The 72089-nt window shown below is 33.4% G+C and overlaps 6 protein-coding genes across 9 annotated transcripts in view; 5 read left to right on the top strand and 1 right to left on the bottom strand.

The window, feature by feature from the left end:
- The window catches only part of LOC113394739 (uncharacterized), a 7181-nt gene extending 7124 nt beyond the window's left edge, over nt 1-57 (top strand). The window contains exon 6 of the mRNA XM_026632161.2: nt 1-57. This exon is cut by the window's left edge and continues 71 nt beyond it. Within this exon, the coding sequence (XP_026487946.2) occupies nt 1-47 (47 nt within the window). The 3' untranslated portion in view covers nt 48-57.
- A 3689-nt stretch (nt 58-3746) lies between these two features.
- LOC113394736 (small ribosomal subunit protein uS12m) lies at nt 3747-14441 on the top strand. The gene is made up of 5 exons (XM_026632159.2): nt 3747-3872; nt 3976-4045; nt 12293-12477; nt 13251-13414; nt 14306-14441. Exons 2-5 carry the CDS (start codon nt 3976-3978, stop codon nt 14385-14387), a joined length of 501 nt encoding a protein of 166 aa, XP_026487944.2. The 5' UTR covers nt 3747-3872; the 3' UTR covers nt 14388-14441.
- A 24767-nt stretch (nt 14442-39208) lies between these two features.
- LOC113394757 (protein Smaug) lies at nt 39209-46283 on the top strand. 4 transcript variants are annotated; one of them, XM_026632186.2, is made up of 7 exons: nt 39209-39711; nt 41392-41596; nt 41891-42537; nt 43079-43285; nt 43838-43935; nt 44508-44635; nt 44711-46283. In XM_026632186.2, the coding sequence occupies exons 1-7, from the start codon at nt 39459-39461 to the stop codon at nt 44883-44885; spliced, it is 1713 nt and encodes a 570-aa protein (XP_026487971.1). In that variant the 5' UTR covers nt 39209-39458; the 3' UTR covers nt 44886-46283. The 4 variants fall into 4 exon arrangements, with proteins under 4 accessions (XP_026487971.1, XP_026487968.2, XP_026487969.2 ...); XM_026632183.2 differs by having other exon boundaries at nt 44508-46283; XM_026632184.2 differs by having other exon boundaries at nt 43841-43935; nt 44508-46283.
- LOC113394760 (zinc finger protein 227-like) lies at nt 46117-47801 on the bottom strand. Its single transcript, XM_026632188.2, has one exon. The coding sequence runs from the start codon at nt 47716-47718 to the stop codon at nt 46324-46326; it is 1395 nt and encodes a 464-aa protein (XP_026487973.1). The 5' UTR covers nt 47719-47801; the 3' UTR covers nt 46117-46323.
- Nucleotides 47802-48364: 563 nt separating this feature from the next.
- LOC113394759 (zinc finger protein OZF-like) lies at nt 48365-50314 on the top strand. The gene has a single exon (XM_026632187.2). The coding sequence runs from the start codon at nt 48477-48479 to the stop codon at nt 50052-50054; it is 1578 nt and encodes a 525-aa protein (XP_026487972.2). The 5' UTR covers nt 48365-48476; the 3' UTR covers nt 50055-50314.
- A 349-nt stretch (nt 50315-50663) lies between these two features.
- LOC113394761 (uncharacterized) lies at nt 50664-55784 on the top strand. The gene is made up of 2 exons (XM_026632190.2): nt 50664-50862; nt 52529-55784. Exons 1-2 carry the CDS (start codon nt 50854-50856, stop codon nt 53405-53407), a joined length of 888 nt encoding a protein of 295 aa, XP_026487975.2. The 5' UTR covers nt 50664-50853; the 3' UTR covers nt 53408-55784.
- The last annotated feature ends 16305 nt before the right edge of the window (nt 55785-72089 follow it).

Consider the following 72089-nt stretch of genomic DNA (forward strand, 5'->3'; position numbering starts at 1 on the left):
GTCGACAGCCTTACCTTTGTCAAATTAATTTAAAAAATAAAATATAAAACAATACAATCTAAGTTATTTTAATTAACTGTATAACGGCAAACAATTTTTCTAATATAAGCGATCATCTTTGAAGTGTGTGCCGATATAATAACTGGTATCAGATACGTCTGAGTTTCCATAGCAGGCAAACTAGCCCGTTGAATTTTTAATTTAGAAGAATAAATATAAAACTAAATATCAAATTATTCAAAACACCTTAAAAATAAAATATGAAATTGATATTCTCTATAGAAGCACACAAAGTTTACCGAATTTGCGACGCAGCCAAGTTTGAACACGTAGAGGCGATGCATCGCGCTCAAGGTGCTCTGCCAATTAAACTATCTCTCCCGAGCGTCTGTCGTGACGAAAATCTTGATGCGCGCTCTCTCGTCTTAGTGCACTGATTTTAAAATATACATAAATGAGAATTACTAAATACATTCATTGATAAGGATTCACAATTTTAAATTACATACTGTTATAATATATATTTAATATTAAATACGTTTACGTTATAAAATTTTATAATTCAATATAACTTATTTACGTAAAAAAATGAATAACAAATATAAGGTATAATATATATTAGTGTTGCATATCGACATACTATCGATAGACTATAGATAGTATTGACACGTGTCCGTAGCTCCTCATGAGCAATACTATCGATAGTATTTCAAAAACCATTACTTTTAACCTAAACTATCGATAGTCCAAAATTATCGATACTATCGTATATAGTATTGCCGTAATCGATAGTATTGCTCACGGAGAGTTATCGATACTATCTACAGTATTGGTCAAAACGATACTATCGATATTACTATCGATATCCTGAATAGTTACAGAGGTCAACTATCGATAGTTCTGTAACGCTGATTTATAGGTATAATAGGTTATAAGTATACCTAATATTACAAATTCAGAAGCGACGGTACATTAAACAGCGATATCTTCCTGATAACTTGATGCTTAGAACAAATAAAAGTATCCAGAAATTGGAAATTATAAGTACTTAAAATATTAGTCTAATTTAAATGAAGTTAACAGTTTACTATATAAATATGTGTTCTAATGTTTTATATTTACAAATAACAATTATTTCGCGGCGGCGCCAGGTGTACCTAATATAATGTATACACAAATGTTTATATGATATTGTATATACTTAAAGTTATAAAATTAATATGCATTATGCATATTTTCTACGAACTTTATAAAAAGACAACCATATAAACACATTCATAGTGTTTATTATTTACTATATACGGTTTGTGGAAAATAAAATGACTTGTGGTTTGGAGGTCTCGGCTAAAAAGTTAGTGTTGACATAAAAAACTAGACTTACGATAGTGGTAGTTTAGAAGTTATAGTTGTTTCTGAGTAAGTACTCCGCCATATAACATACTACTAGGTGTAGTATATAATATGGCATAGTTTAATTGACTGTTGAAAGGCACCCGCGTTAAAATCAGAATGTTTAAAACATAAAACTCGATTATAACTTGAAATCTGAATCAATATTAAGGAAACACAAAAAAAAACAGGACATGCAAAAATATTTTAAATAGAACGACCACGTACGTGTCATAATTTTACATTTTATTATATATGAAATACTAGCCATTATTGATTCCGATATCACAACAAAGAATCAATATACTGATAAACAAACGGTGCTTAACGCTCCCTAAAGAATTGAAAAACGAAACACATAACGAGCTACGTACAAACTATTTTCTATGTATTTAAATAAACCGTACAAATAAACTTCAATATCGCGGCATTTTATATACACTAAACCTTTAGAAACAAAATTATGTATAAATTCTTGTGTCAATATTAGCCACATCGACCGTTTGTCCCTTGAGTCTGAACCCACAATTAACTGAATTAGAAAAAAAAACAACGTAGTTGACGTCTCTTTCTACAAAAAACATTCAACGAAAACAGCAATTCAGGAATACATTAGACTGATATTGTAAGGATGTTAGGGATTTTACAAAGTTTGTTTGATTGCTTAGCGCGCTTCAATAATATATAATTTCATATTACATATGATGCATATTTTATTATCTTATTATGTGAACGAATTATTAGTCCGACGGCCACCAACTGAACGCTGCAAAACTATAAGAAGTGGAAGACTTTTTTTATGAAATACATGTGTGATTTTTTTATTGTAATTTATTTGTCATACAATTTTAATCGTTACATAAATTGTTTTTAAACGTTCTCTTTAAATAAAAAATACAGACTTCACTAGAGACTTTATTAGAGACGAGTATTTTTATAAATATTTGAATACAAATATATTTTTATTAAATTTGAACAGATGTCATAGAAAACAAAAATAAGCAATGGAATTTATTAATCAGCCGCTCAGTTACCAAAAATATTATGTTTCATTAATTATATTAAGAAATATCAATTTGTAAAACACCTGTACAAAGTCAACACGAGTAGTACTTTCTAAATTAAATAATTACAATCCAAATATACAGTAATGAAATGTAAATAGTTAAAGTCAAAACCACGACGCAAAATAATATAAACTCGGATATAACGTTAAATAAAATCTCTTCTTCGGAGATTATGTTAAAGCCGCCATATAAATGGTAAAGTCGTATTCGAGCTCATAAAACTTGAAGAGATTTTACCTGAAGTTTTAATTCAATCTTACTATATCAGGCACTCATCTTCTTATGAAGTCCTGTCGTTCCAGGTAACGTTTCCTCTTAAACAGTTTTACTAAACTCTTAAAAGCTTTAAAGTGTTATACTGTTTTAATTATATGGCAACTTTAGATTTTGTTTTAATTTACATATAAAAATATAACTTGTAATAATCGCATCTTTTTAATTTAGTAAAATAAATGATATATATTTAATTCACTAACAAATATAACACTGATTGGAAAGTCACTGTCCCCTAAGATACGGGGTCTCCTAGTTTAGGGGTACAGGGCCTCTTTGATGTATGTATCATACTGTATACCAATAAAAACATTATTATGATTATTAATTTCCTACTTATTTTCAACAAATATCTTACCTGCTAATATTTGCGTAATTTTTAATAACAATTAGAATAAAAATTGTAGTATGGCATCAATTATTGCGGTAAAATTAATTTTGATAGATTAAAAATAAATTACTGTATATCAGTTATTTATTTTTTAGCGTAAATATGCAGTAAAACTTTGAATTAGTACAATAATATATTTCAAACTGCCGTGACAGATAATTAAAAAATGAATAACCATTATAAATAATGTTACTGTAATATTTTGTCCGTGCCTTCACTACAAAATATATTTCCGTGATAAAAAGAAGCAATCACTTTTCGGTTGCTGACTAATTCTGTTGCTGCGTGAATGGTCCAATCTACAAACACTAGCATTATATTATGTAGAGATTTTGATATTAAGTATATTAAGTACAAAATCAGCAGTTTTATTATAGCATTTATGGGACTTTGCAAATACATAAAATGTAATCATTGAAACGACATCTATCGTCGAATAGCGGTAAATTATATAAGTTCAAGATACAAGTGACATCTATCGAGAATATGAAACAGCGTCAATATATTATTAATATGTTAACTTGTATAATTTTGAAGATATTATTAAAATATTTTCATTAAATTATTTATTTAATTACTGATATTTTTTTTTATTTATAAAACTTTTTTTATTAACATGCATCACTGACAATCCGTCACCCATATGTCAAATGCCAAAATAAATATAGAATTTAAGGTTATATTATGAAAAATCATTCACTTATTAGACTTTTATAAACAAAAGTACTAAATAATATTAACATAGTGTTAAGGTAATTGGAAGTGAAACCTTAAGTATCGATGCTAGTGATCTACTTTGTTGGATTGTGACTTAAATATCTTAGCGTTAAATATAACCTAGTCTTCGTTTTTCAGATGAATTTACTAAGAAAAGGAATGTCGCTGCTATCTATTGGATTAAGAACACAATACCCTGCTTATAGTGGTAAGTAATATTGCACTTACCCTTTTATCTTAAGAATAATATTATTCAATAATATTCCTAAGATCCACAAAACCTTAAGAAACGGTAGAATGTCTTAATGCAATCTACATTTGAGTACTATTTACTTTAGTAACGCAATGTATTTAGAGTATATAATGGTCACAAATAACTTGTCCATCTTTTCAAAATGTATGCCCATTTATGTTTATAGTGCTACTGAATATCTTACAGAATACTTATTCTGGATAATAACTATACATAATATGTTTTTAAAATTTATATTTTTGTCGGTTTTTATTTGTAGATCTATACATATATGCAATATATACATATATTTATATTATAACGGCGAAAGTAACTCTGTCTGTCTGTTTCTTAAGTTTTCACGACCAAACCACTGAATGGAACTTAATTATATTTGTTTAGAAGCAAGCTTAATTCCTAAGGAAGGATATTATCTACTTTTTTATACCTAAGGCCTGATGGCCAACCCTGACTGAAAGTAGCTTCCATATTAAAAGAACATTTAAAAAAAATTTCAACTCGTGGATAGGTTTGTTGTAAGCCATCTTACATAATATGTATAGTATCTATTTCTTACTTTATATTATATTAGTTTATTAATCAATCTAAAGTTTTAATGATATTCAAATTATGACAAAATTAATACCACTACAGTACAATCAAATATTGCTATCTCTATTTAAATGCTTGAACTCTACCCAAAACTTATTATCTGATAAACTCAAACTCAAACTCATGACTCAAGCTATAACTCATACAACAAGAAAGTTTGATGAAATGAAGTATGTATAATTTTATAGTAAAGTAAACAGCCCGTAAAGTCCCCACTGCAGGGTTAGAGCCTCCTCTGCTTTTTGAGAAGGTTGGTAGCTTACTTCAACACACTGCTCCAATACAGATTGGAATTTACATGTGACATACTCTCACCTACCAAACGTAGGTTACCTCACATTGTTTTCCTTCACCACTGTATATTGTAACGTTAAAATTGGACGTGGGTTATTGACGAGTAAAGTGTCAATAAAAAAAATACTTAAATTTCTTTGAGGCCAAAAAAAATAAAAAAAATCGGTAGAGTTGGAAAAGTTTTTAAACTAAACAAATCCTCAAAAGAAACTGCTCCGGAAGTCAGATAAATTATTTTAACATTACAAATAGATTTACAAAAATAGCAAATCTATGTTCAAAAATATTTTATTAAAAAAAAAAATGAAAAAGTAATTTTTTTATAATATTCTAAATTTAATTGCTAACATAATCGGGCGTCAGGATGTTTACATCCGTTTAAATTAAGCTTAAACATATATTTACTAAATGTAAAAACAATTTTTAAAGTTCATCAAAATATTTAAATACATGTTAAATTTCAACTTTAGGTAGAATTATTCAAAATTGACAACTAAGTTACTTAAAGTTACAAACAAGTCAAGTTTATCAACTTGATTAAACCAAAACTCTAAATAATTATAAATAAAATTAAACAGTAAATTCAAATAGTGAAAAATTATTTTTGAATAAAGTTTCAATAATGTTTCGATAAGGTTTGAATAAAGTTTGAATGCCAAGTTTTTTATAAAAGTAAATAAATTTCTAATTAAATCTCGCGCGGTTAAGTTTCGGCGAAAATAAATATGTATAAATTACATACCAAGATCCAGTAATATAAATTAGTGTGATAAGGTTTTACTTCCTTTAAAGTTTCTAAAAATCCATCTTCACCAAGTAAACTTCAAATTATAAGTTTCCCAGAAGTAAACTTCTACTTAAATCTTCAAATCCAACGATATGGAGTTGAAATGTTCATCGAAAAACGTTGAAAATATCCAATCGAAGTAATGCTAAAGAAAATAATCCCCGAAAATTATTCAAGAATATCATCCCAGTAAATAACTGAAGAGATTAATCCATGAAATAATTTAAGAAAATAAATGACGAAAAATATCGTAGAAAAATAACTGTAAAAGGAAAAATAATTCTAATTAGAATCTATTACATATTTCGAAATCCTATACTTTTAACTTTAATATTACAAACGACTTACCCGATCAATCCCGGTTATTTTTCAAAAATAATAAAATGCATCGTGGGAAATATTCTAAAAATTCCCTGTAAAGAATCACAATCGTTGTTACTACACAGTACAATTCGAATAAATTCAAATTTCGAAAAAAGATTCAAATCATACCACGAGGCGACAAATATCGGAATTAATTTCGATAATCCGACATGGATTTACTTCCAAATCTTCAAAATAGAACTCACTGTCCATTTAAACAACTATTTTCAACAATATTCAAAGTTTAAAACAAAATAAAAGTTATAAAAATTAAATAAATTAGCGTCACATTTCGACTCAAAAAGCGGAATGAAAGTGAAGCTTTAGACAAATGTCAAAGATCATCTCAAAGATAATATAAAGATAATAAATTACAATTAGTTCGGAAATGCATAATGCATAAAAAGTGCATTAAATTTCAAATGGTAAAATTTGCGGTAATTTTAAATTATGCGTAAACATAACCTTAGAAATTGTTGTCAAAGTCAATTGACAGATGACATCCAATATTTTATGTTAGAAATTCAAGATTTTTGTTGAATTTATTTTAAAAGAATGTAAGCATGTAACGTGCGCCAAAATTACGTTACAATATGAGATTGATTTTAAACAAATTAAGCCCATGAAAATTAGGTTGTGTCAGGACTTGAACTTAGAATTGTTAGTTAAGATTCATGACCGCTAACTTATGGGCCATAGTATGAAAATAAATAAAATGATTCATCTCTAATTTCATCAGTAATTAAATCATATATAATATAATTTGGAAGTTATTAAATATTATATAAAACTAAATAATGATTATTAGCTTTAAATTCCATAAAGATTATTATAAAATTATCTTAAGAAATTTTACTGTCACTTTAGATTCAAAACTTCAGTAGAATCCGCATTTATCTTCCCTGACAGAGACCCAGTGCCTCAGCAAATACCGTTAGACATTATATAAGGACAAATATTTCAGTTAAAATAATTTATCCAATATTTTTGTGTAATGTCACTTCAATCAATTGAAATATATGTATGCGTATATGGCTACATGTTTCAAACCGCAATGTAAACCTCGCATAAATAACGCGTACGTAAATAAATCCAATTGTAAATAGGAAACCGTATATAACTGTCAATTTAGCGGACATGTCATTTCGCTATGCGGAATCGACATCTGCATCAATTTTGGCAGCTGCCTGGATTTTGTGAGGGAAAGTCTTCTTTATTTTCGAAAGGAATAGAGGTTATTTACGTATGTATACCAATCGTTGGTTAGGGATTGCGATCGCGCCTGTCTTTTGCGTGGAACCCTTCCGCGTGGACCCGGATTATGTCCACTGGGACACGTACCGATAGCAAAGCAATGTCTACAATTATATATATTTATTATATACTATGCTATGGAATATACTCCAAACCTTCTCCTCAAAAAGGAGACGAGGCCTTAGGCCAGCAGAAGGAAACTAACAGGCTGTTAATGTAAAAAAAAAATATTATATACTGTATGCAATATACATACATCTAGTTACTGAAACTGTTAGTTAAACTCCTGTTAACTAATAGGACTTTGACTTAAATTCTAAGTGGTCATTGGTCGGTTGCAGCGGATAGGCAACTCATGAGAGTTCAATATTCAGTCAAATTAGACGATCTAAATTTGGTAATTATTTCATAAATTGACGGATAGTGTTATATTTTTATATTTGACGTATTTGCTATTAATATGGTAGATTGTATTGTTACTAGCGCCTAAATATTGTTCAAAAGACTCAATCGGTTGAGTGGAACGGGCATCAAATTTAGTTGCATAGTTTGAGCGACACATACTAACAGTTGAGGCCTCATAACAGCTGTTAGGTACAGTAGAAGCTGTAGAACTTACTCATATATATAATAATAAGACAAAATAAATCTGTTTGTAGAACTGTGACTAAGAGTTTTTAATTTGAGTTCTAAAACGAGACTAAAATAGTAGCTGTTTTTTTTTTATTTCTATAACCAACCTCAGAACTATTATCTCATAAAATTTTATTAAGAAACTTATAATAAAATATAAAGAAGTAATCTCCAATTAATATTATTTTTAGTATTAAAATTGGTAAAGTCCATGCAGTATGTATGACAGTATAATTTATTTTGCTAACGCTACACAATTCGAAGCGTAAATAAGGGTTGTGAGGGTGGCATGAGTCAGCGCTGACCGCTGATGAAGATCTCATTCACACCTCGGCTTTGTGCACGCACGTTACTTGCAGATTCAGGATTACTACACCGAACACCGAACACTGCTTTACCGGACAATGACTCGGCTATTTCAGGCAAATTTTTCTATGACCGCTCTTTTGAAATGTTGTCATATAATTCAATAATAGAAAAAAATGCGATTGAAAGTCAACGACGGTAAAGACTAATATGTTTTCTTTTAAATAGCACAGAGCAACTGATAAAAGTCTTTGTAAAGTAAACAAAGCACTTGCAACTCTGTTGAAACGTTTTGCTCAAACGTTTTATATAAGCAAACAGTTGCAATCACATTTTACTTCGTAATTTTAATCTCGTTCAAAGAAGTTTCATTTTATAATCAATCAATATATCTACACATTGTCAATGCAAAATGTTATGGTACCTCAGGATTTAAATCAAATCAAAATATTTATATTCGAGTAGGCCTTACAATATTTCCTTAAAGTATTTTGCAAGAGTTTTATAAATAGTTTTTAAAATATAAGTATAGATTTACAAGGCAAGTTACCTCTGAGTTGGAGTATTTTTTTACAGACTGAAAATTCAGCAACAAGCTGAGTCCACAAACTCCTAACAAGCATTTATGTTTTTTTTTTTATAAATTCTTGTACAAATCAGTTTTCTGTCTCTTTTTATACTTACTACTACTTCTTACCATTAATAAAAACACTTTTAAATATATATGTTTAAATAAATAATTATTATCTTTAATATAAATTAATATTATCGTTGTATGATAGATCTAACAAAAATACTAATTATTAATATTTCGATGTGTTTATGACATAATACTAAGCGAAGGATTGTTGACCAGACGCTGCGTGGGATCTTCCCATATCAAACTTTCTCATAGAAAGTACGAGGAGCAATGAATCAATTGTGTCAGTTTTGATCGCTCCGCCGCAGATCCTTTAGCGTTTAAGACGCGGAAGTTTTGCTCGTCCTTAAAAACCGTAGCTTTGGGAAAATGTAAAACCTTCCGTTTAATTTTTTTTTCCGCAACCTCATCTTAATGTAATAGCGTGATCATCAAAGCTATCTCAGAGACGAGAAAGTGTTTAATGTGTGTTTATAATTCGTTAAGAAAACATTGTAACGAAAGACGGATGTATTGAATGAAATTCTGCCAAATTATCATTAGCAAATTATAGAGCAGCCTGCTGGGATAAGCTATCTTCTCGTTCAAAGAAAAGGAACCTGTACCCATTAGTAGGACATTTAAGATCTATTACATCTGCTTCATATATAATATGGATGTAACATAAATAGAAATATAGATTTTAAATATATATCACAACATTATCAACTCATCGATGTTATGAACTGATATCTAAAATTTTCTTCTAGAAGTCTTATGAATCCTTCCAAGAATTAAACGATTTCGATAAATAATCCATCCTATCTTCAGTTTGGGATTAGTATTTGATAATAATGTGCAGTTATTTGCAATAACCGAGCGCATTGTGTAAGAAGTTGAATTGACAATTGCGAATGCAAAGGGATTTCATATTATCTATCAGTGTGATAAAGTTGTACCATTTGTGAGTGGTATTAATGTTATTCTTACACAAATATGATTTACAGCGTTTCTGGGAACGCACAATGCTCCCGTGGCTCAACTCTTCCCTATTGTCGCCTGTGGACTTTTTTTCTGAACAATTTCGAAGCAACGTTGTCAGAAAGGATAATTTCAAATCTATGTGTCCGTCATCTGCGGACAATGCCCACTATTAGCGGATTATAATCCGCAAAAAGAGCAGGTACTGTTTCAGACGCTGTCTAAGTTAAGGGTGTCAGCGTTTTTAAATAATATCATAATTCAAATAATAAAAATATTGAATGATATTGATGAAACAAAAGATTGATATCAATTCTTTACCTCACGACTTTTATCAACGGCCAATGTTTCAATCACGAATTTAATTATATCGAAACAATAATTTTAATAACAGTTTGATATATTTTCTATAATAATAAAATTGATACTTGGATAAACTCTCAATTAAAAATCGGTCTAAAAGTCAAACTAATACAGTTTGACATCTAGACCGATCAAATAAAAATCGGCCCTTAACCTGTTACTTGTTCTTCTAACTCTATCTAGTTGTATTATTAGATTTCGCTTTGATTTGAAAATTATAAACACCACGTCTTCTAAATAAATTAGACAAGTGGTCAGCTCGTGACTTGCACCGATATTATAATATTTGCTTGCGCTAGACAGATGCAAGTCTCTCTCCCAGGAGACACTTGGCGACGATTATCTCAAACAATAACATTCTGCCGGACACTACGTGATATTGCCTTCGACTCTGGTATACGTTTGTTATTTTAGTTGTTGCTCAAATAATTTTAACTTCTGAACATGTTTCGGCTTCCTGGAATATTTTTAATTTGCAAGGAATAACATGTATTTTAAAAATTGCTAAACATAATGAGTTATTAAACTAAAATGAAAAAAAAGGTCCTGATTTAGTAAGTAGGTATATGTTTAAAACAAATCTGCAAAGGGAATCTTTTCGTTTTATTTAATTTAGAAAAAAAATCAGTCGACTTGAAGATACGCATTCAATTCGAGTTGAAACGTTTTTGTCGTCGTTTCTGTGACCACGTAACACATCAAATGTGGCATCGAATTTGGCGTTTTCTGGAAATGAATTCGCCCGCCGATATGAAACTCCGAAGCAAAGTAGGTCTTGCTTTCGATAATTTTGGATTACTTATTCTTATTCACGTCATTCATGTAGGTAATAAAGGGGCAAGTTACGACGTTAACGTTAACTTTAAATGCACCCCAAAAACAGTTGATTGGTATAATAACCAGGAAAGTATATCAGCTTCCAAACAAACTAAATCACAAAACTCATATCGGCATGTAAGTCCACTGCGGTTGATTTAACCGTATTTATAAAAAATGTATACAAATTCGAAATAATTGTTTAACGGACCACACTTGATGTTCCCGCTGCATCGAATCGTACAACACCTTGGACTTGTCAATCATACCTTTCAAGTCCCGCTATAAAGTACACAACGCCCCACGAGACCATGTGAACATTTGATCACGGCCCACACAATTGATACAATTGCGAGAACGCCTACAAAACCTTGATTTAACAATAAATTCGCGGTTAACAGTACACATTTAGCCCTTTCGTCATGCATATTTTCGGTATCCTTATGTCGTTGTGATAAAGTTCAAATTACGGTAGAATATCGAGGATACATATAGGCAGGAGATAATCCGAAACAGAGGGCTTCACACCTGCTGTTGTATGCGTTTCAACACTGATTATAACAGTATATTTGTCGGGATGAAAATATTGACTATGAGTGGAAGATAAAATGAAAAAAAACTAGCAATTTCAAACAATAAAACTTCGGTCTGGATTTGTATTTCTTTTGTAATATTTCCAATCTACATTGGCTTTGTTATATGGAAATACTTTATTATCGCGACTTAATTCGCATCAAAATCAAATTATACTTTACTCAAGAGGCTTTTAACCACATTTGAATTGTCACCACCAGTTTTGGATATAGATTAAAAAATGGGGACCAAAAATGGAATAGTAAATGATTATTAACACCTATCCAGGTTTTAGACTACATCTATATAACTAATTTAATACGATCTAATAAAACGTGATATAAAACTCCTTTTATAAATATATCTTATTTTATTATATACCAAAATTAGTGCTAATTAGGAAATGATGTCCGTTTAAGAAGATTATTTATTCTAGTGTCTACACACACATGTTTATGTATACACAAAAAAGCCGAATGACCAACATTTAGATAATGTAACGGATCGGTCCAATAGTGTAACCGTGATGTAGCAAAAAAATAAACAGATAGAGATACTTTCGGATTTGACATACGGTATTTAGATAATGATAATTTTACTTATTCTACAAATTTTCGTTCAGGTACACCCACGCAAGCTTTAATCCGTCGAGCTGCACCTATAACAGACTTCCTCGCTGGCTCAAATATCCAAGCGACATCGGTGCTATCGAGAACGATGGCTTCACTAGCACAGATGCACAAAACGGGTCCTCACATCAAAAAGCGAAAATCTAGAAACCCGCTCAATGGAAATCCTTTCGCCAAGGTATGCTAACTATTTCACATATTTATCTTCTCGTAATAAACTCATTGTAATTACAAATCTAAGAAAAACCTAACAGTTTTCAATTATTTGTCTCCGGTGATAGAATAATACCTACCCTAGCTAGCTTACGCACCTGGGTGGGTGCTATCCAGTCAAGAATAGTTTGTTATCGTTGTATTAGTCGGATCTCGACACTGGAAGGTGAGTGAGTCAGGGGTAACAGGCACAAGGGACATTATAACTTAGATCCTCTACTTAGCCACATATTAATGGTGTGACTCTTATTTTGGTCTGCTTTACAGGGATAATTTTGATTTAGAAAATTACTTACTTTTAATAAAAGTAACTCGTAACGGTGACTTTAGGATGTAATTGTAAAAAAAAAAGTGCTATCAATACTTAATACTATGGTTAACAGCGCATTAGAAATATACATAAAAGAAAATGGGTACAATTATCTCTTGTTTTCAAAAGGCGTGAATTTTATATTAACCCGTACGGAATATTAATGAACATACTTCGAGATACTCGCCTAACAATGTATTTTACAAAACCTTGAAATTTAGCTTAATATAGCCGACTGCGAGCTCAAACCCAAAAAAACATCATTGAATATTCGTGTACTTAATTATCATTTATACTTTATCAAGCGCTCAGTGGTGAAGGAAAACATACCGAGGATTGAGTTTCAAACCTTCTCCTTTAAAGCACATGATGCTTCAACCCTGCAGGGAGGCATTTACATTTTAGCTAAATTAGAAACACAATTTCAGGGTGTAATACTGAAAACCTTGATCAGAAAACCCAAGAAGCCAAACTCCGCTAACCGTAAATGCGTGCTCGTGCGTCTCTCCAGCGGACGCGAGATGATCGCGTACGTGCCCGGCATCGGACACAATCTGCAGGAACACAACATCGTCCTCGTCAGGGTCGGCAGGTGAGTGATGTAGTTCATATAAGAAATGGACCACTGACAGCTCTGAACTGCAGCACATAAATATATATAGGGGAGAGGGTTATTGTGCAAAACCATGTGCCCAAGTATTCAGTATTTCCATAAATTTGCTCAATGAGTCAATTTTTTGAAGTTATACTTCTACACTGTGAATTTTTATGATGAGCGCGCAACGAAACTACAGGATGTAGTTGCTCGCTAAAGCGCCAACTTAGTGTCAAGTCGCCTGAAATAGACTACTTCGCCTTTTTCTCCACACTTTCCTTAACTTATTTTACAATTTTTATTTTATTTAAATATGTGATTAAATATTACCTATAGCAGTGGAGAAAAAAGAAAAAATATATATTTGTCATAATAGTAATTAATAAGTAGATCATTAGTGTTTATTTTTATTGTAAAAATAAAAAGAACGTGTGCCAAAGAAGTAGAACTTCTCACACGCAACAGATAACGCGTACACGCACCTTTTTTTTATTAATCATAGTCTAAATGAGATAAACGTACGATGACGTCCTGACCTGATTATAGACGCGATGGCCATTCTCACCAAATAATACCTATCTGCGCTTGTTATACGAAAGAATGGCGAGCTCACAGACAGACGCAATCTCTGTTTCCTCACTCTCATAATAATGGGATGGCAATCCAAAACGCCCGCGAAACCAGCGCAGGATACAGGAGTACAAATACTGCTAGACAGAAGGCTGTCAATTTCTTAACAGAAAACCTCTATAACTTTTCGTTGACCTCACACGAGATTACAGACTAGACTCACGCCAAACCAAACGTGTAAATATTACGCTTCAAGACAAGAAATGTGCCGGACATAAACAATAGACGCTAAAATAGTTTTTTTTTATATATTTTTAGAGTTAAAGATTGTCCTGGTGTGAAGCTAAAATGCGTCCGAGGAAAATTCGACTTGCCGCACGTCATCAAGCAGAAAGTGTAGCGGTCTGCAGTTGTTTAATGTAATTTGTAGCGAAATATATTTAGTTTAAGTACAGGAATTTGTTTTATTTTTTAGTCTTTTTATCCCGCTACCATGGAAGATTAAGTAAATCAAGTCCAGCTTGGTACAAAACGTGGTAACAGGTAATAGGTAAACATACAGTGCGTTTTTTGTAACAAATCTTGTAATTGTTTACAAAATGCCAATATAACAAACAAATAACCGGGAGGCAATGATTTAAACCCCACATCTATACTTCCTAATTAAGCTTAAACTCCAAGTAAGGACGTAGTCTTTTTATGTATTTGTTAAGCTATGTAGGCATTAGACTATTTATGCCTTATACCTGAAGCCCAAACCCTAAAATGCGAGCGAAGCCGCTGGCGACATCTAGTATATTGTAAACCATTTGCATCAACTTTTGTTAAATAACGTGAGTCATAATAGTATTTTTTTATTTTTATAATAAAATAAACTGAAAAATATACAAACTCTACATAAAATAAATATACAGGTTAAATAATAACCATCTATGGATACATAATATACATGGATTCACGAACCTCATTGGTCGGAAGAATCACAAAGCGGCGCTTGCGCAAGCCGCCCCCATTCCATTGTGACAAAAAGGTATGTACTTAACTTTTTATTCAAGGGAAAGTTGAATGGGTTACACTATTCAGTTCAGATATTAACTTTATGATACGAGATAAAATTCTCTAGTAAAAGTATTTGAATCGACTTAGATATTGTTCGAATAAACTATAAATGAAAATAACCGTTTGTCTTAATTAAAATAATTTCGTAACAAATTTACTCATTACTTTTTAAAATCATCAGTTGTTTCAGGTCTGAGTGAGCCAGTGTAAATACAGGAACAAGGGACGTAACATTTTAGCTCATGTTACTATATTTTAAAGTACAAATGTCAGTATGTCTATAAAATCATCATGTCAATAAAAATAATTAAAAAAAAAAGTTAATTCTTAAATTAATTATATTTATTTTATTTCATTTTACAATAATTTAAAGAATATTCTGCAATTGTTACATAATCAATATAATATCTAATAAATTAACTTATATACTATTTACAAGATTGCACATACAGCTCAGACCTTATTCAGTACACAAATAACATTTTGAACGAATCTAATACTAATTCTAGCAGAGGCACGACTGGTGACACCTCATACATGTTTTTGTTGACAGCAGGCCTTTGAGCTTAGACAATTCATTCTTCAAATAAGTTACTTTCAAAGCGAGATGGATCTCCCTAAGCTTCCTCCTATCGCGGCTCTGCTTTGCAGCAAAATTATTCCTTTCCCTCTGTTTTCTATAGGAATCGTCGGCGTTTTGACTGGTTTGGACGGCACGACGCATTCTCGGGTTGTTACCGAGTAAAGCTCCTCCGTTCTTTTCAGCCATTGCTCTAAGGGCGTCCCTTTCGAAAGCTTGAAAATCAGGATCATCCGATAATGAGTCGACGTCCATCATGTAACTCGGACGCTTTCTCTCGTTCACTGATTTGGGGGAGTCTGGTGGCGAAATCATGCCCGTTCTCATCGGAGGACTCATAGATTGCGGCATGTATCCAGAACACGAAGACGCTGGCGATGCTTCAGCGACGGGCACGTACATAGGCTGGACATATCCGATATAGGGGTACTGTTCTACACTATGTTGCACTGTGTTCACACACGGATATGATGGAAACTCCGTGTATGTTGGTATCGGCGACATACTTTCCGATTTACACTTCACTGATAAATCTAATGCTGCGTCATCAGCGTACGGCGTCCAGAGAGCCATGTTTACTACAATGATGTCGTTACGGTGGATTGCGAGTAACTAATGATGTTTTGGATCGCCCCTGTCTTTTTGTATGCATAGGGGTGTGGCCTAATTGTGCAGGGCACCCCCACCCATTGCAAGGGTTGCTTCCGCTACCTGAACCAACGGGACATATTGGAAGAACAATGGGGTGACTTGCGGTCTATTATGATGCGTTGCATAGATTTTGCGTTTGCTATTCAAGTCTACTGTTGTTTTTTGGCACCGTAGATAGGAGAGTGTGAAGGTTGATTACAATGACATCAAGATGTCACAATTCTTTGATGCAACATCGGCAATTGTTTTCGAATAATGTCTTTATACCTATTTGATTAGGAAAACTAAAGTACATATAACGTCCGTTTATGTTTCGCACATATAATAATATATTAGATAAAAATAGTTTATGTTAGTCTTTAGCCATGTTCATGTAAATAAAGTAACTTTGGTCATCACATTTAAGAAGTAAGAGTCTATATTTACATACGATCATTGCCGATTATTATAACGGTTTTTTTTTATATCCTACTTTGGAGATCTCGTTAGGTAGCCTGCCAGGACCGGGAGAAACTCAAAGACAAATAAGTATACCTATTTCCGCTAATCCGCAATAAAGCGCTGTGGCGAATTAAGGTAATCCTTTTTCTTATCAGGGGCAGCCTAAGCCCACCAATGAGATTAACAGACGACGAGAAGAATACCTCCATATATATATATATATACTAAATTAAACTTATGTACATTAAAAAACATATTTTTTTTACCTTGTGAGTACATGTATATCCTATTCCAATCGAAGTTAGGAATAATGATAAACAATCCTTAAAATTAACTGAGCTATATTGTACTATAGAGCTAAGAGCTTGTGATTAATATATCTTTATTTATAATTCAACACTATTACATTTAACTACTTATATCCACATTAATTTTATTTCCAAAATACCGAGAACAGTTTCTTTGACGGTAAAAACGGATTATCCGTAGTAAATATCATAGATTAATCAAGCTCTCGACCAATGATATCGCGTCAATTTGCTGTCTTATGTTGTTTATTTGCGTATTCTTATGATTGGAATAGAGTATATCTTCTTTTTAGTGCCCCTGACAAATGCCTGAAATTTCATTCTGATCGGTTGAGTAAAAACTTAAAAGCGTAACAACCGATTCACATTTATAACAATAATTAGAACATCCAAAGAATATTAAAGCTCATGCAGACGAAGTCACAATCTCACCGAGTGTATCAAAATATTATTGTCATTTTAAATGATTTAAAACGTCTCGAACTAATTACGTACCTATCGTTACGATTGCAAAACATTTGACAAACAGATCATTAGTTAGTTAGCTTCATCCTGTAAACAAGTTGTTAACAAAATCCGTAATACTTAATCGTTTATTGATATTCTTTGTCAAAACAAATTAAAACGAAAATTGCAATTCTGTAAACAAACTCAGTATTCATATTCACTTTTCTAATATTGAAAATCGTTAACAAATTATAGTTAAGTATGACAAAATAGAAACCGATGTTGCATTCGCCTGTTCTTCTCAGGTCAGAGTTTTGTCTTTTAAAAACCGATGATAGTTTTTACTTTGACTATTAATATGTACCTAAGTATAATGCTTCTCTACACAGCATCAAACAAAATCGCTTCCCGAAGTCTGTACGCTTAGATCTTTTATACGCAACGTATCTCAATGTGGTTTTCATGAATAAACAGAGTTAGTCAAGAGAAATGTTTATAAATATAATACGTGCGTATAGTAGAAAAAGCGGAGAATTTCAACATTGCAAGCCGAATAAACACAAGAGTTTTTCTTTGCAGGTGTTTGTCTTTAACCTAAAAGTATATAGACCCTTATAGTAACCATGTAAAGCCGGGACGGACTACTAAGCTGATTTAAATAAAGAAATTTATCAATTAATTGTAGTCGTATAGTTTAGGTTCATAGAATATCACACTTTACGACTTAGTTTAAGACTTTAAAAGGTAAATGAAACTAAAACATGTCTTATACGAACCCATTTGTTACGTCGTTTTACAGAGAAATCCGATTGTAGAGTTAGCTTCGCTAGAAAAACCAGCAGCATTCTTCTACATATGAATCTATACTAATATGTTAAATGCGAAAGTAACTCGTTCTGTTACCGCTTCACGTATAAACCGCTGGGCAGATTTAATAGAAATAGGTATGGTTATAGTTTGAGACCCTGAGTGGGATATATTTTTAGGCGATTTTTTTGTAAATTGTGAAATGGGAGGTGACCATTTGTGTGTGATAGGTAACGTCTTATATATTTCGTGCGGGAGTGATTTCGTGAGTGAACCAGTGTAAATATTATCATAGTTCCTAAGGTTCGCGGTGTATTGGCGATATAAGGAATGTCTAATATATTTACAGTACAATCATCGGTATTGATTATGTTTCTATGTGATTTGACCTAAATAGAAAGGTAATTGAATTGTATTATAACTTCTACGAGTGGAGATTGTGGATGTGATTAATTTGTGCTTAAAAATCACTCAACTCAAAATCAAATTATTCTTTATTCAAGTAGACTCATAAAAGCACTTCTGAATCGTCGCGTTAGTGTTGAATTAAATATAAAGCCACCTCTCAATTAACTCCGCCATTATCTTCAAAAGCAGAGGAGATCTTAGGCACAGCAGTGGAATATTCACAATCTGTTGCCAATTTTTTTATTATTATATTGTTATTACAACCATCGCAGATTTTTTGCGGATAATATGCTATTAGTCGTAACATTTGGTCAAATAGAAACTAAATCATTCGTGAATAATGAAAGATAATTCGAACGTTTCATAAAAGTTACTCATGCAATTATAGGAAGCAAATGTCATCGTAAGGTTTACCGGATATAATTGTATTTAATTCTTATATTATTTGGAATATTTTTTAGCCGACAACGCAGTCAAGGTGAGTAATGATGCATTCCTAGCGACTTATGTGTTTCTTATCTGTAGAACAAACATCCACGGACTTAACAATAACTCGTACATTTTATTCTTGTTTAAGAACTACTGGGTAGGTAGGTATTGAGTTACTTATTATTGCTTCTCGGTTTAATCTAGATACCTACGTAACGAACTGTTGCTAGCTGTTTAAAAATTTAAGTGTACTTTGTAATTATTCCTTTCTTAAAGAATATTCGAGAACGTACGAGTATTTTATTGCATTTGTAATCCTACGTACAATTGTATATAGTAGGTAATCTTCGTGTACTTAGTACCGAAATCATTTCATAAAAACAGCATCGTTGGAAAACCCGTTAAGCAGCTTAACATAAAACAAAACTAGGCTTATAATCCGCTGTATTAAGTCATAGCTATAATGCGGGTGCTGTATTTTATAGTCATTGCCGCTGCGCAAGGTTTACGACTTCTGCAATAAATCGCGCGCCGGCGCAGGTAGGCGGGCGGTGGGCGGCACGTGTCTGTGAGATTAATATTAATAACTGGCTATTAAGGGCTAAAAAACTTTTCCAAGATTTTGCATGAACAGACTCATCAATGTTTTCATCATTTGCTACAATTAAATATATTATTTTGCTGCCGTTTATTTCATTTTTAATACTTAAGCATTAAATATTATTTATTTTATTGCGTAAGATTATTATTATTCTAGTAAGACATCGCTTCTAACTACGTTGATTTCTACTTACATGGTTGATTAAATATTTTGTCTGTACTTGTCATGCGACCTCTTAACATTTTTTAAAGTACGTTACAACTAGTAACATTCTCTGTAGGAAAGGAAGTCATAGCGCGGGAATTGACATGGAATAACAAGATTAGGCTCCGAATCTTCCGATGCAGCCTGAGGTTGGCTGTTGGACTCACATACTAATTTTACATATTTTATTGATAACTTATAATGCTGACTCACACGTCAAGTATTTTGTACTAATTATTTATCAAACTGACAAGGCTTATCTACCATAAGCCAAAACAAAATTATGTTTTAATACTTTTGTTGAAATTAATGAATAAATTATTTAATATTTAATTAGGAGTAAATACCATACATAAAAAATACAATAATACAAAACATTAATTATGGAATCAAAACAGAAAATAGATTCGAACCTATACAGATAAGTTAGCACACACAAAGTATTACGCTATAGGTATGTCGTAACAATGTCTAGTGCCTACTTATTTGAATATCCAACATGGCCAAAATATCTTAACACCCGGCGGCAGCTTCCGACATTTCACGACTTCTTAAATGTAAAGAATAAAACAAAGAAGAGATTTCATTTATGCACCGAGTCCCCTGTAGGTATATTAATACTATTGAATGATTCCGTCTAAAGGATTAAGATAATTTAAGCTTAACCATTGTTTTACAACATTTAAAAATATTGATGTTTTTCTTTGGCTCAGCGGTTAGAATATGTACGAATGGATTTACTTACTTACAGTTTGAACAGATTGATCGATATGATTTTACCTACATTATATATATGTGTGTGTTAAGTATGTATACGTAAGTACATGATACTTGGCAGTTAATATCTACCGCCGGGTTTGCTTATTAAAGAAATGTATTGTTATCAATTAAAATCCTAGAGTTCATTTATTTGTTTTGATTTTTTTTTTTTTTATGGCATTGGTAGGCGGACGAGCATATGGGCCACCTGATGGTAAGTGGTCACCACCGCCCATAGACAAAGGCGCTGTAAGAAATATTAACCATATTCCTTACATCACCTATGCGCCACCAACCTTGGGAACTAAGATGTTATGTCCCTTGTGCCTGTGATTACACTGGCTCACTCACCCTTCTAACCGGAACACAACAATACAGTGTACTGTTATTTGGCGGTAGAATATCTGATGAGTGGGTGGTACCGACCATTTTTTCATTTTTGTAATCGTTGTATTAACATGCTTCAGCCGCGGGTGTATTCGCTTATTGATTTTTTCTTTTAATACGTAGTGTATATTTTCGGGGCAATATTGGGGCCTAAAGGTATGTCTACAATGTTATATAGCTTCTTGATCTTATATTATGAAAGAACGAAACTAAAACTAAAAATTCAAAAGCAATTGTGCCACAGACGTACACAAAACACAACCACAGACGCGTCATCAAGAAATTCGTCTCAAATACGACATTGTCATACACAACTCTTTAGTTGATATTTTTAAACAATCGTTTATCAAAAAAGTATAAACTTTGAACATAGAAATTCACAAAACGAAATACTAGAACATGCACAATACACTACCCGGGTCTTAAGATAAAGACACCCCGTGCAAATATTTTCCCAGAATGGTCTAACGGTAACGTTCGTTTGCACCAAATCTCTAAGGATTTAGATAAGTTGAAAAATCAAACATGTTGCGAATGCTTGCAAAAGTGTCGTCTTTAATACCGTAAATAGAATTATAAGTTTCGTAACTGTTAACTCGTGTTTCACAGAATACAATATCATTCTAATTTTTACGGAGGACTTTTGCAGCTGACTTCCACAAAGAAAGAATCGATGCGGTTGATTATGATTATTGATGTTATTTCTATGTACGATACATGTATTTAAATTTAATTGATGTTTACAGTAGCTATTTTTAATTTTGCTTTGTGTATAATTAAGGCCTTGATGTTAATAATTCTTATGTATTTAAATTAAAACATTTAAAAATAAAATGATTCTTTAATTTTCCATTTATTTTTTCGTGGACAGCTAACGATAAAATCAAAATATATTTTAACCAACTTAAAAAACGGAGGTCCTCCGTCCGTATATGTACGTTAGATGGTATGTCCGCGATTTTCTCAAAAACAATAATGATCCTAATAGTCAAACATGGCCCAATCGTCCGTATGGCTTCTCACTCTGAGTCAAATTATGCTGCCCTATTACGAATTATTTTATTTTTTTAAGGAAAAACCGAATATTTTGGAGATTGTTATACTTATTTTCAACTGAAAACGCCATTGCTTCGTATTCGCAATCACACATTTAAGATTTATCCTTTAACACAGGGAGAGATCGATATTACATAACAACGCAAGGGTGAATGGGGTCGCACCCTCGCTCATCATGCACCGCCCATGCACCCTCGCCTGCGCAAGTTCATAAGGGTGGGGTGAAAGTATATTGAGACAATTAAGGTAGCTGTGTACATTATTATATACAAATGGAATTACTTTCTGGAAGAAGTTTCTTTTCATATTACCCATACGAAAACTTCATTCAGGAAAAATGATATCTGTATTTACAAACCAAAATCTTAATTTATTTATCTCTATAAATGTATTCAAGAACAAAGGACATGGTAGTAACGGATTTAAGATTAGCGTCCCTTGCACGTGTAATGACACTGGCTCAGTTAATCTTTTAAACCAAAAACCAATGAAAAAATTTACAAGTCAATGAGAGTAACTGGTACGTACGACGTATCGACCAACAACTCAAAAATATAATAAAATCATTGATAACATTTTAAAAATACAATTTTCTGACATTATCTATATACTAATAAATTAAATGCGAAAGTTATCTGTCAGTCTGCTCACACTTTTTTATGTATAAAACCTACGAGCGCCTCCCCTGACACGCGAGAACTAGTAAGTAATAAAATAACTTAAATATTTAACTATAATAAAATATTAACGTCAATGAAAATAAATAGAAACATTGATTATGAAAACACTCTCTACATCCCAACATGAAGCCATGCTGGGATGTCACTTTTAGTCTTTATATTCTACCTTAGGGGATGGTAGTTTGTATGAGGCCGGGGCGCTACTTATTTATAAAATAATATAAAAGAAGGAGGTTATATATTACTACAACCTTATTTTCTAATACCATTACTCTTCGTTATGTTCGAGCGATAAGCTTTTAATGACATAGCTGCTAAATTAACAACATATTATATGTGTTTAATTAAGTGTTTTTATTTGTACTATATACAGAGCCTACTCTATGCTGCGCCCTTGGGCACAAATTAATTTGGGGTTAATTTGCTAGATATTTACTAAAATTAAATATCTAGTAAAATATTTAACAAAATAACAATGAAATAATTTGTTTTTAATCTTAAAAATTCGTCTACAATGTAGAAAGTTTTTTCTTTCAGCCAAGCATTAAGTTTAGTTGCAAATAAACGGTGCGGTAATTTTCGTAAATTCTTAGGAATCTGCTCGGTGGTACAATCTTATGGCGCGTCTACATAATAGCTTTCGACTTTTAATATCGACTATCGTCACTAGCATTTTGATCAATATGTTACTTCTTACAGATATGGCAATTTTGAAATATACATAGCAGTCAACGTGTGAGAGGAATTGTTGGTTCTCCGGGAGCCCCTCAGGATGAGGGCCCTGGGCACGTGCCCCGTGTGCCCTAATGGTAACGACGGTAATGGCTATATACACTAATATTCTCAATGCGATAGTGAATCTGTATGTCTTACACTTTCGCGGTCAAGCCACTGAACTGAATTAAATGAAATTCGGTGTGACCTCAAGAAAGAACGTAGCCTTTTTTTTATACCTAACCCCTAAAACGCTAGCGAAGTTGCGGACAACAACTAGTTTACAATAATGCAAGAGCCGAGATGAAGTTAAAGTTTACGGGCTCAAAGACGGGCAAACATGAAGCACTACTGAGTTTTCATGTGTATAATTGTACCGTGTTGTGTAACCCGCAGAAGGTTCCTACATTTCTACACGACACGGTCCCGGTACCCGGTGTTTCATTCGCCTGTTCTTCACACTCACTCAGGTCTGAAACTTTATTAATATGTAAGTGTACTGCTTCTGCTTTGAATAAAGATATTTGAATTGAATTTATTAATTACTTGGACTATGTTGTGCTGAAATGTTGATGTACTACTTTTATTAGTACTTCTGTGGGTTGGTACATTTCTACTTAACACGGTTTAATTTTACTTTTATAATTAATCTTGACACTAAAAAAGCACCGCGAGAATACCTAATAGGTATCTACGTCAGATTAATATAGTCCACCAAACTATATAAGAGCAAGGTCGAATAAGTAAGCTTCCATTTTTTACGAGGAGTCTTTGCCCAGCTCTGGGATTTGGAGCTCCTATATACAAAAATATCAGTAATAAAAGCATGGTACCTATCGGATTCTCAAGCTGCAGATTAAATAATCCTTCCTCCACGTGTCAGGCAGACTTGATCTATGATAACTTTTTTTTATTTCGCGCACGCGCATGTCAAGCTGTGACCGCAATCAAAACAATCTCCACGTGACAATCTCGACGTGTTTATCTTAACTCGCCGGTAGCCACGTGTGCACGCGCCTCATATTATTTTAGGGTCGAATTTTAAACGTGAATAATAGATAGACCTTGATCTTTACTCTTTTAATATTGAAACGTTCGATATTATTGTAATAATCAAATTTAATATCTAGGATTGATATCCTGCCGATCGATTTTGGCCATTCTCAAAAAAGACCAATAATATTTTAAGCGACCAGCTTACGACTTGACTAGACCATTAAGCCAGTAATAAATTAAGTCACAAAAAGTGGAGTAAATACATAAAATCACACGTTATCTCGGCGGACACACCTCTGTCGAAATGAACACCAAATCTGATCTCACATCTATAAAAACAATCACATGTAAATAAATCTTCATAACTCACGTCTACGTCAGTTATAAGAAAAATTTTCATCCTTCATACATATGCGTTGTCCTCAATTTTGGAAAAAAAAACGAAAACTATTGTCAAAGTGAAAGCTGAAAAGGTTTCGAAAAATAATATCTTGATTTGTGAAGAGCCAGCGATTTGTGAACACTCAACGAAAACTCCAAAACTCGTAAACATATTTTTTTAAAGTTAACCTCCGTCCAATATAATGACAAGATTAAATTTATATAACAAATATTATCATAGATACTATTGAGTCACGTATGTTTGTATGATAAAAGAGAAAACCAATAACAAAGTCATTAGAACAATTTTTAATCAAAACAAGACGTAACGCGTTAACGTAATCCTATAGTAATAAAACTAATTGTCGTTCAATTATTGTAAAGTAATTAACTGATGAGAACAAAGACTAGCCATTCCTCGTAACTTCGCCCGCGTCATCTCGTAGACCATATTGGTTTCCATAAATTCCATAATTCATATTCATCATACATAATCATCACCGCTAACAGAATTCTGACTAGCAGTAGACAGTAGACTCGTGTGACATTTGTGTGATTTCAACGCAATACTGATTAAAAATAATGGATCCATCGTATAAAAACTTTTAAAACACAAAATTTCGCCTTTACACGCTGATAACCTTCACATTTAAAACGAGCATGAACTTCAGTAAGAAATCATTTCATATAACCTACGCGTGAAATGCTACTTATGTTTTAGCATATGAAGTAAAATGCTACGATATTTTTACGTATGGGTATAGCAGATCTATATGCAGTGTGGCTAGTGCAAGTTTTTTTTACTTATTGGACAGCGTTGACGTTTATTTCGTTTATGGAATCAAAACAGTGGCACAAGTCCGAGTCACAATTTTGAGTTTGAGTTTTTAATCGAGGATCGAACATTCAATAGCATTCGAAAGTGAGAACGTGTTTAGTTGTTTCCAGTATTTTGCGAGTAAGTACGAAAATTTTGAAAATTCGAAAAGTAAAGCTGGCATTACGCAATATAAAAAAAAAAACAACGTACATAAAAAAAATACAAATTAGCTTATGTTTGTCTATGCACACCGGCAATTTAACGTGGACCTTTGCGAGGGAATAGATTCATATGAATAAGATGACAAATGTACTGAATAACAAATATCATTTTTATTTAATACAAAACGTCCTCCTGCCATTAAGTGGGCGCGACTTGCGCTCACGCACGTTATAATTCCGACCAATGGAAACGAGGGATCAATTGACGTATGTCTGTACTTATATTACTCTCTAACGGCACACGACCGCGACTTCGTATTCGTGGTCATTTGATATGAATAAACTCCGAGAATTATTTCAATTAATACAAATACTTTTATACAAGTATATTTATCTAGTGATTAAAGAATATTAATGGACAAGGCAACCCGCATTAAAGCAGTGTGGAGTAAACTCTAAACCCTTTTCCTCCAAAGGAGATGAGACTTTAGCCCAACAGTGTGTTACGTTATTTTTTAATACATTATGTACATGTGTGTGTATGTGATTTATATGAAATAATACATAACGATATATTTCCTTAAATGGCTTTCGTTATTTATTTAAAATATCTAATAAAAATGATAATTAATTGTATGTTAAATAGTATCCTTAGGTCAATAAAAACAACATTAGTTAAATTAAAATTATATATTATACACCTTAAAAAAATATTAAATTCATTCGCCTCGAAGTTCATAAATTTATTTATTACAATTTACAATGAGCCTATACATACTAGGAGGCTCACAAAATATATTTACTTTTATTTACAATGCAATAATTTATAAAATCGTAGTTGAATGCACTTTTCACTTTTGAATCTCTAAATCGTCTCTCGTCACTTAACACCGACACTGCTGTTGGCAACGCAGACACACTCTTTCTCCGAGCTTGGACCTCAAGTCCGCGATTTTTTTCTTTAGAAACGTCACTTGAAACGCGAGACGTACTTCTCGCAACTTCCGTCTATCCCTGCTCTGTTTTGCCGCGTAATTATTCCTTTCTCTCTGTTTCCTATATGAGTCGTCAGCTTCTTGGCTCGTCTGAACCGCTCGCCTCATCCTCGGATTGTTTCCAAGTAAGCAACCCCCGTTCTTCTCAGCCATAGCTCTTAATGCATCCCGCTCAAACGCTTGATACTCAACATCATCAGACAGCGAATCGACTTCGAAGGACTCCTCTGATTGTGGTGGCGAAGGTACCTTTCTGAAGTTCCAATTCTCGATGGGAGATATTTGGGATGGTGGGATGTTGTACTCGTAGTAATTGTAACATCTATTTTCATGTTCTAAGTTCGGCGACACTGATGAATATCTGTATTCGGGAACCTTAGGTCTTAAAGTCCTGTCTGGTGAGACTTCCTTTTTAACATTTTTAGTTAAGTCCAAAGCTTTTTCCGCATAGGGGGTCCACAAAGCCATGTTAGCACGTGTTGTCTTCGGCCCGCGAACACTGATTGCAATTTTTCTAACACGTCTGCCTCATTTGTGGGCGGAGCGCAAAAGGGTGATCGTGGTAGGGTTAATCCGCTACCTGCGGGACTCGTAACGGGACTGAAAGCGACATCAATATTAAATTTCCCATTAAACAATAGGATTATATTTCTATTTTGCTTCGATAAGTAAGTTAAATATTACAGTTTGAAAAGTCCAATGAAATATAATAAGCAAACTGAAGATTAGTCATTATTTAAATCGGCGGTTTTAATATATTCTATGTAAATGACGTATATTTATCCTGGGATATTGCAGGGACAAAATTGTATGTGGGAATTATTTCTTGACATAAGCGAAGTATTGTCAAGCATTTGTTTATTTAATACAACAGCTTTTGAACTAAAGTCGAGAACTCGAGTACATATTTACGAGCTGTTATTTAAGAAACTCCATTTGCCATTTATAGTATTTTATCTTAATTCAAAACCTTTGTCCTTTGCTGTCGTACCGACCGAGCGCAATGCGTTAAATTTATCGCAATGCGGTCGCTGCTGTAAACAATAGTGACATTGTCTGAGTTTTCTGCTTAACACGAAATTGACCCAAAGCTATTCACACTATCAGTAAATAAATTTAATACATCGGTTTCTTTAATAAATTTATAATTTGTTTGTTTAATTTATTTCGTTGATATAAGGTAGACGTGAGTTTTGGCACCAGGTATTTAAATACATTGTCAAATGCCCACGTGCCATAACCATTAATCTACATGACGTGATACATTTCAACGAAACATTACATACAGCGGTGTTCCACTAAAATCCGACCTTGAAGTTTAATTCTAATCGCACCCCAAGAAGCTTTACTTCAGACACCATATAGCAATAAATGTATTATTATTAACTGCACTAGTGTCGAAAACGTTTCAGTATTTCACTATCAAATAATCCTCACGTTACTTTGTGCCGTAAATCCCTCTGAGCTCCAGAACTGTTCTATAAACATGAGCACAATAGATGCATTTTATTACTACGTACCGCAACAAATAAATAATGCGCTTCTCTTAGGGATTAAATGAGATTCCAGGATAAATTTACAATTTAAAAAGTGTGGTCGAATTTTAAAATTCAAAATATCCTAATTGAGCAATTTTAATTGGTCAGATGTTTTTTCCAATATTCTAAATACGAACCAACCAACAAATTTACAAACATTCTCGCAAAAAAAATGTTATTATTAAATAAAGGCAAACTGATCACGAGATTTACAAAAAAAAAAACAAATTATATGCTGACGAAGATTCATAGCTATATTTTATTCTACGCCACAAATACATATAAAACAAATCCGACAAATATTGTTACTATAATATGTTAATTTAACATCTTGCAAATTGCACTAGACAATTTTATTGGTAGGGTTTCGTCAAGAATTGCTTAAACATAAAAAAACTATCGGAAGCTACATTTTACATCAAATGACAATATTAAAATGAATGCAACAAACCAAACAACCTAATAACTTTTCATGGTTTTGAATAATCTTTTGACCAATTGTAGAATGCGTCTCACTTGAAACGTTTACGGTATTATAACCCTTTCCTGTCACGGAATCAATGCAAGACCACCATCGGACGTTATTTATATAATTGCAAAATGGCGACCGGAAGTTACGGGACAGAAGCGACAGTTGGTCCCCTGATGACGCTTCGATGACTTTTATCAAAGCACGCGCTGGACATCATTATCTGTGATGGGAACTCACCATTAGGAACTCAAAAAAAAAAAAAAGTTTAATTTGAAAAGGACCATTAAGCTTTATGCTTCTGAAAAAGAAAGTTTAAATGGAATCATGTCCATTTTCAAATGAATATAATTAAACTAAAAAAATTATATATATTAAAATTTAATAACCAGTCGCCGCCCCGGCTGCGCTCGCCTTTTAGAGGTTAATCATCCGGTGTAAGGCATAAAAATTAGCGTGAGGGCTCTTGGAGTTCAAACTTCCTTTATACCAAATTTCATTAATCAGTACAATGGTTTGGCCATGAACGAACGAACAGACAGATAAATTTTATTCTGTTTAATTAATATTCTTAAGAGCAAATTAAGAAAATACAATATCATTTATAAAATATGCAATCTGCAAAGTTATTTTACAAATTCTTGACAAAACTGTAATCGGTGTTCGAATTTATTTTAAATTGAAATGTATACAAATTAAATCGTCTGCAGTACAAAAAAAATACTATAACGGAAAATAAAATAGATATCAAACACACATTATTATGAAACAGTTATACCATCCATCTTGAAATATGTCAACAATACAAAATGGTCGAAACGACCACTATGCTCTGTAAAGGGTTAACACAAATGACAGGCGCGTGGGCATTCACACGTCACCCATGCTATTATATTTTATTCTTTAATGCAACGTAACAGAACTTCATTTACCAGGAATGTTCTTTTATCAAGGAATATAGGCTATGTAATAATTTTTTAACCTTATCGTATTGCAATAGAATTCACTTTGGATAATATGTTTCGAAATAACAGATGCATCTTATTTCCGCGTTGCAACTGTATCAATCACACAATGCGGTAGTTATCGATTACTACATTTACTACACAATGAAGCAATAAATGTTACGTGTGGAATACATCTTTATATACCCATATATTTATATATACTGGATGTGCGGCGCAGTTTTATCCGCGTTAAATTTGAATTACACAAGGAATCTATCAAAACAAAATATAATTTATTTAATAGGCGGTTGCAAGAACTTCTGAAGTGTAATTTTACAAATTACCTACGGTTCGCAATGTAAGTAGATTGTACATTGTAATCGGTAGAAAAATAACGCCTTTTATTCCAAACAAATTTCTACAGTTTTGTGATATATGTATACACTAGTATTAGTATTTATTATAACAATATATAAAAAATCATACATTTATTTTTAATCACACCTTTATATTGTGACGCAAACAATCAAACAAACAGCCACATGTACTAGTGCTTATGGATTTTATTACAACATACTTTTCGTTTAGAACTGCAATATAATACAGCCCATGATTTGGTTATTTTTTAAGAGACAATACTTACACTCTGGACTCTGCGCGAGACACTCAAAGTTTAGATTAAATAATTTAATAATTATTACCAAATGCATTGAAAATAAATTAATTCAACAGTCTTGTGGATAAAAATACACAGTACTAAGTATTGAAGGTTCTTTAATAAGAAACAGTCATAAATTATACGATTAAGGTTCCAACTTCCACGATTGTGTGTTTTGGTTCGGCAACTCTTAACACTTCTTTAAGTATTTAAACAACTATGTCGTAAAAAGATTAAAAATGAGTTACTGCTAGTTCCTAACTGACTCTGGCGAGGATTATAGTTTATTGAAAAAACATCAAATCAAAGAGTCGATCGATTTTATTACTACTTACCTATACCTTCCTTCTAAGTTCTCGGGAAATATTAAGCTGTTTTAAAATGTTATACACAAAAATAGCCGAGATAGTTCAGTAGATAGAGCGTGGATTTTAAACAAAGTATACCGGGTTCAAATACGGGCAAATAGCGCTTACTTTTTAATGAATTCACGCCCTATTCAGCGGTGGAAGGTTTGTGATGATATGACATGATATGACACCCACTCTCACTAAAGTAGCGTGGAAACCTTCGATTTATATGTAGCCTTGAGCCTTATAAATGTATGCCCTAGCGAAGTACTTTAATTTGCCTTACAATCAACACCCTAGCCGTTCTATAAAGCGGCGCCGTTAAACCACATTCAGCCATATTCCGTTCATAGAATAAAGTAATATGCTTTAGACTCCCCTGAAAATAAATATAATTTTATTGATCGCGTAACATTAGAAAATATTTATTTTGTTAAATAAAATGTTATGTAACTACCGTAGATTTTCAAGGTAAAAAATTGCGGCTTGAGTATTTGTCTTTAAGTGGCCGCTGTACGAACACAGCCGCTTAGTAAAAACTTAAAAAGGCTAGGCTATTAATTTAAAGTCTAATTAAGCTAATATCGTGTGACAAATACATGTAAGTATTATATGTCTATGTAAGTTTACAAAGTAGCACAAACTCCAATAGAGTAATCATCGTAGTACATCGATAACTTGCATTGCGTATTAATAAGACAACCCTTTCGTAATTTACTAATTTTGTTTTCAAATATATTTATAGATCATCAGAAATTACATATTATATATATACATACATACATACATACATACATACATACATACATACATACATACATACACAATATGTAAAAATATAATAATAATGTGATATATACATAAATAATTTTCACACGTGAATCTCACTTATAAAAACATCGGCACGAGTCGCTTACAAATATTATTTGAAGCTGTGGTCAGATTATTGACACAGAAAGGGATGCAATATTTTCAATGGCATTACATAAAATAACACTATTGGTAGTTCACTACATAAAAGATAGATAAATATATGTTACGTTGGCTTTAATAATTATTCCTAATTTAAACAAGTAGAGCTATTCTGTAAGAAGAAACTCGAAACTCACCGCAGAACAGGAGCATGAAATGTCATTATTGGATATGCGACGTAGATTTTAAATACTTATAAAATTTATAGGATACACGCATCAACGTGGCGTATCACTGTGAGCCAGATACGTGACATTTCACGAGTGAGATACTAAATGAATGCTCACAGAATCGCATTGCAGTTTCAGATTATATCGTTTATGAAAAATATTTAATAGTTAAATAGGAATTGTTAAACTTAATATATTAACTGCATGTTTGAAACACAATATATGCATTTAAGTTAAATAAATTTGGTGCATATATAACAATAACGGTGGTAGCTACATTTAACCCTTATCTGCCCAAAGGGGTCGTTTTCGTTTCTCTGAAAATAACAGAACTGTGGCCTACAAATTACTTTTACAGATAACAATGTGTGTGAAAGTTATTAAAATCATTGTCACTAAAGTTCTGGGCACATATAAAACGCTTAAAAAATAAAATAAATTTGGTTCCAGACTAATAACAATCGCTTTATTGTAATTCGTTTATTTTAATCTACATATTTTAAAAATTAAAGCAATTTAGCTAAAGTAATAATACTGATATGATCAGTATTGTATAATTTTTCAATGAATACGCGATGCACTTTAAAATAAGGTACTTTCAGTAGTGAAAAATTAATTATGAAATTTGATAAAAAATAAAATTTAAATAGAAATATACTTAAATATTCTGATTTTGAGTCATAAAATCACATTATTTTGTTATTATATCAAAATAAAAAATTGAAAGTTGTAATTTTTAATCTGCATATGTCACGTGACCTAAAACACGAGCCGCCACGGATTGCCGTCATGTAGGCAAACCGTTCAGTGTATATATCTGTCAATTTTCATAGTAATGTAGGTTATGTTACCATCAACTTCATTTATACATAAACAGGAAAAAGGGCAAAGTATTATTAGATTTTAATAAGGTGATTTTACTTATATTCGTATTGAAATGATCGTCACATAAATAGAATCGACATTCCTCTTTTCAATATCATCTGGAACTTCGATAAACAACTTTTCTAGAGTTTTAATGCTAGTATTTGTACAACTAGAAACTACAAACCAACGAAAGCGATTGAAATTCATTATTTATCCAAAAATCAACAAATATTTATAACTGTTAACCTTTAATGAATACCGGGTTTTAACAATCAGACGTCATCAAAATGACTGACAGCGTTTTTGCAGTAATAAAAAAGGTTTAAAATTTAATTTAATTTTATGGCGAGAAAGCGTGTTTATTTTGCCGAAAAATATTTTTTGTGGCTTTTTATAAGGAAAATCAATATTTTGAAGTACTCTTTCAAATATAATAGAATACCCTATTATATAGTATACCTCAAACAAAATAAAAAATGCGCCATCCTTGGAAACTAAGACGTTTGGTCCCTTGGGCCTGTAGTTACACTGGCTCACTCATCCCTCAAACCGGATCTCAGCAATACTTAGTATTACTGTTTGGCGGTAGAATATCTGTTGAGTGCGCGGTACCTACTCAGACGGGCTTGCACAAGGCCTACCGCGAAGTATCATATCGATAAACATCGTTGCGAAAAGTAGGTAACTATAGGTATATATTATTTTACTCCTTCCGTAACAAATCATTAATACTTTTTATAAAAAATATAAATGCCATTATAAAACCGAATAAAATTTGAAAAGGACAACACTTTAAAATAAGTACTTTTAAAATAATGTACAGCGTTCGGTGAAATTGCGAAATTACGAACCCGTTGAAATGTTCATGCAAATTGTATAATTTGCATTGTAATATTCGCAATCACACAAAGGGTGTAACCGTTGTCCCGGCCGGGACATTTTCCCTGAAACAGCTCTACTTTCTCTGACAACAATAGCCGTGTTAGCGTCTTCGTCTGCAATGAACCATAAACTCGGCGGGTGACAGACATGACGCTTCGCCGATTTGTTTGACATATTGTTTTAATAATAAGACGTTTTAATGTTCGCTTATTGTTTTATGATACAATTACAGTCTAAAGTCTAGTTTGCAATCATTCTGAAACATATTAAGTCGGAGAAAATATGTCCTAGTTTATTTTAAGTAGGAATATTCGGTATTAGTCTTATATTCGTTAAATTTCATATTTCGCCTAACTTTTAATTACAAAAAATATCGCTAATGTAATTACTTAAGGTCGCACATAAAATCTTTAGCTACCTATATATGTATTCTATGGATACCAGCACCAAGACATACTTTTAAATATTATACTCGTAAAATAAAAAGCAACGATTATTTTTTAATTGTACAAAGTACCTATTGTCTATTCCAACCACAAGAAGACAAAAGACAAGTAAACTACATTTGACATCGTATTGTTGCGATGCCATTGGTCGAAAGCTTGAATAATCTATGATATTAATTATGGATTTTCGAAAAAATTACGTTTGAACGTAGACGAAGTTGTAATCAAAAATTAGTTACTGTATTTAAGTGGAGTAGTGTTGTATTATAAAAGAAAACATATTAATCAATAACTGTTACTCGTAGTATTATCCAATATAGCTGAGCTTTCAGCAAATCGCATGAAATACGTTTATTAAAGGGTTGTTTATCTTTATTCCTTCTTGAATTTGAAAAGACTATACACAATTTTGACATAAATGTGAACTTTTTGTGTAATATTTAACTAATACAAAATATGGCGTCAACGCCGCGTTTATTAGTTCGATGGTCATCATTTTTCTAACGAAAATTGAATATTATAATTTCTGTTACAATTAATATAAATTCATATACATTTATAAAAAACGAATCCCTATTTTCTTATATTTTTTTGATGTTCTCTAATACCTTTGATAAGGTTCTTACGGAGAGAAAAAATAAGAAAGTAAATAAAAATCTTATTTCACCTGGACGAAGTCGGGGCGGTTATCTAGTTTGTATATATATCAAATATATCATAACTCTGCAAAGTTAATAAATCGTTCCTGACGCATCGATATCACTTCATAAAATGTATTTTTAGTTAAACATACTTATAATGTTTGTTGACTTCCAGACAGAAGACATAACATACGCATTTAATTATATTTAACTAACATTACTGTATTTTTAGATGTCGAAAAAGATTAACTACTGAGTTTCTTGCCGGTTCTTCTCGGTAGAATCTACATTCCGAACCGGTGGTAGCTTTACTTAAAATAGTTTGGTAAATGATGATTCAAAATTGCTTGTAAAAGCCTACTGGAATAAAAATATATTTTGATTTGATTTAATATAAGTCATATTGCCTACTTAAAACAAGTAAGAATAAAAAATAAATTTCATTTTTATTTAGGTATTTACTATTCTATTTAAAAAAATGAAATAGTATATATCAACATATAGATTTTATAATGTATGATGTAAACAATAAAATAAATTGATGGAAAAGGGTATTTGGTCAGTTTCTTGCCGGTTCTCGGTAGAATCTTCGTTTAAAAGATATTTTCGGACAGCGATTCTGAATGCATAAAAAGGGAAAAGCAGGAGATTTTTTGTATAGTATGGTCAGTGCCCTCACTTAAAGGATTAATATTCGCATCACGGGCAGGTGTTACCGCTGTCTGATTTTGTTAATATTTCGTGTAAATATGACACCGCGTCCTGTATAATAGATTCTGTGACAGCTGCCGCTGAGTTATGTATTATAAGAAGACATTCATTTATTTACTAAAAGTTTCGAAAATCGAAGAAATAAGACACTCCAATTAAAAACGAGCTAATTGGGAGATCTGATAGGTAAATATGAACCAACATGTATCAATTATAAACACGTTTAAACTAATTAAGAATAATAATTAGCATTATCTTATTTAAATGTTATGAAATGGATTACAGTAACATATAAAATACATAACCAATTAATACATTGCACTCATTGTTTATTTAATTCATATGATAAAATCTTTATTTGATTAAATTATTGATCGTCAAAGTAAAATCTGTTACGGGTTCCTAACATAACATAAAATATGATGAAGACTAGCGACACATACGTACCGTTACGTACGGAACCATCCTACTCATAGTTATTATCTGTACCTACTAATCTCTACTAATATTATAAATGTGAAAGGAACTCTGTCTGTCCGTGTTATGCTTTCGCGAATTTGAACCGAATTATATGAAATATCGTATGAAGCGAGCTTAAAACCCAAGGAAGGACATTTATACCTAAAACCTACGACCGCCTAGAACAAGCAAGCGAAAATGTCGCCCAAACCAATTGTCTTCAAAGTCTGTCCGTCCGTAACAGTAATAATCAATGAGGAAAATGAATTCTAACTTCTGAGAGGATTAAAGGAATTAGCTTGTGGTAGAATGAGCAAGACCACCGTCACTGTACTGCAAAGGCTATTTTGTGATCTGTAGTCATTGTGCAAGTATTACAGACCAGATAACGTGGATTATAGTTTTGTCAACCAAAATACAATGTGCAATTGTGCGAGCAACTATTATATTATTTTTGTCTCCCATCTTTTGTATTAAAATGTTAAGATTATTTACTTAAAGCGTGCTTGAAGTTGCTTTAAAAATCTATAGGATCATAACCATTTTCTAAATATTATTTCCTCATCATATTGGGGTGGGTTTTTTGCCTGTTAATTAAGTAAAGTCAGGAAGTAAACGGAAGTAAAGACAATCGTTATTTTATATATATATATTACTCGGTGGTAGGGCGCTGTGCGAGATCGTCCGGGTTGGTACCACCCACTCGTCACATTATTCCACCAAACAGCAACACTTTGTATTGTTTTGTTCCAGGTTGAACGATGAGTGTAACTATACACACAGGCGTCATAACTTATTTAGTCCAATTGCTGGTGGCGCATCGGTGCCACGTCAATGTCTCCGGCTGATGGTGACTACTTACCATCAAGTGGCCCATTTCTCCGCTCACATATGTATATTTGTGACAAATCACTTACATATAGCACTCAGAAATCATAATAATTGTATTAGTAGGTATATAATAATCACAATAGTATCATTAAGACCATTACATAGTTAAACTACTTACTGTCAAAAATTAGGTTTTAGATAGCTGAGTACTTGTTGTCGGTTAACTAATAATAAGCATGCAAATCATACACTGTTATGAAAAAAGGGGAGTACTTACTTACAGGGCTATCGATCGACTGTTTTTCTTTTCTTTCGCCAAACAACAATGAATTAGCCAATGAGCTAGTGTGATTACAGTCACAAATTACACATTTAAAGATGACCGTTTACCATCACGTGGTCTGTTTGTCTGCCTTTTTTTTTCTTATTTTATTTAGGGACTTTTTCCACAGGTGAAAATGTCAGTCCCATCGTGCCCTAATCTGAGTTGAGTAACATATTAATAAAATTACTGCATCTTATTTAAATTTAAAACTATAAAGTATGCTGGCTGCTTCAGACGTAGGAGAAGACAGTATGCTTTGAAAAATTCCAACAGCACTTAAATTTAAATTAAACTTTCTCACTAGTTCTTGTCTTTTTTCCCTATTCTAGACGCTAAGACTTCTTTATATGATATTTTATTTATATCATTTAAATTTTGTTTTTCTTTACTAGTATCAATTTGTGAATTTCTCATTTCAGGTGTATTATTTATATTTTGTTGAAGATAAAAATCAAGAGCGTGTCTACATGTAAAATTGTTTTCACACATGATAATCCTAATTTTCTTTTCCTTGATAAACATAGGGCATGTTTTGTCAAGTGCCATGTGACTTTTACAATTCAGGCAAGATAACTCTGTCACGTCACAATTAGGGTGATCTTTTCCACATTTTGGACATTTAATCTTTTTTGTAGGGCAGGCTCTAGCTAGGTGACCAAACTTCCAACATCCAGAACATTGGGTTACTGGGAAATTATATGGTTCAACCTTAAACCTACACCCGTATCCTAGTATATACGAGGGCAAGGTTGAACTTTTAAAAGTCAAACGCAATGTTGAGCTGGGTACCCATTCATTTTTTTTCATTTAAGCGTCTAAGTCTAATCATTGAAAGATTTTCTACGTCACACTCAAATATTTCTAGAATTTCTTTTTCTTCTATATCTAGATCTACATTTTTGACAACGCCATATGTAATGTTCACTTGATTTGTTAAATAACATTTATATTCTAGTTCAGTAAATTTAGGACAATTTAACATCTTCTCAGCATCACTTTTATTACTAAATGTAATTATAGTTTTGTAAGGGCTCTTATATTTAATTCTTATAATATTTTTAAATTCTAAGGATCTTAATAACTTGACCATTCCAATTTGTTTAGGCAAGATTTGCTTAGATGACAAACTTCTTAATAATCTTCTGCGTCAGATAGTCTTCTATGAGCTCGTTTTGGTCTTCTTTGCACTGTTGTAAAGTCACCATCTCCATTTCTATTTTCATCACTATCTTCTCTCTGCATCTTCTCCGCTATTCTTGATACATTGGAATTTATCCCATTAACTTCCATATTGACAATCATTTGTTGTTCACAAAAACTATTTACTACCGCTTCTTCATCAATATCACTTGAACACAATATTGGTGAATTTAAATCATCCATTTTCAAAACACATTATAAAATGAGGGTAAACTTAAAAAACTTTATAACTCGTAATGCGAAAAAACTTAAGAAGCGTACGATCACTGCGGTAATGCATGTTGTTGTCGTTTGTCTGCCTTCAAAATATCAAATAATAAAAAAGAATTAAAAGCCGGTAGTTTATTATTTTAATTGTTTACATACCAGCTGGGTATAAACGAATAAAAAACTAAACAATTTAATGAGACCAGGATCTAAAATAAAGAATCGTTGGTTTGCCATATTATAATTTATATTATTTTACCATATTATTAAAGTAAGATTTATAGTACGTATTGCCATCTATTGCTCGGAAGTAATACTATTAAAATTAAGATAAAAATATTTAACTTTAAAAATAAATCATATATAACTTATGGATCTTATTTCTAATGTATTTATTTTATTCTAACTACAATATATTAATTTAAATAAAAATATTCAAATGTAATAAAGAATTGTTTTAATTTTGCCATCTAGTGTCAAGAAGAGGAACAACACTTGTTAAAAAGCTTGTAAAAGCATTACAACATACAATGAACATACAAAAGTATTTAGTAAAAAGCAGACAATATATCTTACAATTTAATAGCTAAATCCTAAAGGAATTATAATAAAAGACTTGAATAGATTAGATATTTTATAATTTTAAGTTATCTGTGGTCGGCCATTTTGGTATTTGATAATTTGACTATCCGTCGAATCAGAGTAGATGTTATGTTTTTATCCTACCTACAATATTATTAGTAAAATTAAAAAAAAAATCAACGTCGAACGCGTGGCCCCACTCCCGCCGCTGCTACACACGAGCGCAAACTCAGCAAGCTAGGCTCAAATTGGTGCAGAACGATCAGCTGTCACGTATCTGACGTGTTGAACACAAACAAATCTGATATCCGGGGTGCTATGCTGTTGGCAAGATGAACGGTACGTTTTACGAGCAGCTAGGGGGTGTGGCTGGATTATTCGAGCAATGGGGCACGTGTGAGCGGACGGTAGTTGCATGTGCGCTGGCTCGAAGGGTCCCCTGGCCTGGCCTAAGACTTGTACAAAGAGCTGTGGAGGCAGCTCTGCAGAGCCATGTCGAAGACGAGCGGCTAGAGAGAGATGCTAATGATGAGACTCTCCTGGCAAGTCTACTCGCCGCTAGGGCAGAAGATGATGATGAAGAAGGTAATTAGAATTTTATTTCATAAAAATGTTTAACAAATTAATTTACGTTTTATATGAAAACTGTTCTCATAAGCCAATTAGCCTTTTAACAAATTAGCTGTTGCTATATGCAGATTTTTATACTCATGTATAATATATTTTTCTGTCCATTAGCTACTTTTCTTACCTTACTTGTATATAGTGCTTTGCTGTGTTTAGTTAAACAATAATTCTTCTCTTCGTATCAACAATGATTTGTCATTTAACAGAAGAGGACAGAGCATAGTTAAAACACCTAAAAAACTTTTAAAGGTGATTGATTTTAATTAAATCAACTAACAAATCTCTGATAACTACCTACTACATAAATTTATACTTTAGTTTGTCAAGTACAAGTTTGTCTATTTAAAGTTATAACTTTATCATTATTCCAAAATAACCATATGTATATTATAATATGCTGACTAGTTGAAATGCATACGTAAATAATTAAAAGATAAGCAGTCTTACAAACAAAATTGTATTATGATTCATATTTATCCTCTGTTAGAATCACTTTGTGTAGAAATGTATTTAATAACATTTACTTAAAAATATATAAGTTATGTAAAAATAACTGTTAATAATATTCAATGAATAATTTATTTCCAATAGTGTAAATTTTAATAAAAATATTTTCAAAGAAAGTGTTTTATAAGATTTCTTTACAAATGTAACTTTCTTATAATTATTTCTTGATTTTCTTTTTAAAACTTTGTTTCGTGGTGCTCTGATTTGAAGGGTGAGAAAACCATTTCTTAAATAGCCAATGTGCCACCGACCATGAGAGCTAAGATGTTATATCCCTTGTGCTTCTAGTTACACTTACTCTAAACTTAAAACCGGAACACACCAATACTAAGTATTACTAAATGGCAGTATTATTGCAATTATATTTTATATTGTGAAATTTGAAAGTATCTATGATAAAGAACACTCATTGTCATCATCATAATTTCGGCCAATATCTGCACAATTACAAAAAATCTTAGAGCCTCAACACACTGACCTTACTCGTTAAGAGGACTTAAAAATATAGTATTTTTATTGAGATGAGGTTGTAGATGGAATAGTTTTTTAAAACCTTGCATGTGTACTTAAATTCATAGTCAGTTGTAATAGGCACAATTTTTTTTTTTATCAACTTAAAAGTTTTTATAAATTTTATCTCATATCATATCATTATTACTTTATGTTGACTTTATTCAAAGCTATTTTAGAGCAGCTGTTAAAATGTAGGCAATTACAATACAGATGCTGACTTGAAATTTTATATTATTTATTTACTTAGAAACTCAGCAGTAACTATAAACAACATTATGGAAATGAGTTTGTATACTCCATATTTATCTTTGATTAAACCACAGGGAGCATAGTATCATAAATTTGATAAAACACCCGTGTAATTTATGCCACTTATGTTAAATATATGTTATAATGTGGATATGTTTTATGGTCAATAATTAAACAAAATAAATAAGCATCAGCTAACTGTTAACTGAATCAGTCCCGTGAGCACAATTTATTGATCATGACTAAAAAAATATGTTAGTTCTGGAAATATACCACTAAGATTTCCTTAGCACTCAAACACGCGAGCTCGTCCAAGTATTAGAGCAGCAGCTACTCGTCCGCCTAACTTGTAACTCGCGCGTGTCGCAGACGGCGAGCGGCTGCGGCAGCTGGTGCGGCTGGTGCCGCTGCTGCGCACGGACAACGAGCGCGCCAAGAGCGTGCTGGTGGGCGCGGCGCCCGCGCTCGTGCAGCGCGTGCTGGACGCGCCGCGCCGCCACGTGGCGCCCGACCTGTGTCGCCAGCTGCTGTCCTACCTGCTCGTGCACCCCGCGCTCACGCTGCTCGACCAGAGGTGCGTCCCCGGGCCCCGCGCGCCGATATATGTGCTCAATGATATGTTTACTCTGTATCGGTAACTTTTAAAATATTTGACTATATCTAGATATCTAAACGTATTTTACACTAAAATTGTAAACTCGTCTGAGCCTCTATTGTAGGGGCCCTCTCTTGTAGAGGTTGCAGGGCGATTGCCCCGATTGCCCTTCTCTAAACTATTGGCTAAAATCAGAAACAGGATGTGTTCAGCAAAATAAATTACAAGTTCCATTTTAGAGTCGGTGATAATGTTGTGTATTCAATTTTACAGAACGTTAACGCAATGGCTTCGCTATTTAGAAAATCATATATCGGGCAACAGAAACACAGAATCGGTGTGGCAGCAGAGGATAGAACCGTGTCTATTACCCGACACGAACATCTGGGCGAACAACAATAGCTTTAGACGGACTATCGGCAAGAACGTCGAGTTCAGAGGGATACTAGACTCAGTAGACCAAACGTCTTATACGGACATTTTACAAGAATCCTTCTCCAAGAACGGGAGAGACGTGGACCTCAGCCTAGACGGTGAAATGTTAAATTTTGACGCGGCGATAGCTCAGCCCAAGTCGCAAAGATCGAACAGTTTAACCCCTCCTTCCACTAATTTCATGCACATGTCGTCATCTGCTGAGAACTTAAGTGATGAACCTTTCGTCCAGAAACCTAGAAGTTTTTCCCTCTCTAGTGAACATAGTTTAAGCCAATTGCGACCTATTAGTATAATGTACGGAACGACGGGGAGCGAAACCAGACTGGACGACCTCAGATCGAATAACTTCACGGAACATCCCGGCATGTCGACCGTAGCGCAGTGGCTGAAGAGTTTGAGGCTACATAAGTACGTGTGGCTCTTCACGAACATCACGTATGACCAAATGATGGCCATTGACGAGAAATATCTTGAAAAATTAGGTAAGCGTCTTCTATTTAGTATGATTGAATAGTTCCACACTAGTATCCGATGGATAGAAAAACCCGACGTTAAAAAAACTACTACTATGTTTTTTCTAAAATTTCCTATTTGCTGTTAACAAACTATTCCACCTCGCGTAGTTGCAAAAAATCCATAAATTAATGATTTAATGAAAGATGTTCAATGTAAAAAAGTGAACATTAATCATTCAAATTTGCAATTGCCAACTATCGATCTAAATATTTAAGACTATGACTATCCGTCTGTCTATTGTGTTCTATCAATGACTTTCAAATATTAATAAGAGTCATTCCTATTGGCTTCACAAGTGATCACATTGAATGCAAAACTCATTCATCCTCTATGAATGAATATGAATGTTCTAAGCAAATATTTATTACTCGCTTGAGAAGATGCTGATTTGGATGTAAAGTCTAGTCTTCTACAGAATTAGTTTACTCACCTCAATTAATTTATAATCATATATAGTATGACCGTCTACTATTCTACCAAAGTAATGTTATAATACAAATATTCCAGGTGTAACAAAAGGTGCTCGACACAAAATTCTACTATCCATTAAGAAACTGAACGAACGGGGAGCAATATTAGAAGGAATCCAAGCTGAGCTGGCTTCGAACAATGGATCGGTATTGAGGGCCCTGGAGAGATTAAGAGGAGTGCTGTTATCACCGATGCCTCCAGGGTCTGAACTTCCATCTGCTGTTGTTGCAGCTCTTGATCTTGGTAAGTTGTACTACAAATGAAAAAAATTAAATAAATTGAAATTTGTAATTTTATAGTTGCAATGAAATTAAATTAGCTGAATATCTATACAATTTAAGAAACAACACAAAATATTATGACTTGTTAACAATTATATTAAAAAAATATCTAGAAGTGAAAAGTTATAAAAATATCTTAGGACAGAAAGATTGTCGAACATAGCCCCCGAGCGAGTAGTCCCATTGCCCATAGACATTACTACTGCGAGGATGTAAAGCACACTTTCAACCAACAATATGCTGACAAAAATTGTATCTAAGATGTAAAATCTCTTGTGCCAGAAATTATCCTCGGTCACTAACCCTTTAAACCGAAACATAGCAACTTAGAATGCATCCAACCAGAAGGCTTGCATAAAATGATCAATCTTTAATAAACAAAAATAGAAGCCTAATGAATGATATAAAGTGTGTTCGACGAGTCTCGAAAGTTTTTCCCGGCGGCGTCTGTCCTTATGAATAAGTAGGATGTAATGCAATGTGAGTCCTGGAAGTGAGCTTATGGTTATGCAAGTAGCGAGAGCATCGCAGTCACGTGTGTATGCGACAGCCGCGCGAGCCGAGCCCGGCGCGCTCGACCCCGTCTCGCTGCACTGCTGGCTCATCGAAAAGGTACGCCCGCCGCACCACGCACTACTCACCGCCACGTTACACTCCCATGCGCTACGGGACACTCCTAACTGCTACGAGACACTACTAACTGCTACGTTACACTCCCATGCGCTACGAGACCCTACTAACGGCTACGGTACACTCCCAAGCGCTACGAGACACTACTAACCGCTACGTTACACTCCCATACGCTACGAGACACTACTAAACGCTACGGTACACTCCCATGCGCTACGAGAAACTACTAACCGCTACGGTACACTCCCATGTGCTACGAGACACTAGTAACCGCTACGTTACACTCCCATGCGCTACGAGACACTACTAACCGCTACGGTACACTCCCATGCGCTACGAGACACTACTAACCGCTACGGTACACTCCCATGCGCTACGAGACACTACTAACCGCTACGTTAAACTACCATACGCTACGACACACTACCAAGCCCTCGATACAACAACATACATACGTTATATTATCATAATATTGCTTTTAATAATTATTATTACTAAAACAACGATGGCCACAGAGCCAAGCTATCTCGTAATTCCGCGGCGTGTGCGCGCAGGCGCTGCACCACGAGGCGTTCTCGTGCGGCGAGCTGCAGAGCGCGCTGCGCCGCCTGCGCCACCGCCTGCCGCCGCGGCAGTTCTTCCACCTCGTGGGCGACGCGCCGCACCGCCGCCTCAAGCACAGGTACTCGACGCCCTCCGGTCGTGTCTACATCTTCCTACTGGGAATCGTCCGCCTTACCGGTGGCCGTGTCCGCAGATGGCGCACGCCGCAGTGCCCGCTGCGCCGCTGGGCGCCGCCCCCGCGCGGCAAGTCGCACTCGTACCCGCCCTTCCCCCCGCACGGCCTGCCGCGCCCCCCGCCGCCGCCCGCCGACGACTACTCCGGCCTCGACGCGCTGTGCCTGCAGATGACGGAGCAGGCCATCAACTAGGGCCGCGCGCCGGGTTTTTTATTGGACGGTGTGACTTCTATCGAAACTTGTTCGAATATTATTGAACGGCTGAGTTTGCGACGTCTCTGTATATTTTATTTCAGTGACTCGACTCGACTTTACGCTGCAGACGTTAGATCGAGTCGTATTGATTGTATTCACCGAGAATCGGATGCCTCCGCGATGAACTCGCTTTTGCATCATATTCATCATGTGAATATAAATATTTTTAATTTTATTTATATTGATTATTGCTATTGTATTAATTATAATTAATTTATAATCGGAGAGGTGTGTCGTTTTTATTTGTGAGTCGAAACAGAAACGATGAAAACGAAAACAATTGTTTACGAGAAAACTTTATTAAAAGCACATTTATTATCTGTGACGAAAACATAGACATTAAGCATCTATAGATTAAGATAAGATAATAAGAAACAATTACATCGACTGTATCCGCCTCTGTCGAAAATAGTTTAATATGAAGATAATAACATGAACAATACATTTAAGTCTTCATGTTAGATTGAAGAGATATTATAATTCACTTTTTATGTGAATTTTTGTAAATATCATGAGTTTTTTTTATTACAAATATATTAGCTAATTGTATAAATGCTATATCCTAATTTCTTTGGTGCTATTCTGCAAGTTTTTATTTCTCAGTAAGTCATTAGTGATAACTTAGCTAGGGCTAGATACTGTTATAATTTATAATTACGTTTAGAAACAATGGGTAATATAGCGGAGCTTATAATAGAATAATGGGCACAAATCGGCCTAAAACGATTAGACGGAATGGAGGTCATTTGAATGTAGATTTTATGATATTTGTTGTCTGTGGAGTGTTTGTTGACATTTATTATCTGTTACAAGTTGCACGGTCGCAATCCGGCGAGAATATTGTGCATTAACATAAAATAGACATATAAGTAATTGTTGACTGACTGCATAATTTATATAGCTAATGTTCATTTCCATAGATTATTAATTTTATTTTGTTTTTAATGGCATTATATTTATATTGTAAATCTTTGACTGGATCAAAAATTTTGATTGAATTTTGTGCAATTTTATATTAGTTTGAAATTTTCATTGAAATTCATTGAAAATAAACATGAATAACAGTATACACGTTGTGTTTAATATTATATTATTTTACTTTATTTATAAATCTGATAATTGTTTTGACAATTAATGTAGTTACTGCATTCATGAAATGAAATAACAATTCACACAAGACATTGTTTTATTTCTTGTAATTTGTTTTTATTACCATTTATTTGTAACTTCTCTTGCTGTTGCCTTTTCTCTTGCTTTTTAACTTATTCTTCTGTGATACAATGGTACTGTAACAACACCAGTACATGAAATAAATATATAGATGGGAGTATATAATCTTTTATTATTTGCCCAAAATTTCCCTCCAAATATGACATCAATCTGTAAGCCTTTCCTTATGGGTTCCTATCTTATGTCTAGCTAGATCACTCTTTCTGTAGAATCCTCTCGAACATTTGTCACAAGGAAAAGGTACAATATTGCCATGAAGCTTCAAAACATGGAAGTCCAACATTTGTTGTGATGGAAATTTGACTGTGCACCCGTTAATTGTACATTTGTATTTGTCTATGTACTTATGCCTGAAATTTATATGTCTGGCGAGAGCCTTACGCTCAGAAAAGCTACTTGTGCACAGTTCACATTTGAGTGGACGTTCCCCTGTATGTTTCCATGTATGCATTTCAATATTTGGCACATCTTTCAAACATATATTGCAGTATCCTGATTTTGATGAATGAAGTCTCTTGATGTGTAGCTTTAGATTGCCCTTCATTGCAAAGCTCCTTCCACAGTAATTGCATATGAACCTATTTACTTCTGAATGCATTCTAATGTGCTTCCTAAGGTTATTTTTATATTTAAAAAGAGTATTGCATGTTGGGCAGGTATAGTTCTTGGTACTCGTGTGTGCAACATAGTGATTTTTTAATTCCTCTTTGGTGCAAAATTTTTTATGACATGTTGAGCAGGCATATGCCCTCTCCCCTGTATGGCGAACTTGGTGTCGATGGAGAGCATTTATTTGTGTGAACCTTGCGGGACAGACCGCACATGCATATGGAGTTTCACCTGTGTGAACTCGCATATGTATCTTGATGTCATTTTTGGAAAAGAAACCCTTCCCACAAATTTCACAAATAAATTTCCTTTCTCTTTTATCTTTTAAATGATTTCTCTCTGCATGTCTTTTGAGACTACCGCTGTCTTTGTATTTCTTATCACAAGATGGGCAAGGGTATGGCCTTTCATTTGTATGAGACCTCATGTGTATCATGAGTGTTGAAGGATTAGGGCACTGGCGGCCACAAACACTACAAGTGCATGGATGTGGATCTTTAATCTTCTTTCTTATTTTAAAGCTTTTCTTTAAGCCATTTCTTTTCTTTCTTGTTTCTAAATGTAAGTCAGCATCTTCTTGTTTTATGTCACTGGATGTATCATATGGATCTTCAATGTCATCTTGTAAGAGAGAAGGGTCTGGCTCTTCCTTTATTTCTATTTTGGCCTTGCTTTCATTCTTAAAATATTTAGAATCAATTAATCTCAATTTCTTATCTGTCTCTTCACATTTAAGAATAAAACAGTAAGAAGATTCTAGTTCATTCTCACACAACTTACATATATGTATTGGAAAGTCTTCGTCTTCGGAGATTCTTATATTTTTACAACAGTACATAATCTTTGCACTTATTGGAACACCAGAACTGTAGTCATATACCGAAGTTACTCCAGGATTTGTATAACACAAACGACATATAGTCTGATTCATCCTGTAGCATGTATTAAACTTTTTAAATTGATTTCAAAATATAAGAAACAAACACTTACACTTGCAACAAGTTCCATTTAAAAATCTAGAATTATTTTTTGTTTCTTAATAGGCTATTTGATTTGGATTATTTTTAAAACTATTTTATATAAATAAAAAAATATGCAAGTAGTTATTAAAAACGCTAATTGGTCTAATAATTCAAATAACAGTACGAAGTACGAACACTCTTTACTTTATGTCATCTTGAATTCTTGACCTTTGACAATTGAAGTTTTTGTTTTGACATGCGTTTAGAAATTATTCTAGTTGAATTATTGCGAACGGAATCAAATTTCGTTATAGTAATAAAGCGTAATAGGTATCGACGTATTTTTAAATGAAGCAATAGTATTTTTTGAATTCCTATTTCAGATGATAAATTATTATTTAATGCGATTACAAATTGTTTCTAGAAAAATATGTAAAATTATAAAAATAAAAAGTAATAATTTCGAAAACCTATATACAAACCAGTAAATGGTAAAAATATGTGTTAAAACTGTGTGTTTGACAAACACACGTTTATACGATATTGAAAATGATAAATGACAGGTAATACTGGCGTTACTTTGTGTCACCTGACAAATAATTGTTTTACATGTCAAATAACCTATCATGTTTGTTTATTTTCTGAAATTTTGTTTGTTATTACTTTTAAATCATAATCACAACAATTATATAGATAAGATTAATAACAATTAAGAGTTCCATATTCAATGGACTCCTTAATTTGTAGGATTTGTCTCGACAAAACCGGCACCGTATCTGTTTTCGACAAAGAAAATGACAATATACAATACAGCGCCAAATTAATGCGTTTAGTGAACAATATCGTCTCCGAAGAAGATGGCTTACCGAGTATGATGTGCTATGCTTGTGCCAACGATCTTTCATTGGCGTACCAATTTGTCCAAAAATGTGAAGCTTCCGATAAGGCTTTGCGATGTTTGAGCGCGCCGATCGAACTATATTCCGATTTACAAACAAATATTGAACTAAATATCAAGGAAGAGGATGTAAAACGTGAAATTGACGATTGTGACGACCAAGACGATAGTTTCTCTAATAGTTTCTTATTGGAAAATTGTTCAAAAGAGTATTTTCAACAACAAAAAGAGTCTAGTACGCAAAGTAACGCAGTTCATATTATCGACGAAAGAAACATTGCAATAGAAATTGAAAATGAAACTGAAAGGCAAAATAGTAAATCAGATAACTCTTCAAATGAACAAGATAATAATGATAAAAATTGTAAAATAATTAAGGGTAAATTTCATCGAAATAAAGTCAGGCGGGGAAAGTTAGGTCCCATCCAGTGTGTTATCTGTGGACTCATGACCTCTAGTCCTTCTGCAATGGAGATCCATATGCGTACTCACACTGGAGAAAAACCATTTGTATGCACATCGTGTGGAGCAAAGTTTAGTTCTAAAGGCTTGTTGAAAAGACATAATGAAACATTTCATTCTACAAGAGAACGTAAATTCACTTGTGAAACATGTGGCAGTAGCTTTTTTAGAAAAAATGATATAATTTCACATTTAAGAGTCCACACTGATGAACGGCCTTACGTTTGTCCCTATTGCTCAAAAAGATTTAGACAAGTAGCTTCCAGAAACCGTCATCAAATAGTTCACACAGGAGAAAAACCTTTCTCCTGTCCCATTTGTAATAAAAAATTTGCCCATAAAAGTCTAGTTAAGAAGCACCAGAGTGTGCACAGCGATGAAAGGAAATATGCCTGTCATTTATGCAATAAAAGCTTTAAATCAAGACCAGCATTAAATGTACACATTGGCTTACACACAAATGAAAAACAAAATGTCTGTAGTTTCTGTGGTGTGGCATTTGCTATGAAAGGTAATTTGCAAACACACATCCGTCGAATTCATTCTGAGAAATCAGGACAATGTTCAATTTGTCTCAAGACATTTTCAGATTTAGAGGTTCACATGCGTAAACATACAGGTGAAAAACCATATATTTGTGGGACGTGTAATGCAGCATTTGCAGTCAAACGAAGTCTGGCTCACCATATGATATTTAAACATGAAAATGCAGGCAAATTTAAATGTTCCATAGGAGACTGTACTAAAACATTCCCAACGGCAACTATGCTAGAATTTCACCTCTTAAAACAACATACAAACCACACACCTTACATATGCCAGCACTGCCCGAGAAGATTTTTCCGCACCAGTGATCTGTCGCGACATTTGAGAGCTAGCCATATGGACATAAATTTCAAACCATCTATGAAACCCCAAATTTCAAAACCTGTAATGTATAGTTAAGAGCTTATAAGACTGAGTGCTAAATACTAGTCAGGTGTACAAGTACCTAATGAATAAATAAGATTTAAGAGTATTAGTGTGTAAAGATGTGATTAAAAACTATTTATTACTGGAAAACTTATGTCAGCTCCTTTAGAGCAACATTAAAATATTCATTTTAGAATATAGATGTGAAAATTTTCTCGTCGTTATATAATTTCTTATTTTTCGTATGTTATTTTAGTGTATCTATGTATTCCTAGCACAAATATTTTCTAAAGCTTAAATATTTTGTTTATGTACTTTCTGTAAGCAATGAACTGGTATTTACAACATTTATTAGATTGTCTAAACTTGAAAATAAAACCTCTTAATTAATTCGTCTGATGTGGCTTCATTTCTATATTAATGTTCCCGAAACAGCCCTTTTCCTGTGCGTCCAAACCCGGGCCCTTCGAAATTCAGTGGCGCGGAAATCCGTGGTCGAGTTTCAAACAGTCGTTAAAGATTTAACATCGGTAAAACAGTCCGTGTCGGCAATGCAGCACTAGACCAGGTGTATGCCCCTTTCTTTCTTTTTTCTACAGGTAACACTAGCCCTCTCTCTCGCTCCAATTAGGTGTGCGCGACGAGGTGATACGAGCGGCCAAAGGACGTTAGCCCGCGACCGGCTGCCGACGCGCGTCGACTCGCTCCGTCTGTCGTCAATTGTTCCACAACCGTGGCAGGTGTCGGTGCCGTGATGTGTATTCTGTGAAGTTTAGTGTCGGACTTATAACTTCTTTCCTATTCATATCGGATTGTTCTTCAAGATTTCACCATGGGTGAAGTGAGTATCTCACCGTTGGAATGCGGTGCTCCATTTGACTACGGACGCTCTCATTCTTGATCCTGATTCTAATCACAAGTTCGTAGGTCGTCGGCTTGGGACATGGTCCATGCCCCATAGTGTTTGCGTGGTAGTAGTTCACCGCTCGCGTGTCGGATTTAATTGCACTTTCATATACGGCAAATAATTGTGTGAGTTTCGGAATGTATGCTGCGTCCAGCCGGTAGAAAGCTTATTTTTCGAAGTTTTAAGTATTGTGGCGCTTGTTCGCGTCGCATCCGCTGAGATTAGCCGTGTACTGTTACATCTGATAAGTCAGCGCGGCGATACAATATCTTCGATAATACTAATTCATTTTTTAATTTATTGCCATCGAATGTTTCTGCTAGGTAATTAAAATTAGTAAGTACCTATGTACCTTATCTAGTCTACGTAATGTCGCTAATAACACGACTATCGATTGTTTCCATTTAGCTTATCAAAACCACTCAATGATATGCAGATTGTATAAAGTTTTACTATCTCAAATTCAACGATTTATAATTTCAAAGATATAAAACAATAATGTCAAAAAATATAAAACTACAAATTAATAGGTGAATCCTCGTTTCAAGACTCTTTTGACTGAGAATTCTTTAAGAAACTTACATAAAAAAGTAATTACTTAGAAGTGAATTTAATAGCAATTAATCGGTATAAGCGAGGTCGTTCGAAGGTCATCAAGATAAACACTACATACTCACCAAGTAAATAATAACAATTATATGATATTATTTGTAATATATATAATGTGAATACATAATTCAAATCATTACCATTACAGAATACAGCTGAATATTTTTTGTTGCACATTATCTAATCATAAGTAGTCATTAATTATTACGATGTATATGCAGAACTAAAAATAATGTTGCTTAGAGACGTGCGTAACGACCCTAATTAACTTAATATAAGCTTAAACCATTACAGATTCTTAAGAATATACACAAAATAACGTTAACCTTACAGAATGTCATGCAACGCTAATCTGTACCCAAGGTCAAATATTCTATCTCTGAAATAATAAGTATACCTAATTAGCAAAAAATGCGTGTAAAATATTCATTCGCGTATGTTCGCAAGTTACAATTTACCACCACGGCTACATTATAACAAATTGTTGTTTACTATATTATAAACAATAAAATTAAAAAAGATCCCTATTTATTTTAGAAAGTTTTCTTGATATACTTAAATGTTATATAGGTACGCATATTATTATTTTTTGTTAAAAACAAATAAGTAGTAATATTTTAATTAAACATCTGTTCTAGAAACGAAAACAAAACGGTTTTACGATTAGTGATTTGATGAGTCATATTTTATCAGTTATTTACACTCACGACATAAAACTTTGTATAAAATTAAACATTAAATGCTTTTTTTAAAGTTATAAGAGTCGCAATTCAATCGCAAATGTCTCGCGTGTATTCTTGCATTTGTGTCACTTTGTAAGGTCAATATGAACCAGTGCGCTACTATTGGTAAAGACCCAGACAACATGTAGGTATAAAAATATTACATACTTGGCAACATTGCATAACTAGGTTACAGTCACGTTCGCGAACTTTTCGATTTGATAACTAAAATACAATGTTATACAATAAACGTGTTTTCGTTTTTACAGTCTATGCTAAAAGAGGACCCGCTGTCGAGAATTCAAAGGGAGATCATAGAAGTAACAGAGAGGGAACGGGAGTTCAAAGAGGGGCACTTCAGAATCAATAGACTTATGTCTGAATCTACGATTGATATGACCAGTCAGAATGGACATCTTAATGGCGATGCAGACGAAAAGCCGCCTAAGACCCTTAACAGAGCCGTCTCCACGTCTCACCTTTTAGGTCCCATTTCGCCCTCTCCACCCAATACGCCTGCGCTTTTAAACACAAATGGCTACACGCGCCGGTTTACGCCTCAAACTGGAACGAAAGGAATTATGCAAAGGTTTATAGCAAACAAGGGTAAGTTACCGGTAACCTCACCTACGACACCTACTGCCGTAATTCAGCAGCCGCTTGTCTTCACGCCTATCACAATCGCGCCCATCTCCGCTCCAGCCGTGATCAGCCGTACCCCTGAAGGAAAACCCGTGCGCAAAGGCTACGTGCCGGTAGAAGAAAAAATACAAAAGGAACTGAGAGAGATGAAGGACAGAGAACATGAACTTAAGAAAATGAGAAAGAAACAGAAACCTTTCGATATTGAGCTAAGCGACAACGAAACAACTTCCGAATCGGAGGATGAAGAAATTCCTATGCCGGGGAAGTTAAAAGCTACGAAATCTATAGGCGAGCTATACGAGGCGCTTAACGAAGAACTGAGGTCTCCTTCGCCTAGAAATAGTTCAGGTAACGAGTCATTGGGCAGCTTGAAGCCGGCTAAATCATTGGCAGAATTGTGCGATCTCGGACCTGGTCAAGAATTCATGGCGCCGAGCTCAACGCGCCTCATAGCTCAGTGGGAATCCATAATACAGCAGAAGCAGGAAGCCGGAGCGGCCTAGTTATAAACTAAATGTTAACGGGATAAATGCGTAATGTTAGGGCGTGTGACGCCAAATATGTTTCGTCAATCAAGATCGCTAGCGAGCGGAACCATGAGCGCCGAGTGTGTCCGACTGTCGGTATACTCATTAATGTGTAAACGTCACCTGGTGGATAGTGTAACGGAGTGATCGGGATATTTAAACCGTTTTGTAGGTCTAAAGCTTGTTTATCGGTCAAATCAAGTGACGGATAAAATCGTCTGACATCGTCAGTTTAATTGGGCAACATATCCGATCGATTCATTTAGCATTCGATCGAATGTGGAACAATTAATTTTCTCCAGAACGCGAACAATGCAAATGATGGTTATCCGTAGGAGTAATTATCTCGGTGTTGGAAAGCAGGCGACACACGACGCGGGTTCGTCTCCGATGTGAGTAAGACAGTTTCTTCCTATTGTTCGATATTTACAGCCTACTGAAAAAACAGTGATGGATTTTTTGCGATGGCGCTTTCCCGCAACATAGCACTGCAGCTTAATCGCCTACCACACGTAGTGCCGTATGAGGTCTCAATCGACGCCGTGGGAACCAGTGCGGGTTGCTAACAACGATAATTGAAATTTGTTTGTGTATCTCCCGCGATGTTCTCGTTTGGAACATAAACGCTTTCTCGTTCATTCCCGTTCCTGCTATCATCAGCTACTTTTGTAACAATTTATTGTGTAAATAACGTGTTATAATTTTATTTAATCGTTCAAGTCATTCTCTAAAAGTATTTCTGACTGAAATTATTTTAAGATATGTTAATTGTTAATTATTTTACTGAGCCAACGTTAACTTTACGTCGATATATTTTTTTTCTGTAAAGTAAATGATTGCGACTGTCAGTAGTTACTTTCGATCAGTGCAATTAGTCGTCGATAACTGCCGGCTTGTATAATTCCTATCAAATTAAGAAGTACTTTCACATTATGCAAAATAACCGACTGTTTTGTTAGATCCATTTGGGTAAAACTGATCGAAAAATATAAAAATATAAATACAAGGCTATAATTATCAAACATTAATTTGTTACGCGTGTCGGAAATCTGGTAATTATGTGGTGTTAGTCGATACTTAGGTTTCAAAATAGTTAAAGCGAATCACATTAACGCAGCAGGACTGCCGGTGCCGGGATACTTAAACTTCGAATCGATTGAATCATTTAATTAAAAATGTATGTATAAGATTTCAATCTTTTAAATTTAATACTATTTATACAAATTCATATTTATATCTTTCGATCAAAGAGATAAGGTTTATATAAAAGCCTAGTACATAATATATTTTAAAATCTTGTTAAAAAATCTTTGAAAATGAAATTGAAATGTAATATGTCCTAAGATGCAATATATATTTATACATAATACAATGATCCTTTTTAATGTACTTAACCAAGTCAATATATATACATATTATATTATATACTTAGTATATTAGATTTTATTATAGATAACTAATAATAAATACATGTTCAAAGATAGATTTGTTAGTGTCAATAGTATGTGCCTTATTATAAAATCGATACGTAATATTTCTGCACAATTTAGATATCATTAAATAGATATAAAATTTCATTTTTTTTTGCTTAAATAACTTAAAGCCATTAGTTTTTAGTTGGGCTTAAAAAGTCGCCAATATCTGAATTCAAAACATTTTTACGTCAAAAAAATTCAACGATATTGACAAACTAATGACAGTTTGCATAATAATATTATAATCTGTAGCGAAGTTAAAGCTTGTGTCGATGATATTCTTTGTCTATGGTAAAGCCTGACTTAACAATTTAAGCATAATATTGAAATAGTCAATTTAAATTAATGTTGTAGTTAACAAATATTACAATTACGTTTGAGATTGATAGTTGTAACATCCGATTAATGTTAAGTCTTAGTTTCAATTCTTTCTGTCTGTGCCAGGTGATGAAAATTTGGCTTATTTTTTATTTTTTTTATTTATAGACAACTAACAAATAATGCCTTGTCGAGCTATCGTCATTAGTAAACATATAAATATCGTGTAACTACTTTTTACTTTGTACTTACTTATTTGGTGTACACAATCTCGAGAGGCAGTAGGATAATTTAATAAAGGTCCAATATGATAAAATGTCTACTGTATAAATATTCGTCTCGTCGAGAATGTAACCTCCCAAAACCCGTAATGTGATAAAATTGCCTTATTGTTAAAACGTTTTTCGTATTTATATATTTCGTAATGAAGATTCCTATTTATAGTAAAAATATCTTTAATCTTAAGTTTACAAAGTAAATATTTATAATTTATATTGTGCATAACAGATGGAATGTTAATTTATGTTAAGGTTTTCGCAATAAATACATCGTCAAATGAACTCGTCTCTTATTACCTGTGATCTTGTCTTTCAGATCGTCGCAATCGTGTTCTCAAGTTTCGTTATTTCAAACGTGTAACTCACACCAGTCGCCCGCGCCGGTGCGATAAAACATCGCAGGCCTAATTACGTCAAATATACATACGTCACTAAAACATACTTGTAACGGGACCGCGTGTCGCGTTCGAACATGGTTTTTTAATCAATTATAAGTTGGACCGTTACTGCATATATGTATATTAATAGGTGTCATCTCAGGGACTTACTGTATTCTATTTTTACAGAAGCATTATTAAAGAATAGTAAAAATACACGATCAAAGTTCAGGCCTAGCAATAGATAAGTCATGAAGTTTTAATCGTCAACATTCAACGAGTTGACAACAAGAATAAATTAATTTGGTACTACTGAATAGGAACTGTAGAGTTATTATGTAAGAACAAACTCCTAACTCAACACAGGACACGATCGTGAAATGTCAAAAAGTTAATGCGACATTGATTTTAATAAAAAAATAACATTTATATGATACACGCATCAAAATATCACGTTGTCTGTTTTCAACATTTCAAGATTTAGATATGAGTATTTAGAAGAGTCAACAGCGAAATAAGACAACAAAAAACGCGAAAATAAATACGGTTTCTATTTAATTAGGCGGGCATGCCAATGGACCTGACAGTAAGTCTGGCAGTCACTACCACCAATAGATATTTTCACTGTAAGAAATATTAACCATTCCTTAAATTGCCAGTATGCCTTGAGAACTAAGCTGTCATGTCCCTTGTATTGTGATTATACCGGCTCACCCCCTTAAACTGAAGCTCAATAATACTAAGTTGGCGCCTGTTTGGCGATAGAATATGTAAGTGAGTGGTAGCTACCCATACTGGATTACATAGACACCTACCACAGAGTAAATGACATTAAAGTATATGAAGATACAATTAATACAAACAGTTATAAAACAATAACCTAAACGAACGCTGTATTTCTGCCAGAGATCATATTAAGCGTGTTGTGAACAGGTAACTTATAACGAGCTGGTTGATGACGATATTAGTAATTCTTCTTCATTGACTGATATCTAAATCTACGATAGATCTGTATATAACCGGCATAGAAAGTCAAGTTCTAAATCGAGATCTTCCACGTTTGGCTATATAGGACCTTAATTTATTATGATAAAAAGTCATTTAAATGTATATGATAAGCGTAAATGAATTAATTTTTTAATTAGACGTTGTTAATATTGTGAAATGACGAGTTTCACTCGTTACGACACTAATTTCTGAACGGGACTTTTGGTTTTTATGGAACAGGAATTGGATTTTAGTACAAATGTAATTAATTGCTTGAATTTTTTAAGGAGGATGGAACATCGGTTGGAAGGAAGGAGATTATTTGTTGGTTAATTTGTAATGTTATAATTATATTCGTTAATTTCCTTTTCGTATTATAATTACCAGTTACCTCGTTTACTCTATTAATATGACTTTGTTAATTAATATCAAATAGGAGGTTTAACATAAATGGAATTTAAAAGTTTAATTTAAATTATAATTATCTATACATTGCGAAATTCTGTCTCATTATGAAACTTCGACACTCTAGTTCCGATTGAATTCAAGTTAACCATACTTACTTCTTTCGCGACGTACACGCTCACTAAGTAGGATTTTTGGAAATTTTAACTTAAAGGGGACTAAAAGACGTGATATTACCCGTACAAAGCCGGGCACAAATACTTAATAATAAAGTTGAAGTCGCCTTTACGTCAACAAACAGCTAACTATGTAGGTACTGTAAGAAGATTATGAATTAATGATGAATTTCACAAATGTTATACTCGTTATATAAATAGAATGAAAAATTAATTTACAATATAATTTATATACAAAATACATGTCTGACTTTTGCCCAACTCCCGTCGGCGGCGCCGCACTCGAGTAAGAACTTAACTAACGTAACGTCCTTGAAAAGAACAGCAACGGGCATGCGGCTCCTTTAACCTTGCAGTTGCTAAGGAACAAAAAAGTTTTCAAATATCTTTGTAGTTTTGGAACTGACAATTATTAGATTATTCTCTATTAATTTACTAACAATTAAGTTAATGTAATTGTTAGTAAAATATTTAAAAAAAAAACAAGTTTAATATCAAAATTGCTAAATGTAGTCTTATTATATAAAAAACATAGATTTAATATTATAGGTGTACTAGGGATGTGTAGCTGCAGGTTCCAAAAGGCTTCCTTACTATTGTCGTCCGCAATTCTAGCATAACTTAAAGTTTATTGGAGAGGCTAATAAGAATATTAGTTATTATTTAAAACTGGGCATCGAGACTATTCTTTAACTGATAATAATATAACAAAATGAAAGGTACGAAAGAATATACGAATATAATATAATATATGAAAATACGAAGAAAGATAAGAAGTGATTTTGAAAAGAAATATTATAAACTTACGAAAACCAAGAGCACGACAAATGAGCTCATTAAAAACACCTTTTGATGCCGATAAGCGAAAGCTGTGTAGAATTATAACATTCGTGTGGTAACTCGATGCAAGTGTTCAACTAAGGCATAAATTTTACGGTCTTCGCTTCATCATTTATGATAATATCAAAGCTTAAATTGAAAAAACAAAAAGAAAAATTTAATAGATTAAAATGTTTCAACACGATGGTCAAAAAATCTATCCATCTCTGTATGTTTTATGCCGCTGGTAACAAACAGCAATATAAGATAACATTAAGTAAACGGAACTGTTATGGGCGCCTTATATTCATCATTATTAATAACACTACTGACTAACTACAACGCTACTGCTAACAATTAATACACAAAACATATTACGTTGTGTTACTAAATCAGAATGTTCACAAATATAAGCATAAAGGCCGTTAATTCGAAATTTTGTTCATATAAATTTTACTGAATTATCTATTTTAATATATAGTTAATTTATACGAATTACATATATTAAATATATTATCATCTTTGAGTTTGTGCATGTGAATTTAAACGTTACCCAAACGCAATAAAGTTGTAAATACTGTATACATTCGTAAATTATAATCTTGCTTCTCACTTTTTTTAACTTAACCAAGTTAAATGAAAGCGAATACATTACCTTATATTTTTTTATAAACTGAACACACGAACGCAACCTTTACAATGAGGATAAATCGGATACATCTTATAAAACATAATTGTAAATAAATATTGTTGGAAGAAAAATGGAAATCCCGCTGGATTTATTGGGTTGGTTATAAATGTAATAAGAATTTTGACATTGAAATATACGAATAATCACCAGACCCAATACACTGAACGAGTGGACAGCCCACGTGCGTGCACTCGTTTCGTTTCGTTTCGTTTCGTCAATCATGTTTTATCATTTATATATAATAATATATTTAACGCTCCTCGATTACATGATTATTTCTTATTTTCAATAATTAGAACAATTAGTAAGCCGTTGACTCAGTTTTTAATATATTAAAAGTGAAAGTGATTGTTTATATGTTGCCAACTTTCACGAGTGTTTTCCCCATACGTTTGCGAATTAATATTCCGATAATTTGACACAAACAACTTGTCATATCGACCGAAGTAATACGAACCTTGCCTACACCAAAATCAAAATACATTTGTTTGAGTAGGATCTTCGAGTATTCTTTAATCGTCATTGCGCAAGGTTAATTTGGTTACCAAGTTTCGAAATGTAGATTCCACCGAGAAGAACCGACAAGAAACTCAGTAGTTACTCTTTTCTGGCAATAAGTTTCATTATTAAATACAGTAAGTTACATACAATAAGTGTTTATACTTTAACAACAAAATAGCTTTTTGTTGTGCTTTAGTAAAACTAAACACTCAGTGATTAAAAATTCATTAAACAGATAAAAATATTTCATTCATACTTTTAACAATATTTTAGTTTAAAATTTATTTATTTGTTTGTTTGTTTTCTATTGCAATCGATGTAATTTTATAGCTCTTAACTATAAATGAATATTTTACTTGTCAAATCGTGAATGATTTCATCGAGTTGTTTTTCTTTTATTTATCGCAAGATGGTGACTGTACAGTAACACGTCATCGATATTGAAATAAACTTTGTAGTCATCATTTTAACGAGGAGGTAGTTTTCATTCAATTGCTTTAGGATGGCAGACGATTAACCAGTGATTCTGTACAATTCACTTCGTATCTCACTAGTGAAATATTGACAACCGATTATAATACCGACGATATACGTGTGTTCTATAAATTTTATGAATATTAAAATGAAAGTCACATAATATCATTTTCTGATATTTCACGCTTGTGTTCTGTGGTGAGAGCGGATTTTTTGATTTACAAAACACCTGTAATATAACCTTTTATAGTCTATGACGGCGATAGTGAAATTACAACGTAAATGTCACTTAATTTATTTCTATAATTACATATTCTACAGGTCTTAAATAATTTCAGGAAGGGGGCGAACAAATTCTATGAACCACCTCGTCAACGCGCCATCATTCACGTGGCTTGAAATTTGATACGCCTTGTGTCCGAACACAGGTTCATAGACCTGTCATACTGGCACTCAGGTCACACTGTAAAACTATTTAGCAATAGGACAATTGGCTGAAACCTTTTCATATGGGGCTGCACAAAGATCTCATCATTTTAACACTGTGTTTATTTAAAAGTTATAAATTTTAAAATGGATATTTATGCAGAAACGAAAGGAAAAGAAATCGTAATATCCATTTAACAATTGACCTCTAGGCCAATGGATAATTGGAAGATTATCGAACCAAATCTAATATATTTCCGTCTCTCAGGCTTCAAGTCGGCATTTACAGGAAGTTTTAAAAGTTCATCTTACAAGATTGATTAAAGATAAAGGTACCACCGGTTTAAAACGTAGATTATATTCATTTCATTACTTTCTATCATTCAATTGAATCGCCCGTCTATAATATCACGAAGGAACAATTAATGGAGACACAACCAGATATTTTTTATCTGGAGACTTCTATATTTGTATGATATTATTCAAGAATTTGATTTCTCCACGTTTCATCTTTAACGTTAAAATTAAAATACAGCTGGAATAAATCTATACTTCTATACTAATATTATACATGTGAAAGTAACTCTGTCTCTCTGTGTGTCCTCTTTCACTGCCAAACCAATGAAACGAATTTGATGAAATTTGGTATGAAGCAAACTTGAACTCCATGAGAGGACATAGGCTACTTTTTTTGCCTAACACATGACAACGGACCCCCTAAAACGAGCGAAGCCGCGAACGACGACTGGTAAATAATAAATATGCCGTAAATTTTTAGTCTAATCTCAGAGATATAGACAAAATATAAAAGAGTACTTTGAGATCGTGCTTTGCTTTATATAAAACGGTGTGATTTCGTCTGTCTGAAAAGCGACCATAATACTGTACATAACAGTTATGCACTTTAAATATTCATTTAGTTTAATCGAAATGAGAACTTAATCGTTATGCATTTACACAAACGCTAATCAACTATTCGGATGATATTTTTATATTAACATTTGCACGTATTCAAATACATGTGGCGAATCGCCAACGAATTATGAATGCTGTCCAGGCGGGATCGGGAAGACTACGCTCATAGAAGATATTGTAGGTTATAAGGCATGTATATTCGCAAACACAAACCTATTGCCTTATTTGTTGTACATAAAACACAAAAATATATAACCTAACCTAACGTAAACGCGTTATTGATTACGATACTTACAATTTTAACTCATTTACAAATATAACCGTTGATTATTAGCAATATAGTTAGTTAGTATTTTAATAAAACTTATTTCGTGGGTTCTTTAAGCTCTTCCGAAGTTTATAGGCACTTATTTTGTCAAATATTATTACTTCTAATTGTATAATAATTCGAGGCTCAGCTAATAATAATATTATTTATAAATTATGATAAATTCAATCTAAAGTATTTATATGATAAGATTGTCGATCGCGGTAATTTTAATCGTAAATACATTTTGAACGTATTAATAATGTTTAAAATGTTAATTTCCCATAGACTTAGTATACTTCTATCTTTTATAATAATTTTAATATTGATTTCAAATTTTACATTTAAATTTTGATGATAATATATTGGTACCTTCAGGTCGTATTGACGATAGAGCGAAGATGGTTTAATTCAATGAATATTAGTACTAGTAAGCTATGTCATTGGAACTCGTTTCGTATGTACTTTTCCAACTTCTATTACACTGAAAACCCCCCCCCCCCATGCTCTACGTGAGTTATTCAACGCTCTCAGTGCACTTAAAATGATTTCATACACGACACCTAAGTAAACGGAAAATTTATATATTTTACCGCAAATAGCCATTTGATTTGCTTCATTCATATATTTACATATTTATACATTTTTATGTAAATAATAATTGGTAGACGGACGGGTAAACGGGCCACTTGATGATAAGTGGTCACCACCGCCCATAGCCATTGGTGCTGTAAGAATCATTCCTTGAACATACCGATACACTAGAACCTTGGGAGCTAAGATATCCCCCTTATATTTATGTCCCCTGTGCCTCTAGTTACACTGGCTCACTCACTCTTCAAACCGGAACACAACAACACTAAGAAGGTTCGTGGTGTTTCTCTTTGGCGGTAGTATATCTGATGAATGGGTGGTACCTAACCAGACGAACTTGCCCAAAGTCCTACCACTGAGTAATTATACTGCCACTGGAAACCTACTTCTCCGTATTAAATATTGTGACTGTCACGAAAGATGAATTATTAACAACACAAGCAGCGTGTAGCCCCGCTATATTTATCGAGAAATGCTCGACATACAGTCGACAGGACTGCAGTTCTCAACCCAGCACGGATACGAAATCAAATTTCCATGTCAATTCTCAAGAATTCCTCAATTAATAAAGTGAGTCACACCATTAAATAAAAATATGATAATTATTTATCATATAAATCAATCACAAGAAACAAACCGATATTAAGCATACTAAGTACTACACACAGACTACTAAGTAACCGACAAACGTTAAACACTTTGTTATAAACTTATTTATCATCAAGTTAATCGACAAAGTATTATAATTATTCCATGGATGTGAAAGCAATCGGCTGATAAAACGAACTTTTATCCGCAAACTGATAACCTTGTCACCGACATTACACGAACGCGGCGCGTTCTCGAATAAATTTATAATCTAATTTTTTACTTTACTTTTTACAACAACACAACTATTACAGTTATTGTAATTAATTATGATGAGAGCCGAGATGGCCCAGTGGTTAGGGCGCGTGCATCATAACCGATGATTTCGGGTTCAAACCCAGGCAAGTACCACTGAATTTTCATGTGCTTAGTTTGTGTTTATAATTCATCTCCTCACCGGTGAAGGAAAACATCGGGAACCTGCATGTGTCTAATTTCAACGAAATTCTGCTACATGTGTATTCCACCAACGAGCATTGGTGCAGCGTGGTGGAATATGCTCCAAACCTTCTACTCAACGGGCGAGGTGGCCTTAGTCCAGCAGTGGGAAATTTACAGGCTACTAATGTAATGTAATTAATTATGTTAACAATAAAACAAAGTGTGCTCTTAGATGATGATGATGTCGTCCCGACCGTTTCGGCCACGACGCTTAATCTCGTGGGAGACCAGCCAGCTACACAGGACATGTTATAGTGCATAGGGGTATGGGCAAACACAGGAGCACTGTCACAATCCGACGGGAAAGCAAATCCTACGATCGGAAAGAGTTCAGGCGCAGGACCAGGTGGTTTACGTGCTTTTCGAGGCCAGGGAGTGGTACACACTCCGACTTCCAGACTCCGGGCTGTTACTGAGTATTTTTCGATAGAAAAATCCCAATAACGTTTTATCGACCCAACCTGGGGAAACCTAAGAAAACCGCTTTATAATATTATTACCATCATTAGTTACTAGAAAGATCTACTGCACTCCTTTTTTCCTTGTAACGACCTTTACACAATACAAGTTACGATTAATATAAAGCAGTAGGTCAGATGTGTTATGTAATAATCGTGATGCCCTTAGACATATGCAAAACGCACGCGCGCGTCGCCTGCATGCGAAGTTGCCGCAGACCGCCATAGCATCGCTATCAAATACAAAACACACTATGTTGATACATTGAATCATTAAACATGATGAGTCAAGTCAATCCGTCAGGATGGAACAAAATATTCTATAGCCTATGATATGTCCCACTACTGGACAAAGACTTCTATATAGGAGAGGGCTTCGATCTGATTCAAACACGCTGCTCCACTATGAGTTTGTAGATAAAAATGATTGTGTTAAAATTGTATTAAACACGAGTCATTTTTCTCATGTTTTTTTCCTTTATCACCAAGCACGAGATGAATGATTGTTACAGTAATTCTAATCCGGATCGGAACACGCGATATTTTGTTAAGAGTCACGTAATCTATTCACCAGGCAGACTTTTCCTTTGAGATAATTACCCGTCCCGACGTCGCACGGATATCATCCCCCAATAAACAATTTGTAAAAGCGACGGCTGTAAAAAATAAGTCGTGCCTGCGGTTTTAAGCCCGTTACCTTCTGCTAAGATCAGCTTATTACAGAAAAATGAATAAAATGTTTTTTAATAATAAAAACATATATAATTACACAGAGAGGTGTTTATTGGATGCAATAATAATCAACATGGGTTTCAAATGACAGTCTGCGTTCATAATAAACTCTAACTGGACTTTAACCTCAGAGCCGTAATAAAACGTATCGAAAAAATACCATACGTCAAGAATGTTAAGACGCGATTGCTATTATCAAATCGAATCAATTTTATTCAAGTAAACTTCACAACGAAGCGTTTTTGAATCGTCGATATTAAAAAACTACCACCCGTTTCAGAAAGCAGCCTCCAGCGAGAAGAAAAGGCAAGCAACTCGCATAGTTGCTCTTTTCAAATAAACAGATTTACAATGTTGTTTTTTTTTGCAAAATTTTGTGTCCTGTGATGGAACCCGAGCCTAAACCCAGGCGTTTTTTTCTAAACAGTACTCATTTAATGAATAATAAGACTTATTTATTAATTTAGTCTTAATAAACTTTTTAAATTTCGTAAATGGTAAATTGGTTACAATTCCCGGTATCTTATTATATATGAGTATACCATTGCCCAAAAACGTTCTCTGTACCGTATGCAAACGGAAAGTAGGGGTTACAAGTTTATTCTTATTTCTTGTGTTAATAGTATGTATATCAGCTTTTATGGAATACTTTTGTATATTCTTCTGTATAAACATTATATTATCATAAATATATTGTGAAGCAGCCGTTAATACACCTATTTCTTTAAATTTTTCGCGTAATGATGTCCTAGAGCTAATATTATAAATAGTTCGGATAGCTCTTTTCTGCAGAATAAATACTATTTCAATATCTGCTGCATAACCCCATAACAACATTCCATATGACATAAGACTGTGAAAATTACTAAAATAAACTAGTCTAGCAGTACTTATGTCCGTGAGTTTTCTTATTGTTTTTATTGCATAAATGACACTACTTAGTTTCCCTGCTAGGGCATACAAATGGGTGCCCCACTGAAGTTTGGAGTCAAGGGTTATTCCTAGAAATGCCGTCGACTCAACAAACTCAAGCCTTTCATTATTCAAAATGACGGCAGAAGAATTTGATTTGACATTTGGCAGAGAAAACATATTTAGTCTTTTTGGCATTTAGTACCAAATTACTTATGTCAAACCAACCAAGAACCCGCGACAGAGCACTGCTTACAACGTCATAGTTGTTTATGTTTCTGTCGAGTTTAAAAACAAGGGATGTATCATCTGCAAACAGTACAATGTCGCAAGTCTTATTTACAAAATAAGGTAAATCATTTATATATATTAAGAACAGGAGAGGTTCTAAAATTGAACCATGTGGTACACCCATTTGCGCCAGAGCGCCATTTGATTTTGCAAAGTTAACAACAACCTTCAAAACTCTTTCATTGAGGTAGGTGTCGTTTACATTTAAGTGGCAGGTACATTGTATCCTTTGTCAGTTTAAAATTAAATAAAAAATTATTGATGTCAAAATTAATAAATATGTCACTATGACGGCATGTTATGCTGTGTAGTAATCAGTTTAAATTATAAATATATTTATTTTGTGCTTCCGTTAGAAATTTAGAGTATGGGAAAGCACAAAGAATAAACTTACATTTATAATTTTTATTAATGTCAAGTAGTATGTCAATTGATTTTATGACATCTTTTTCCTAAAACTAAAACTGTCTCCATATAAAATTATAATATTAGAATTTTCATTGTATTTAATTTGCTTAATTTTATTTATCATTTCAGTGTATGGTAGTCCTGGCCTACATATATTAAGTACACTTTGCTTCAAATTATTGTTTAATAATGATCCCATCCCTTGGCCTACCTTGTCCGAATACATATATGTATTATAAGTATTACAGGCTGGGTCAGACATTGTACTCACTAGGCTATGTAGGCTATCGCTATGCGCAGTGACACATTTCTGGGAAATGTTTTTGGTAATACTATTTTCTGTGACAGTATGTGACTCATCGACCAGAGGAACTGGTAGCAAAGTGTAAGCGGACTGACAATTACAATTTATTTTCTTATTTGTTAGGGAGTCGAATCGTTCCATATTATAATTACTGATATTTAATAGCTCATTGGCTGCAAGAATGTGTTCTCCTATTTGTTTTTGAGCCAATTCATATTTATTACTAATATTTTTTAGAGCAGATTCTAATCTATAAATTTCATTTTGGAACTGCTCTGAGATTATAATTTATTTACTTTATATTGCAAATAGTTATTAAAGTAACAGTTTTTTTTATGGCGTCGGTATAGGTCGGTAGAGCGGGCCATCGTAACTTAAGAGGTCACCACAGCTCATTAGCTATTTGCTATCACCTTGGGAACTGAGACCCTTGTAACAGGAACACAACAATACTAAGTATTATTTCTTAGCGGTAGACAAACCTTAGATTGGTCGTGGTTATGCTTTATAATGCACCAAAAATTGTTCTTGATTGATATATATTTATTCATGATTACACTATTCCACTAGAAAATACGTACATCAATTTCAAATTTACTTACCAAAGTATCGATAACTTTGGCAACATTTAATACGTTATTTTTTCACAAATCCAGAAAGAATACCATAAATGATTCAAGATACCAATGATATAATATCGAAGTTGTTTATTTATTTTTGCTTCTTCTGTGATTGGCTATAGTTAAGTTATTGGTCTAAGGGTTACTATTGAGAAGCAATATTCATACGGCTTAATGTATCCGTCGGATTTGCTGTCTCATCGGGTTATAGGATGAGGAAATAAAGAGTGCACTTTTTGCACAGATCGTATACAATAATACGACCTTCGTAAATCTCTAGTCACCCTCGAAAATGGCCGCTGTAGCCAAAATCGATCAGGAGGACAATATCGTCAATACGTTAATGCTAAATATTAAAACATTACTTATCAAATAAAACAAACAAGCGTTAATACAAAAGGTCGTATATTCAAGTTCAAGTGAACATAAAACTGATTATTTCCTTATGTTTTATTATTATAATACATTTTTTTTCCATGTCTTGTTGGTAACTAATGCATTTACAAGGTTACATTAATAAAACTAAATTCTTATAAAAATAATATCGTAATCCTCACTTTGCAGTTTTAAATTGAAACTTAATATTTATTTACGTTCTTCTGTACTATTTGATGCATTAAAACTTATGTTTCGTAATATATTTCGATCGCTTACACACTCAAATGTACAATAGTGCTCCGTTCGCATAATAATATGAGATTCGGCATTTCTTATAAGCCTAAGATTAGATATTATTATTTGTACATATTTTTTTTAATCAAGCAAGCAAGTTTTTTTCCTCTGGAAAAACGCAATACGCGTTTCCCCCACGTGTTTTTTTATATGATGGTGCCGGAATACCCACTGTAATAAAAAACCAGCGGTCCCCACTCCATCTTTTCGAGGGACGTCACGGGTCACATCCTGACGGTAGACCCAACTCTGCGGGCCTCCAATTATTAGGGGATTCTCGGGATACAGAGACCTCTTAGCCACGGCGACACAATCAAGCAGTTAAGTGTTTCAACATACTACTAGGGCTATACTAACTGTAGGGTCTCCACAAGAAAGGAATATCCACGCCGCACTTTGATAACATCTATTTTGCAAGTAAAATCAAAATGTAAATATATTTTAACGTTCGTGCTTTTCATCATCAACATAATACCGTATGGTATTAAATATACCTTTCATTCCTCACATCACCTTGGGAACCAAGTCGTTTTGTTCCTTGTGCCTGATGTTATACTGGCTCACACACCCTTCCAACCCGAAACACAACAGTGTTAAGTTTTGTTAGGTGGTAATAATTTTATATTATTAGTGTGAATTATTGTTTCTTATTAATATTTGTCTAGCAAATGCTATTTTTCCTTAAAGTTTGCTAGCATTACTTTGTCATTAATACGGAAGATTTGTCGTATTATCAATTATATAAGAAAACGTATTCATAAAATGTATCTAGGATTATGGAGTACGTACGGTACTATCTTTACGAGTATGTACTGTTTTGTTGAGACTCGTTGAATGACGGAGAGATTATGATTGATTATAATACGTTCAAATTATGATGTTTCAAAGAAACAATTTTGTTGTATGTACTTCTGTTATACAGAGGAGGTCGCGGGTAATGAAATATTATAGGCAAAGAGTTGACTCACAGTTTAATCTAAGAAAATAAATCGTTTAATTTTTTAAAGTTAAAATGAATCATCGAGTCGTTATTACTCGATTGGAATTACCATATGGAATCGGAATACCGGATTGAAAATATCTTAATACTAATTATAAGTTGTAAGCTAAAGTTGAAACTGGGGAAAACCTCCTGCACAAGAGCTGCAGAATGTCTTTGAAAGTAGATAAAAAACGACTTTATTCGAGGAGGCTCTTACAGTCTATTTAAAGATACAAGACTATATTAAAGTAATGCTACCAGCGTGGTTTTAAATTACAAATTTACCTCTCTTTTGAACTCTCCCGTTGAACATATTGCAAAAAAACAAATAAAAATATGGAGACGGTTTTAGGCCTTATTCCAGTACTCTGACTCAATGCGGGGTCACTAAACATGTGACAGAAATTCATCTGACTTGTTTTCTCACGATGTTTTCCTTCACCGCGAAGCACGAGATGAACTATACAATAAACTATATAAAAAATTGTTAGGGCTTATCGCAATCTTCGATTAGGCCAATCGTCATTCATATTACAATTCTGGTATATAATGTGTATTAATTTGACTTAATAAATAAAGCTGTTTTATACTATATAAATTATATACAACATTTTTAAAAGTATATAAACCTTATTAAATCGCTTCTATCGATAATAGAGCACTTCCAAGCCGCTTCGCGTCCAAAATGTACAATTTTTAAAACCAGTAATTTTGACAACTGGATATCGTAAATCATATGAGATATCTTAGATTAAATCTTATCTGTTGTCTCCAGATACACTGACACACGGGACCTCAACGACGCTATATCGTTATTTTTCGATAAAACTCGCTAGACAGTGAAGTCCCTAGCAGTCAATCGATTCTTAATTCGTAATCCACAACAACTGAAATTTTGTCATTCTCGACAAAGTAATTATAAGCAAGTTGTGTTTGACTATCAATAAGTAAGTTCCTTTGAATTAATAATTTCAGTTTATTTTGGAAGTTATACTTCTTCAGGCGCGTTATGAAAAAAATATTATTATTTTATTTTAAATAATTATTAGCATGATTTAAAAATATTTTAAATTATGCCAAAGAAGTACCTAAAACTTCTCACGGACGTACGTCAGTAAAGTAACTTTTTATGTATTTGTTATTAATTCTCTTGATTCTGTGTATTTCAAGATGATTCCCAATAAAATAAATGCAAATATAAAATATACCGGTTAGGAGGCCGATAGCAAACTTGTAATTGACAGGTCACGAGAGCACGACGGAGGCTTAATTGGATTTACAGAAAATTGCGATCAGTAATCAATCAACGTATAGAAAGAGAGTTCTTTAAATAAATGCGACTCGTTAACGGTCTCACAACTTGCCATCACAGCTCAGATAACGAAAATTTAATCTAAGATCAATCCTATCATTCCGAGTCATATTTTGGCGTCGGATTACAGCGCGGTACTTATTCGGGGTCGTTTATTTAAGCACATTCACTCAACGAGATGAAAGAGTGAAACGTTCGACTTACAACGAGCTTTCACCGATTCGCGATATTAACGAGTTGCGCACGCGCATGACAGCGCCGAATATCAGCCAATGAAACAATACTTATTCGTATAACAGGTCGGTGCACTTTTACCGCACTGTATCATTCTCAATGAGATTTCTTTATCGAAGCAAGTTTTAGCTTTTGTGCATTTAGATATTTGACATTTTAAATGGATATAGATTTATAGTTACAAAGATATTATTAGAAAACGAGCATTATATCCGACATTAAATTTTTAACAATTATTATATAGGTTTCTAGTAAAAACGTGTAGCGTCCACGTGTACATCACATCAAAGCACCATCACCATCATCAAACCTTAAACCTTTGGGCACAATCTGCAGACTGTTATTTCATATATTCAAATATCGTATATGGGAATAGAGCAGAGCAGAGAGGAGCAACATTGGTGTTATATCGTGATTATACATGTATACAGCGTGAAACTTATAACCTATTAATAGGGTCGTTAGAAAAAAAAAATGTTTCCTAAAAATGTTTACTGTACAATAATAACTCTTATATATATAATAGTATTTCTTCATTCTGGGCAAGACTCTTGATGATGTTCCAGTGCGGTTTGGTTGTCAAAACACACGCGTATCATCCGACAGACTTTTTAAAAAAAACGCCTGGATTTAGGCTCGGGTTCCATCACAGGACACTAATTTTTGTAAAAAAAAAAACACCATTGTAAATCTGTTTATTTGAAAAGAGCAACTATGCGAGTTTCTTGCAGTTTCGTGTCGCTGGAGGCTGCTTTCCGAAAAGGTGGTAGTTTTTTAATATCGACGATTCAAAAACGCTTCGTTGTGAAGTTTACTTGAATAAAATTGATTTGATTTGACACATGTAAGTTTTCTTACAATGTTTTCTACCGTAGAACACGAGCTGAATTATTGAGACAAAAGCTCAGTAGAGCTTTTATTTTCTGTTGGGATATACGTGCCTTACTCGCAGGACCATGTCTCGGCAGTACTCTTTCAATCTTATAACAATTGTTTCAAAATAAATTCAAAAAATTATAACACACTTAAACCAGGTTTAAACAACATTATCAGTATTTTCTTTGTATTTATATAATATAGGAAATATTATATAAATACAAAAAAATTATTAGATTACATGTTTATGATTGATTGTTGTCTTGTCGTGTACATTTTTAATTGTATGTATGAATAAAATGTAAAATATGTATTTTGTTAATGTAACTTTAAAAAAAAACAATTTAAATTTGTTTTTTAATAAAAATATCTACAACAAAAGGACAAAATATAATTATGTCAACGGATACATAGAAAAAAATAAATGTTCTCGTATCAATCGAAAGTACAAATCAAACGTATAGTATAACAATGATTACAACGTAACAAAAACAACAAATTGTGACTTTTTAATTGAAATGCAATCGCATGATAATAATCGCGCCGGTACAGCTGACAGCGCGGACGATGCGCGACGTGCGAGGTGCATGCTCCATGCTCGCTGTTACGTTACGTGCGCCTGCGCATGCGATCATCTAAAGGCGAAGCAGAGACAACATAATTATAAATCATATCACGACGTAATTGTACAAGTGTGGGTAACTTTAATGTTATTCATGAAATTTCTTAACTAATTGCAAATCAACAATAGAGTAATTGTGTTGAATTATAAATAAAAGCTAATCTATTTTTCAATCTTAGTTGTGACGTGAATTCACAGTATAATTATGAAATAAATTAATTATTAAAATTAGTTGACGTCTGGATGAATTAATTATTTATACTAGTAATTGACATTCTTATCACCTGTAGGTGAAAATCACAAATTTTTGTGGCATGTGTGACAGGCTTGTCAAGGTTGATTTGAAATCCCAGTATGACAGATACATAGGAATACCGAATTTTGTTTGAAATCATTCTAAATC

The sequence above is a fragment of the Vanessa tameamea genome, chromosome 15, assembly GCF_037043105.1.
Source record: "Vanessa tameamea isolate UH-Manoa-2023 chromosome 15, ilVanTame1 primary haplotype, whole genome shotgun sequence".
Classification (NCBI taxonomy): domain Eukaryota; kingdom Metazoa; phylum Arthropoda; class Insecta; order Lepidoptera; family Nymphalidae; genus Vanessa; species Vanessa tameamea.

Bases quoted from the DNA above. Each gene is read 5' to 3' on its own strand.
- LOC113394760 (XM_026632188.2), bottom strand. From the start codon at position 47,718: ATGAATCAGACTATATGTCGTTTGTGTTATACAAATCCTGGAGTAACT.
- LOC113394757 (XM_026632183.2), top strand. From the start codon at position 39,459: ATGAACGGTACGTTTTACGAGCAGCTAGGGGGTGTGGCTGGATTATTC. The intron at 41,597-41,890 runs GTGCGTCCCCGG...TCAATTTTACAG, and splicing joins CTCACGCTGCTCGACCAGAG to AACGTTAACGCAATGGCTTC. The intron at 43,286-43,837 runs GTAAGTTGTACT...TGGTTATGCAAG, and splicing joins TGTTGCAGCTCTTGATCTTG to TAGCGAGAGCATCGCAGTCA.
- LOC113394736 (XM_026632159.2), top strand. From the start codon at position 3,976: ATGAATTTACTAAGAAAAGGAATGTCGCTGCTATCTATTGGATTAAGA. The intron at 12,478-13,250 runs GTATGCTAACTA...ACACAATTTCAG, and splicing joins ATGGAAATCCTTTCGCCAAG to GGTGTAATACTGAAAACCTT. The intron at 13,415-14,305 runs GTGAGTGATGTA...ATATATTTTTAG, and splicing joins GTCCTCGTCAGGGTCGGCAG to AGTTAAAGATTGTCCTGGTG.
- LOC113394759 (XM_026632187.2), top strand. From the start codon at position 48,477: ATGGACTCCTTAATTTGTAGGATTTGTCTCGACAAAACCGGCACCGTA.